At 38.8% G+C, this 70,553-nt stretch overlaps 2 protein-coding genes across 2 annotated transcripts in view; both read right to left on the bottom strand.

Moving 5' to 3' along the window:
* gcat (glycine C-acetyltransferase) overlaps positions 1-25,748 on the bottom strand; it is a 41,053-nt gene extending 15,305 nt beyond the window's left edge. Inside the window, exons 1-4 of the mRNA XM_028815584.2 lie at positions 25,502-25,748; positions 11,502-11,632; positions 11,265-11,366; positions 9,184-9,330 (exon numbers count right to left, since the gene is read on the bottom strand). Coding sequence (XP_028671417.2) covers positions 9,184-9,330; positions 11,265-11,366; positions 11,502-11,632; positions 25,502-25,703 — 582 coding nt within the window. The 5' untranslated portion in view covers positions 25,704-25,748. The remainder of the gene's footprint in view (positions 1-9,183; positions 9,331-11,264; positions 11,367-11,501; positions 11,633-25,501) is intronic.
* A 13,951-nt stretch (positions 25,749-39,699) lies between these two features.
* On the bottom strand, positions 39,700-49,802 carry mcm5 (minichromosome maintenance complex component 5). Its single transcript, XM_051934637.1, has 16 exons — positions 49,499-49,802; positions 48,177-48,303; positions 47,849-47,977; positions 46,870-47,042; positions 45,563-45,718; positions 44,723-44,889; positions 44,211-44,382; positions 44,000-44,111; positions 43,742-43,885; positions 43,554-43,619; positions 43,286-43,462; positions 42,659-42,771; positions 40,882-41,010; positions 40,648-40,790; positions 40,272-40,399; positions 39,700-40,102 (listed from the first exon to the last, which is right to left on the bottom strand). Exons 1-16 carry the CDS (start codon positions 49,663-49,665, stop codon positions 40,001-40,003), a joined length of 2,205 nt encoding a protein of 734 aa, XP_051790597.1. The 5' UTR covers positions 49,666-49,802; the 3' UTR covers positions 39,700-40,000.
* Between the last annotated feature and the right edge of the window lie 20,751 nt (positions 49,803-70,553).

Genomic DNA, 70,553 nt, shown 5'->3' with positions numbered 1-70,553 from the left:
ATCCCTATAACTTTGTGCGCAAAATCAATCTTGGTTGTTTAAAACTGAGAATGTTAAGGAGAAGACTGTTGCACCTGTAAATGCTTTACTTGCTGATAGTGAAATTAACAGCTAACCGAAATGACTATTAAATAAATCTGAGTTAAATACTTGTAACATAACACAGTCAAGCCCAACTGTGAGAAACCCAAGGCAGGAAACAGACCTGGACAGGATACAAGTCCACTATAGCGCTTACTTACAAGTTTCATAAATTAAAATTCCACTTACTGTTAAATTGTACCTAAACTATTTTAGACAGCCATTTTTAAAGAGACTTAAGGAATATCTTGGATTTACTAAATAAATGTGAAAATAGCATGGTGGGGAAGGTTCAGCACCTAGTTTACCTTATGAGGAAATATAAATCTCGTATTCTGAAATTCAGTAAATAGGATACAGTCTCTGTTCAGAAACATCTAGTCAGACAAAAAAACGTATTGTGCAGGATTCACAGTGTGATCTTTTAGAAAATTAAACAAAAAAATTCAATGCTTCAAGAAAATAAATACAAGAAACTACCTATATTATTAACTACCCATTAATAAAGTGAACAGACCTCATCGTGGCGAGAATAAGTTTAGTGTTTTGTGTTTTTTAATTTTTGGTCTAATTTCTCCACCTTTTTCATTTTTACATTTAAAATAATTATCACAAGCAAAAGTTAAAATAATTGGGGTTTAATGCACATGAGTATTGCTGTGAAGGAGCAGTCCTTTTAGCATTGGTTACTGCTATCAACAGCCGCTAACTAGAAAAAGAACACCCTGAGAAGAATAATTCAAAACTTAGCAGATGCATTACCATATAGTTAAAAGAACACAAACTGAAAATATGAATGTGGGAAAGCAAAAAACAAAACACACCACACACACACACAATGTGCCAGGCAGTGCATGCTTTCATTGCAAAGTTATAAGATGTTATGCAACCTTTTCATTATCTTACATTTAGTAAATATCAGGCATGTTTTGAAATGTGCAGTATTTTCTTCATTCTCCATTCCCAATTTTTCCAATATGGAGTAATACATGGAGTCAGCTCTTATCCAGACAACATTATTACAAAGGGCAAATCCTGGATGAGACACCAATTCAAAGGGCACACTCACACAAAGTAACTTATTCATATTGTATTCAAAAATTTCACAACTCCAATTAACCAGAAACATTTTGGGACTCAGGAACAAACTAGTGTGCCTGGAGAAAACTCAATAATCAGGCCTATTAATTCCAAAATTATATTTATACTCAGTCTATGTAATTAGTGAAAGACGGAAATGTATATGATAGGAGCATGCCAATACAAGGCATTCTCAATTTTTTGGGCCTTTAACTGGACTGTGGTATCTGAATATTATTACATGCATTGCCCCACCACCTTCTCAGGACGAAAGAGTACAGAAAAAATATACAACGCAGAAATACTGTTACTTGAAAAATTTTCCAAAGTTTGCAGGATGTTTTTGCAAGTAGCATAAGTCATGCAGCTCTCTTATTAGCTTATCATGTCCTTTCTTTTAAAAAGACACATTAAGCGCTGTCACATACGTGCGCATGGGAGGCAGCTAGAAGGACCAAAAGAAGGCAATTCCATGCCAGGTCAGGAGGTGGCAGGGTGAAATAACCCTTTCTCTTTTATCCCTGTAGACCAAACACGGGAAATTCTGCTTGAGACCGCTGACATCACTTCCACTGACCTGCCTTAAAACCTAGCCAACTTCCTTCTGTGAATCAGTAATGCTTTGGACTCGATCTGTACACTACTGTGCCTCCAATTTTCACTTTTGTAGCCTTTAATCAAGGATACGGGTGGATGCCCCAAACCTTTTTTACATGTCAAGGCACATTCTTTTATATTGGTATAGTCAGCAGGATGTTTGCCTCCTTGTAGAACCAGGAGCAGATTCAGAAGGAAGCCATGGCAATAAACAACCAAGACCTTCAACCTTTAAGGACCCAGATGGAAAGTACTGTTCCCGAGTTGCCGGGTACACTACTGTGCCTTCAATTTTCACTTTTGCAGCCTTTATTCAAGTATACAAGTGGCCGACCCAAACCTTTTTTACATGTCAAAGCATATTCTTCTAAAGCGCATAAAGCAAAATGCACCTTGGATTCAGTCAGTCAATTCCTTGAGTAAGCAGCTCCAAAATGGATTTCCATTTCTTCCCATTTTCTGCCAAACATTAATGTATGTAATGTAATATAAAAGGCAATGTGTTAAATGAAAAAAACTTTCTCTCTACCATCGTTACAAATGGCCCAAATCATTATCCAGCAGAATTGATCTATTATTGTACAGGCAATATGCTTATGATCGTCACTTCTTTTTCACAATATTCCTACTAATTATGGCGGCACGCATTCGGAAGTGCAATTCTTTCAGAGATTTGTATATATTCCTTGTTTGTTCCAAAAATACATTCTATTATTTATTGCTACTATTATTGAAATGTTTAAATCAATAACATCTCTCTAAGAAAGACACAACCCACATAAAACAAGGGTCAGCAGTCAATGCCACCTAGGAATAAAATTTTTTATGGGAATCACTGATATTTATTGGTAATTATGTTGAAATGCCGTATGCAAAATATACTTTCATTTGCATAGCCATGGAAATATTGTAAGTTGCTCAGCTTCAGGTCTACACTTGCCTTTCACTGCATCTTCTGTTTAGTATGTGCAAAAAAAAAAAAAAAAGCTTCTGTTGTAAAATTATCGTGTAATGTGTTCTGTTATTTAAGTGTTATTTAATGCATTTACTTTCTTAAACATTTAGATATTACATGCATTGACAAATATATCTGCTTGCACTTTTCTCTGGTGTATGAATCTGGACAAAGCTCTAGCAAATAAAATTACTAAAAGGTTTCCTGCTAAATTTTGCTAAAATTAAACTTTTCCAAAGACTGACACTTGCTATCTGATTGTTAATAATATGTACGTCACCACCAACAGCTTCCTGAAGTCTTAGGTCTGGATGCAAAAAGTGCCTTTTATAAAGCCAAATGAAATTCTTTATTCAATGCATATACACAAATTTAGATTTGGATCCAAATACAGTATATATAGGCATGAATTAAACCAAAATCCTCTGGCCCAGAAATCTGAGCTCAAGTAAACAATATAAATATTATCATTTCCAAAAGTGCAACCAGACAGGCCTGTCATTTGTCACCAGTGCCATTGAGCTCTTTACCATCAACTTCCACAAACAACCAGAGACTTTGGGTTTTGTAAGCAAGGGAACTGAACAAAAACTCTCTTTTTATAAATAGCATATGGAACTTTTCACCACTGAACCATTGCAGCTTCTTAAAAACAATGTATTATTAGGCAAGGCTGTGAAGAATTGAAAAAGTTTACAGAAAACACCCTGATAATGTAAAAAGTGAAAAAGAAAATGTTTTATCAGTGACAAAAATGTGTGTCGGGCAGCACGGTGGCGCAGTGGTTAGCACTGCTGCCTCGCAGTTAGGAGACCCGGGTTCGTTTCCCAGGTCCTCCCTGCATGGAGTTTGCATGTTCTCCCAGTGTCTGCATGGGTTTCCTCCCACAGTCCAAAGACATGCAGGTTAGGTGCGTTGGCGATTCTAAATTGTCCCTAGTGTGTGTGCTTGGTGTGTGGGTGTGTGCCCTGCTGTGGGCCAGCGCCCTGCACGGGGTTTGTTTCCTGCCTTGCACCCTGTTTTGGCTGGGATTGGATCCAGCAGTTAGGATATAGCGGGTTGGATAATGGATGGATGGATGAAAAATGTATGTGTATTAGTCCACATTAATGGTAATGTTTTTAACCATGCAGCGGTTACAGTTACAATGGGGAACAAAAAATCCTGGGCCTGAAACATTTGGACCATGACAAATTAAAAATGTTACAATAATAGAACATTGAGTTTGTGCAAAAGTTCTACATTTATAAATAATGTAAAATATGGGCACATTTCACGTTTCCCTTTGTTTATACATTTCAAGTCCTGAACACATTCCAATGACAAATGAATATTTAACTAGTACAATAAGAGAAATTAAAAAGAAAAATAATGTACTTTCATGGTAAGTAAAATTCTAAATGAACAACTTTAATTTCCTCGTACTTAACAGCTGTGAAATTGTAAAAATATAAATGAATATCTACAACAGAGATATTGTAGCGGACAGATTAGCAATCAATTAAACTGAAAAAGATAACATGAAGTTATCTTAGAAGCACATTTCATTCTTCTGACATCTTTTACTCAAAATCAATGAGTAATGGAGTTATTGTGAATGGCAGCAATCCAGGTTTTTTGGTTGCATACATGGTCTGGCAGACATGCAGTGGTGCATATCTTTCCTGGCAAGAATGATGTAAATTACAGAGTACTAACAGCTATCTTCTGCATTTTATTTGTGTCATGTAGTAACAGTACTTTCTGTACCTCTCCAGAACACACAGTGTAGAGACAAACACTGGATATATTTAATTTGCAACATCAAGTGACAAGGAGTTTCCCTTCATCCAACCCTACTACCATTTACTTTTAACACCCCATTCTATTGTACTTAACCAACTTCAATTCCATTTTTAGTGTAGAGTTTAAATCTTGTTTACAGTATGTTTATGCTGACTCACAGAAAGCAGCATGCTGATGAACTGGTTAACATACTACCCTACTCCCAAACTAGTGGTACTAGAATAGTATCGCATGAATGGTTAAAATGTATCTAAGACAAAACCTGCAGCTTTTATAAAATGGCAATGGACAGTGAATATTTTCTCTAAAAACAGTCATATGCTAAAAATCCAGCATGTGCTTGTGCTTTTGGAAGGTCTACTTAACTGGCAAGTCTGAAACAAACAGCTATGAAAAAGTATAAACGCAAAGAAATTATTAATGAGATGCTTAAAGACGCTTGAAGACATCAACTTGTTCAGCCTTATTTTCAATTCTCAGCCATCCTGGCTTACAGCATTTGCTCCTCGGTAATCAGCTGAAAAAAGCAGAGTTCTGAACACTGCTGTAGTCTCTGTTTTACAACTGGTATTTTCTGTTATCACTGGAGAGTATAAGTGATCAATATTAAAATTAAAATAAAAAATAATAAAAAATTAAACACAACTCTTTTTTTGGGCTTGAATTTTATTTTCTTATCAATCAGGTGAAATGTTGCCTAACCTTTGTTGTTTAAAGGGAGTTAGCACGCCCTGCTATATACACGGTGTTCCACAAATTTTGATCATTAAAATTAACCAGATCATTATTTCCTGTGAATAGCTTTACACATCAGTTTGAAATTGTTCATATACTTAGCAGTCACAATTACACAACAACGTGAAGACCCATCCATTTCAACATTAGCAACCCCTGATAAAAAATGTACAAGACAGTATCAGGTTGTCAGACCTCATCTAACATTAGCTGGGAGAATTAACACTTCTAATAATGAATATCCTTCAAAAATGTTAATACATTTTTCAAAATATTACTACATACTTATTGTAAATATATCACAAATGATTTTAAAAATTTCCAATTGAAATTGATCAGTTAAAAATCAAAAATGGCCGCAGGCAGAAACATCAACTCTTAGGTCCCATTCACACCTAAGTGATTTTCTAGTGTCTTATCAATACCCCCGAATGACCCCTTTACTTCTTGAGAAGTTACTTGCCATTGTTTTCAAAGACACCATTTACACCAAAACATTTTAGCAGTGAGCGATGTAGAAAACTCTTGCATGGAGCAGTTTGGGTGTTTTTCACCAAACACTTGTTCTATTAAAAGCAATGGTAAAGGGCATAAAAAAAACTAGTAAAAGAAAACAGAAGTGCATTTTGGAAGCGTTTTTACAGAAAGTCATAACCTCTTCCTGGATAAAGTAGCTCATTGAAAGTTGGGAAAAAAATGCTGGTGTTGCCATGCACTCAAGCACACTGGTCTTCTAGTGACGACTATTGAGGGACAGATTATGGTACGTAGCTTAAAAGCTTGCAAGTAACAATGATTCAACAAAAGTTACAGGTGTTCATTTAGTTTTCATCAGGTTAAAGTTTAGTACAGATATTTTAGAAAACAGCTCTGTGCTCTCATTCCGTCTCTTCCTCACAGTGCCATATGGGATTTTGCAAGTGCGCATGCATTTCTGGATGGATTGGTATTATTAAGCATGGTGAACTGAAAATTATTACCTATTTTAACACTGAATACTTAAAATGTGTAAGTAATATTTCTCAACTAGGAATATATGTTTCATCCTTTATGAAGTAAATAACATCCATCACCTTTTTCATTCCCAATCCAACCCACAGCTGAACACTGCCCGGTGTACCACCAGATCATACTGTTACAAAATATCCTTAATAAGTAACTGAATTAAAACTAAAAGAATACTTTATTAAAATGTTTGTGTTACCGGACTGCACACAGCCCACTCTTTTCTGCTTGGTTGTGCAACTGAGCCCTGAAATGATCGGCGCACCATCCGTCACATGCACTTCTTGCTTTACACCCAGTACATTTAGTATTAGATATGCAAGTTAAACAATTTACTAAAATTTTCCTAACCTTCCCTCAATGTCTGCTGTGGAAGCTATATAATCTTGCAGTGATGAAAATATACTTACAATTGTTAGAGAGTGACTCTTTATTCAATACAGTAGTGCATCCCCAGATAATCGGAGGAAAGAGCCAACACATTCTTAAGTCACGCGGCTGCTAACTTGGGCCCATCTCTCCATGATGCTTTGTCCCCAACATGTGAACCATCAGGCCACCCAACTCCTACCTCCTCGTCTGCTCTGCCATACACAGTACTTCAGCTCCTTCATATAGTTCCTGTCATCCACTCAAAATCCTCCTCACACTGGTTGCATTTCACCATCACCTTATACTTCTGGAATTGCCGGACCTCTCAACCCTCGTGGCACATTTCAATGGCCCATGTTGCAGATGCCCAGCCCCTGGACAGCACTCCCTAGAAAACCATGGAACAGACAGGATGCTTCTAGAAAGTTCACGGTCACTGGCTCCATTTCATCTCTAAGTGGTATCCTCCTATAGAAACACTGCATGGATCTGGCCCCAAAGAAATGGATAAATGCTTCAGTCTACAGTCTTCTCTGATTTATCTTTGTGTTTTATTGTTTTAAAGATAATATTATTAATTTTTTTCTAAATTTATCTATTATTTTGTTGGTTGTTACAAGGATACACTACATTGAGAGAGTACTGTGTTGTGAAGTCTTTATTGTAATACCTATTATATGTGGATTAAGTGTATTTTTTCATGTCTAATTAAGGGCAGCAAAACTGTTTTGGGCCAGCCCTGTTATATTAGAAACAAGACATTTCCATTAGAATTTAAGAGAGTTAATGGAAGGTAGCTACAGGTAAAATAAATTCTTTATCAATATGTGTGAAGCATTAAGCTGACAACTGTACACAGCACCCATTGTTCTTGACTCAGTTTATTAAAAATGTACATGGGTTAGAAATTTAATTGTGGAAACTGTCATCATACACCCGTCTCACTGGTTCAAGTTTTGGGGATATCCCAAGCTCAGACCTTTTTGGAATACATTTTTGCATATTCTCTTGAAAGCACAGTAATCATCAACAGCAATGTTTGGAGTAACACTCAATGGGACTCTACTGCTTAATGTACAATTAATTGTGCTACCAAGCACTGTATTTCCTGGGCACTAATCTGTCTGCCACAATGTGAAAAAAGAATGTCACGTTTCACATAAAATTAGGAAAAAAATCAAATTCACTTAAAGAGAACTTGTCCAAAACACCTTTACAATTTGGCAGACTTTTATTAATGATGACCCTAAATTAACCCTCACAACGTCTTTGCATCTAAGTTAACGTTTTTGTGTTTGAAATTAGCAGAACTGTCCTAAATTTAATCTGTTCAGGATGAAACCTTGCAACTTTTCTAACATTATCTCAAATTAACGAAAAAACAAAAAGAAAACAATTTAAACTTACATAGCTTCTAAAAAAGTTTTACCTTACCATGAAGTTTGGTTTAGTTTTGGCTCACCAATGACTTTAATGAATTTTCTACTCCATTTAGCGTACTTTGGTTGATCACCATGCATAAAAACATCCGAAACAATATGATGATTTTTAGTCAAATATCAAGTATCTTATTCAAAAAGCAAAGACATTTGCAAAAAAACTTTCCGAATATCACATTCTTATACAACTGTTACACATTTTAAAAACGTTGTGTCACTTTTGACCTGCCACCATGTTTCATGGATTTTTCAGCTGCATTTACAGTAGTTTGTTTGTTCACAACCCATAAAAACACAGCAATTGTCATCTTTTCATCTCAAACATAAAGTCTTATAGCAAATTACCATATATTTACAAAAAGCCAAACAATTTCAAAATAACAGATTTCTGTACAACTGCAACAAATTTTGAACCCTGCTATGTTCTTTGGGTCCTTTTGGCCCACCATATTCTTTAGTGGATTTTATTCTTCATTTAAGGTGGTTTATTCGTTCACAGCCCATACAGAAATCCTAAAAGTCATCTTTTTAGCTCAGATATGTAAAGACTTTTAGTAAAGTTGCCTAACTTTAAAAAAAGCAAACTACTTTCTAAATGTCAGATTTTTGTACAGCTGTTACACATTTTGAACACTACCATGACTTTTGGGTCAGTTTTGACCCACTATTGACTTTAATTGATTTTTACAGGATTTAAGCTCCTTTGTTTGTTCATAACCCATAAAAACATCCTACTTGTCATCTGTTATATACAGGTAAGTTAGGATCAACTGTACTATAGGTTAAGATGGGTAATCAATATAAAATAGGTCTGTGGTGAAAAATGCAACGTTCAGGAACACCTTAAAGGGGGTGCAAGAATCAGACAAAAAAGAACATCCTTAGACAAAACATCAAGTCAGCACTAGGAAGACATTGTGAGGGTTAATTTTGAAGGTAAGGAGGCCATTACAACGCCTTTATATGTAACTACTTCATATGAACTTTTTTAATATCTTGATATCTACTTCAGATTTAATTACACTTAGAAGGCCAATGAAAAGTAATTTATAAAACAAATAAAAATGTAAAAAAAGGAAAAACATACCATTTAAGGGTCTATTAAAAATAAGCTCTTATAAACATCAATGGTACCTGAGCATCCTTCAACTTGTTTTCAAGGTCGGTCAGGTCCAGGTGCCGATATCTGTACTTGTTGGCTTTGCACAATCTGATCCCATCAATGATGGATGCATGATTTAGCTCATCTGAAAGAATGGCATCTTCTGGAGTCAAAAGAACCTGCATGAAAATCCACAAAAAGAAAATTCTACATGTAACAATGTTGTCTTTTCACCTAGGTGTTAAATTGGATTTCTGGAGAGCCAAAGTAGGGGGACCTCTTTGCTCCAACCAATTTATTTGAAGGGGTGGTAACACTGCCACAGGATTAACTGCAAAACTATAGAAACTTGTAAATTATTTGCCTTTAGTGCACGTATGGATCATTCAGACTGTACAAAATACAATTTAGATGCATACATTTAAGAAAATAACATCAGCAATAACAGGCACCATAAAAACAATCTTTGATATCCACTACTGGAATTGTTTTTTCTTCCATGAACAGTGATTAATCAGGGAATGAGACACTGAGCAGGATCCAAACAATGAAGAACCACATAATAAGCATGAAAAAAAGAAAATCAGAGTGCAATTAAAGTCCGCATTTTTTTTTTAAAACTGCATCTTCCTGTCTGTATTTCAATGATGAGGCTGAATTTTTGGAAATATCCAGCCCTGGAGAACATTTTCAAAAGTATCACTTTTCAGAGGTTAAAAATGCTGGGTTAGTATGGACTACAGGAGAAAACAGAGCCGAATGTCTGTGTTTTTAAAAGAAAACATAGTGATGTGGATGGGGCCTTAGTCCTATCTGCATTGTGTGTCCTTCTGTTTCAATAAAGCATTTGAAAATACACAACATGAAGAACTAAGAAACACAACCAGCTGAAGTTGTGAACATTTTGAGTATGTACTTGGAAAAGTCTACTATTTTTATACATGTCTGACATGATAAGAGCTCTATCGCATTAAATTAACAGCAAGAACTGACTGCTAATTAAGAAACTGATTGGGACTAAAACTGGTAACCACTGCAGCCCACCAAGAACTGATTTATGGTACTTGTAAAGGTTTTATTCTCTCATTCACTTTCATGTTCCCCCCGATCTGATGCAGCGGTTTTCAAATAAAGCTATAACAATGACAGACAGTACCAATAAGCGCAGCTCACTACTCAAAACGGTAAATGTAGGAAGCACCCAGAACTGAACCCGTGACCTCTTGATTATGAGCCAGCAAGTCTTACCGCTGCACCACCAAAGAGGTTGTGTCAGTGTCATACCCGAACCTGATTTCTTTTTCTTCAGTTATATTCTTGAATAAAAGCGCATTTGTTTTGTTATACTTGTACCTTTTGTGAAGGTGTTTATTTGATATTTGGACTTCAGTCTTCACACATTATACACTTCATGTCAAAATTTTGTCATTAGTACTATAACATGAAAAAAGTTTCTATTTTAGGTATGTGTTCAACATTTCCTGTCATCCTACACTTACCCAGATCATTGTAGACACGGAACACACATGAAATGCATGTGTTCCAAACAACGATATATTATTTACCCTATACAACTCCAGGCACCTCAAACCCAGACAAACAGACTTGAGCTGGGAGAACTTTTTGTCCGAGTTGAGCTGCGGCAGTGGGGGGCATAGGATAACAGGCTACTTGCTGCATGTGCTGATCAACACATTTGCAAAACAAAAGACGCTAATGGAGAGGTGTGAAAGAATTTAAGGTGGCCCGAGATTAAGAGTTTTTTTGTAGGCTTCAGGGATTCTAGTATTAAACTATTCCATTAATTTTTTTCAATTCCTTTGTGTTGATTCTATGTTAAAATTTGTGATTCAATGTGTATTTACTTAATGATTTATGTATTCATTTTATAATTACATGTTTTTTAATTGTGACTAATCACATCTAATTACATACATTATGCGGCCCTGGATGCAACAATATTTTTTAACGCATTAAACAGGGCGCATTAATCGCAAAAAGGAAAACATTAACTTTCCCAGGCCTAATATATATTTCTTTAAATGTAAAACAAAGCTAAAACAAGGCAAACTTTATTACTTTATTTTTTCCAAAATCTGGATAGCCATGGTACCTCAAAGATTCCGGCATTGGCATCAAAGCAACTGGCATATAAAATTGCATCATCTCGCTGGTGAAATTCTGCAATTTTTTGTTCCAGGTTTTTGTGTAGATCCTGAAGAAAAAGAAAAAAATATATATAATTTATCACACCTTTCCATCCAAAAAAAAAGAACAAAAATACACACACATTACTACTCATGACCTCTGCACCAACATTTACTATTAAAAAAAATTGCTTAAGACCTGCCTGTGTGCCACATATGAAGCGGACAGAGCTAAGACCTGCACCATAATCCCTTAGTGCTGCTATTCCTGCTGCAATTACTGCTGGATGACTAGACAGCCCAAGGTAGTTGTTAGCACAAAAGTTCAGCGTATCTGGGGAAAAAAAAAAAAAAAAAAGGGTCAGCATTTAGTTTATTTTCTATTGTTCACAGATATGATTATCCAGCTAAACCTCCAATTCACACCAAACTGCAGGCTTGGAAAAGTGTACATGCAACTACACATCATACGTTTGAATACTACCCCCATCTGCTGTCTACGTGCAGTTTGCACATTCTCCCTATATGTTTCAGGACTTACCCTGCATATCCCCAAACATATGCACTTAGGTTAAATGGCAATTGGTGCCAAGAAATCATCAGTGGGCCCTATGATAGGCTAGATCCCACCCTACACCCAGTGTAGCAGGGATTGATGCTGGCTCCCTGTAAACTTGAATTGGATTACATTGATTTGAAAATTTGAGAATACTACGTATATCAAGTTTCTAGATTTCCACAGCAAGGAGCTACTTTGGCCACACACTACCTGTGCATTAAAAACAATATCCTGTCCTCAACTTCACTCCCACAGTAAAGTGCTGTTAAGCAAAGTCAAATAACATCCTGCAGCAAAAAAGGCAGGCTGTCCCATTTAAGTCAAGAAACCAACAATTTTAAACAGAAGAGATTACATTTTTGATAATGAATTGGTTACATGCACAACAGAAATAAACACGTATAGTTTGCTGTTCACACATTTGGAGCTCTTTACCAGTTTTATACAATCATTAATCTAAAGGCCAAACAGAGCGTCATGATAACTGCTGTTTGAAATAAAGATACAAATTCATAATACAAGTATTATAAATACATTTGTATTTTATTTGCAAAAACAAAATACATACAATAATGATGCACTCAAAGATACTTCTGCATAAGCAGAACAGAAATTCATTCATTCATGGCAAAAAAAAGTATTAAACTAAAAAAGAAATTTGTCTCTTTACACAAAATGTACATTTATTAAAACTTATTCTGGATGCAGCCCCACAGGTGACCCAGAACAGCATACAAAACTAAACAGATGCTTCAATATTAAACACACTTCCAGGTTTGATTCCTGCCTTGTGACTAACATAGCCAGGAAAGCCTCTGGTCTCCATTACCCTGAATTGGTCATACAGAATAAAAAATGAAATTATCACATAAAATATAACCATAATTGAGTTGCTAGGCAAAGTTAACTGTGTTTATAAAGGCCAACAAGATGTTGGGTTATAACATGTGCTACTAATAACTACATAAGTACTGTATTATAATAGTGGATATTATCTTGGAGCTCAAATGGCATGAATGAACCAAAACAAAATTACTTGATTTTGGAACAAGCACGTATTCATATGCAGAACTGCAGCTTTTTGCTATAAACAGGACAGATGTGTACGATAGTTTTGCATTGTGTTTTGTTGGCAAAACTCACTTTAATGTATCTGATATGTAGCACATGTATACAGACATGCTGGCAACTACAATTCTCAAACCAAATTTGATATAGCCATTTTGAACATGATTTTTTTTTCCACATACATATAATGGTACTGTAATCTTAAATTTTAGTATAGTGACTGTCTAAGTCCAAACCATTCAGTTTCAACTGAAAAGTTTATTCCTTCAAGAAGCCTCTGTCAAACCGTGATCAAGAGATTTCTCCACAACATGACGTACAGTACAGAATAAGTAACAATTCTACCAGACTACTTTTCCTGGATGTTTGGAGGGAGTGGGGTCAATCACTTTCTTTTACATGGACTCATCAATACATGTACAATACACAAATAAAATACTGTATACTGATTTAAGGCTGACTTGTTTCAACTTTTGAAAAGGGAACAGTTCTTCTAAAATTAAATGCTTTTCTATATTTCACCTTGAGTAATGCTTATGAAAATACAACCCAATGAAGCAAAATTACATCTGGAGCATGTAGTATTTTGTCTGGCATATTACTTGTGTGCTACAATAAGGTGCTCAATTTCATTTATTTTTGCAGTTATCTTACTGTGTTTGCACAAATTAGAAAAAAAAATGAATTAATTTTAACAGAGAGGATTTTTCTACTTTTAGATAATCTAAAATATCATACACCCATCAAGTTATGGGAGGTCAGTTTTCATTGTATTTCAAATGCTAGAGAACAATACACAAAATGCATTTCTGACTTGTCACCATGCCAGGACTTGTCCCCATCATGTGCTACAGCTCAAAATGTTGACTCATTAAATGAAGTATCACCATCTTTGATGTTCCAAGGAGAAGCTTAACCTTACAGATATAGACTGGGTGAATTTAAGAATAGTTTCATAAATGGGGATGAAATAACTCAAACAAGGGAAGTATGATGCTGCTTCTTCCACACCAAAACAATTCAATTCAAAGTGTAAGCCAGTGCCAGTGAGATCATGATGTTGATGTAGGTCAATATTGCTTACATGCCTCAAAAGATCCACATAATTAGTCAATATTACACTGATTTAATTTTGTGTTTGTGGCAGTCAATCAAAGAAAGTGACAAAAATAAGCAGTTGACCATCTCCCCCTCGTTATTTCCCCCACAAAAAGGATCTATCTTAGAATGTATGGGTTACAAGGCTGTTCTACAAAAGTGTGGATTGAATGTCATTGCATTCAGTCCATTCTCCAGACCTGGCTCTGTACATCTACACCTGTCCTCCAATATAAAGGACTTGAAGATTCAGTCATATGAAAATGCATAATAATTTACTTTCAACAAAAAAGATAACAGTGGTACGTCTTTCATTCCCTAGGAACATCTGAGTACTGGGGTGTTTTCCAAACAAAGATTTTTAGTGAAGCAGTATTTAGTTGTATGAAATTAAATCAAATGTGAAAAATTGGCTGTGCAAAAATTTGGGTACCCTTGTAATTTTGCTGATTTGAATCCATGTAACTGCTCAATACTGATTACTTGCAACACCAAATTGGTTGGATTAGCTCGTTAAGCCTTGAACTTCATAGACAGGTGTCCAATCATGAGAAAAGGTATTTAAGGTGGTCAATTGCAAGTTGTGCTTCCCTTTGACTCTCCTCTGAAGAGTGACAGCATGGGATCCTCAAAGCAACTCTCCAAAGATCTGCAAACAAAGATTGTTCAGTATCATGGTTTAGGGGAAGGCTACAAAAAGCTATCTCAGAGGTTTAAACTATCAGTTTCAACTGTAGGGAATGTAATCAGGAAATGGAAGGCCACAGGCACAGTTGCTGTTAAACCCAGGTCTGGCAGGCCAAGAAAAATACAGGAGCGGCATATGCACAGGAATGTGAGAATGGTTACAGACAACCCACAGATCACCTCCAAAGACCTGCAAAAACATCTTGCTGCAGATGGTGTATCTGTACATTGTTCTACGATTCAGCGCAATTTGCACAAAGAACATCTGTATGGCAGGGTGATGAGAAAGAAGCCCTTTCTGCACTCACGCCACAAACAGAGTCGCTTGTTGTATGCAAATTGCTCATTTAGACAAGCCAGATTCATTTTGGAACGAAGTGCTTTGGACCGATGAGACAAAAATTGAGAAGAACACCGCATTCCAAGAAAAACACCAGCTACCTACTGTCAAATATGGTGGAGGTTCCATCATGCTGTGGGGCTGTGTGGCTAGTTCAGGGACTGGAGCCGTTGTTAAAGTCGAGGGTCAGATAAATTCAACCCAATATCAACAAATTCTTCAGGATAATGTTCAAGCATCAGTCACAAAGTTCAAGTTATGCAGGGGTTGGATATTCCAACAAAACAATGACCCAAAACACAGTTCGAAATCTACAAAGGTATTCATGCAGAGGGAGAAGTACAATGTTCTGGAATGGCTGTCACAGTCCCCTGACCTGAATATCACTGAAAATCTATGGGATGATTTGAAGCAGGATGTCCATGCTCGGCAGCCATCAAATTTAACTGAACTGGAGAGATTTTGTATGGAAGATTGTTCAAAAATACCTCCATCCAGAATCCAGACACTCATCAAAGGCTATAGGAGGTGTCTAAAGGCTCTTATATTTGCAAAAAGATGGCTCAACTAAGTATTGATGGAATATCTCTGTTGGGGTGCCCAAATTTATGCACCTGTCTAATTTTGTTATGATGCATATTGCATATTTTCTGTTAATCCAATAAACTTAATGTCACTGCTGAAATACTGCTGTTTCCAAAAGGCATGTCATATATTAAAAGGAAGTTGCTACGTTGAAAGCTCAGCCAATGATAAACAAAAATCCAAAGAATTAAGAGGGGTTCCCAAACTTTTTCATATGACTGTATGTGTGCTTTGTATTGAACATAGGCTTTTCACCACTGAAAGAGGAGAGGCAGATCTTTAATTCAAAAGCTCAATTCCATCTGAACACACTTTACACTTGTATACTACTCTGATTTTCTGGAAGTATTTAACAATATTTTAGTAAATAATGCATGTTTTTGGATGTTATGCACATACAGTATAACTGGATAACTGACATGTGGATCATGCTAAAAGAGTTACTCGAGATAACTTTATCAATGACATTTTAAATATTGCTTGCTGTTGTTCAGTTCTGCCCCCACCCTTACCAGACCCCACTGAAGCCCAATGTATCGTAAATTCTGTGATGTTTGTTTTCCATGATATTAAAAACATTTTGTCATTCATTACAAAATGCAATGGATAAGTAACAAAATAAAATATTAAAAAATCAGTGCAGCATTCTTTTAATAATGCTTTAACTGGTGAAAGCAAACTATTATTGTTAATACACAAAGAATAATACTGGAAGCAGCGCATTTACATTCTCCTACCTTTTAAAGAAGATAAAGCTAAAATGAGAGCAGCTGCATGAGTTACATATTTATAGTAACATGAACTTCATCTTTGAAATTGCATGTTTTTACTAAAAACACAAGTACACAAAGGCAAAATAACTAGTGGGTCTTTAAGTCTACTGGACTATGGAAATCACTGGCTCAATCTATTAGTGACATGTTAATGACTAAGGATTCCCGGATATTTTTCATTCCTGCATTCCCGGGAATGAAACTGCTGTAATTCCCGGGAAAACGGGAACGGCCAAACTCACATATATAGCGTGTAAAAATCGATCAAGAAATAACAGAGTTATAGTTGAAAATAATTAAGGTGGCGCCATTGCTGCAGTTTGCACTTCATCAGACAACAGCTTTGAACAGCAACTTGAAATTGCAATGCATCAGTCTGTTGCATCCGCATTATCTGTGCCAAGAAACTTGCCATCACAGAATGATGACAAGAAACTGGATGCATCAGTAAAAGCTGAAATGGTGGTGTTTCAGAGCAACGGCAAGCACAGGTGTTGTTTAGAACAAGTGTATCAGTATCTGATGACTGTGCCGCCTATTTCAGTTGAGGCAGAGTGTGCTTTCTTAGCGGCTGGCATACTCTGCATGAAGGTGCGCTCTCGCCTGGATGACCGCACGCTGCACACGTTGTGCTTTTTACGCTCTTATTACTGCAACTAACTAGATACATGTACTTATATGACAGCAAGAACTGCTTGTAGATAAGGTTAGTCTTTTATTTGTGTCAACATATTGCAGTAGTTTTATTAAAAATAAGTGTCAGCCGTTCTAAAACCGTTCACATGTGAGATGCCCGGGCACTGTGTCATCCCCGGGCGCCCGGGATTCCTGGGAATGAAATGCAGGATTCCCGAATTCCCGGGAATGGATTCCCTATTAATGACTTCTTTATAATGCCCCTTTCACTCCAAATAAAGTAGTTGATCACACGAATTCAAAATTTCTCAAAATGTCATTCCATCTTAAAAATAAAGCTCAATGTGTACAGTATGTGTGTTTGTTCTTTATATATTTCACACCTTTGGTCCATTCACAACAAAGTTTTCCACACATATCCCACTTGGTGTGTGGGTGTGTTTGTGTGTGTGTCCTGCGGTGGGTTGGCACCCTGCCCGGGATTGGTTCCTGCCTTGTGCCCTGTGTTGGCTGGGATTGGCTCCAGCAGACCCCCGTGACCCTGTGTTTGGATTCAGCGGGTTGGAAAATGGATGGATGGATGGAGTTTTAAGGACAGTGCCATCTGGTGGCTTAGCTGTGTCACTGAGGTCCAGAGAAAGTGAAACACCAGAACAGTCAAGTATGTATCTCTGCAGCCCAGAGCCTCCACCCTGGAGCTCCAAGCAGGTGGAGTTCACTCCAATGTGTAATACTTACACATGCAATGGCGGGTGCTGCAGTAAGTAAAAAATGTTATAAAATTAACAACTGACTGACTGACAGGACACATCATTAATGTAAATAAAAATCATCGATGGATTCCAAACATTTGCAAAAATTTCCTCAAAGCACCAAACTGCAGCTGTCACGTTTTTTTTTTTTAATCTCTGGCACCTCACAACAAAGCTGTCAAGCACTCTTAAAGCATTTTTGTGCTCAGTCCTATTGCTTTGTTTCGGAATCAGGGGATGATTTGTTGCTTTGTTTCAATTTCCAGTTGGATCAGTTGCATTTCACACTGCAAACTTTCAAGCAAACTAAACCTATTAATAAACACCCCATGGCTGTGTCATGAACTCCTTTAATTGGGTAGAAACATTTTTTCCAGGGAAAAAACATGGATGGTTAACAACAATTATGTCTGCATACCGCTGCATTTTCCCTAATTATTTTGTTTATTACCAAACATAGCTGTGCGAGTAAAACACCTATCATCAAACAAGTGGAAGACTATCTGAAAATTATGTGCTACTACATTTGGTACAAAAAGGACACAACTGAAATAGGTGTGTACAAAAGAAGTCCAACTCTGCTGAGGACAAGCAAGTTTCATTTAAATGTATGTTCCATATCTATTTCCCTGTAGTTACATATGTTTACTACATATGTCAAAGTATGCACATTGAGAAGACACCCCAACTCACCTGCGTACATCACTTTCCTAGTGCAAGATTAGAGGGCTTGGTCATCCATCTCACAGGACACTGCTGTTCATTTGTTGCCACCCCTGTATGTGTTCTAAATCAACCCAATAACAAGTGAATTTCTACAAGAGTTAATTGCATGCAAGAGAAGCGGTGACAAGTGCTTGGCTTGCTCAGATTGACTAGCAATATTGTTGAGCTGTTTTAGGCAAACTGTGTTACATTTGTACCTTTTTATTGTTTTTAATGCTTTGTGTTAACCTTTGACTCATTATGCTGTGAATGAGATTCCATTTTACAGACAGCAGATGCTTAGCATGGACAATTTCACCCATAATGCACAGTATTTCATGTTGTTAGATTGGTGTCAGATCACATTCATACCGCATGCAAACTGCTCCAGAGTTCACCTTGTACTGCACCAACACTAAGTACAGTTGCTTTGGTAAGACTGGCATGTTCACAGCTACTTAAATGAACCAGACGTTTGTGGAAATTGCACCAAAGTTAGAAAAAAAAAATGTGCCAAACCAATTAGGTGTGAAAACGTCTACAAACACAGCAGGAAGTGTACAAATTAAATGTGTGCAGACATTATATGCAGTGTGCAGGAAGTGCAGCTAATTTTTCGTAATCCACATGCACCTCTCCATCACTTCCCAACAAGCAACCCCACCTCGCACTGGCAATAGTACCATACGTCATCAATGTTTTGAAATGATGATGTGAACTTTTAAGACATCGCACAGCCCTAACGGGAATATAATGTATTTAGACAGAAACTGTTAAATTCCAAGAAAAGAAAACATCCACCCTTTTAAGACTGCGGATTCATGTAAAACTTTGTAATGAACCAAGATATGGAGTTTCACAACCATGAACTTCAGAGTAGTAAAACGGGAAGAGACTTTCTTTTGGGGAAATTCAGCTACAAAGCCCTGTGTTTTGTAACACCCTTGACTTCTGCAACGACTGAAAAAGCTTCTAAGTGACCAGTTTCATTAGAAGTGCTTTTGCAAATCTATATATTCCTCTCACCTCTCAAACAAACAAAAGTCCTGTCTTTTCTTCTAATTACACAAATACACTTACTTTGGTTGGGCCATCAGCTTTAAATGGGAACTAAGTGGATTAGCAGTAACAAACCAGGAGTAGGGAGGACACAAGAACATTGTTACACAAAAAAGTGTTCTGATTATAAAAGCCAAAGGGTTTTAAACTACAGTACAGAAGTTCAACAGCCCAATTTAGTTCAACATTTCACATTTGACCAAGTTTACAAAATATCACTGAGTCAAATTTAAGTTCCTCAAAGTACTGTTTTCAATATTATTGCTAGTCTTTCACATTATGGTACAAGTTCAGAAATAGAAATACATGCTTCAGCAAGCTTTGAGAGCACAATGATGTGACAATTAAGCTATGAGTTACTGCTGTTTTAAATTTGCTTTGTCTCGCAGTTGAATGAGGTATTAGAAACAGAGTAAAATAGGTAACTGGCTTATAAACACCACATGTAACCCAGTTAAGGAAATGCTATCTTCTTGTTCATTCTTTGAAAGTGATGGACGTGGCTGCATAGTTATCTGCTCAGCCATCCATCCATTTTATATCCAGTTTAAGGGTTACACGGAGCCAGCAACTATCCCAGCAGCATTAGGTGCAAGCCAAAAACCATCCTTCTCTACTGCAGGGCACATTTTCAGATACTTAACTAATTCCAGTACAACATACAATTTAAAGGTCCAGTTAACCTAACCTGTGTATCTTTAGGATATGGGAGAAAGTAAAATGGAGCAAGTGGAGGAAATCCAATACACTCCACCATGAAAATAAGGAAATTCCATGCAGGCAGAGGAAACTAAAGTTACGGGAAAAAAAAAATCAAGAAAACTTCTAAACTAATTGGCTATCTCTGTACATGTAATAATAATAATAATAATAATTCTTTGCATTTATATAGCGCTTTTCTCACTACTCAAAGCGCTCAGCAATTGCAGGTTAAGGGCCTTGCTCAAGGGCTCAACAGAGCAGAGTCTTTTTTGGCATTTATTGGATTTGAACCGGCAACCTTTTGATTGCCAGTGCAGATCCCTAGCCTCAGAGCTGTTGGACTCCTCCATATGTTCATTCCAAAATAAAATTACTGTTTCAAAAGTTTCACAAACGTTCAGCTCAGCTCTGCTTTAAAAAATGAGGCAGAGTGCTCTAATGATACAATATCTATTGCATTTGCAACAGCATACAATTGCACTTTTAAATAAGTATCGTTAACCAGCCAACCAGTTTATTGAAAGTAAAAATGCAAACATGAATCTCACAATTGCAAATTTCATAAACCTAACAAATTGACTTCTTGACAAATTAGATTTGAGAAGCATGTTGTCAAAAAAGTAGATGAGTTTTTTTGGTTTTTTTTTTAAATAAGACTAGGGGGCTTTGCTCGCCAACCCCCCAGCATGCGCTACGCGCCAGGTACTTCATATCTCTGCCGCTCGCGTATGTGGATTTCACTTTTACCAAATAACAAATCTTGTTTCATTGGGAAGAAACACTACTTTTCCCTGATGGCAACACGAATTAGACGATCTACAAGTCTCCAACTTAAAGTTTAAATCAAACGATATATTCGATCTCTTTTCACTGTTCCGTTATTTCACTGAGTAATAATTTCCGTTTGTTTGCGCTAATACAATATTTACTATCATTTTTTTGAGACTTTCGAATTTTAGTACTTTCATTATCTTTAACCTGCTCTGCATGTGGATCACATCAGCGTTTTGGAACCTCTTTACGACGTTCTACTTTGTCATCTACTCTGTCTTTTATTTCCGGCCCCGGGCGTGGTTAAATCTCTTGGCACAAAGTCTCGTCTCACGGAATGTATAAGGGTCTCTCTGAAAAAGTCATGTCTTGTCCCAGGCTAAAAAGTCTCGTCTTGTCCCTGGATTTTTTTATATAATTAGAGAGATATAAATGAAAGAATCCTGATAATCACAGATTTTACTAATGCATGTAGCATGGTTATAATTATGTTTAAATTGTGATGTTGTTAAGTACTGATTTTAAGCAGTTTTTATTTTGCACAGGCTAGATAGATAGATAGATAGATAGATAGATAGATAGATAGATAGATAGATAGATAGATAGATAGATAGATAGATAGATAGATAGATAGATAGATAGGATACTTTATTAATCCCAATGATGGGGTAGTGGATAGTGCTGCTCAAGAATCCAGTGTCCTTGATCTAAAGCCCATACCCTGCTATGTCCATATAAAAAGGCTGCATGAGTTTTCCTTCTGCTACTCAAGTTTGTTTTTTTTTTGTTTTTTTTTTGCACCAGTGCCCCCAGAGATGTGCTGGATAGCTTAACTGGCAACTCTTAATTGTTGTATGTACATTTGGAAATTGTGTTTGGTGTGTGAAGGCAAGTGTATGTTCTCTCTGTGATGAATAGGCACCTGGTCCAAGATTTGTTCCTGCCTTGTGCCCTATGCTAGCACCCCCTGCAACCCTTTTCTGGATTAACCAGGTTAGAAAATGGCATGTGGAAATCATAAGATACCAGGTAGTCCATAATGATCGTATCAGTCTTTATAAAATGCATGCTGAAATCATTAAAACTCAGGACTTACATATACTTAATGTTTGTTATCTCCTAATAAAATTTCAGCATATTAAAGAGGCAACTATCTCTTGTCTAAACCACTCTGGTCTACTCACTAATATAGCGTTTGCCAATCACTGGTTCGTGACCCAATTATGTAACATAAACTGCCACTGTTGGGTTGAAGGTTGCAATTTTTGGGTGCGCAAATAGGTCATGGTGGGTCACCTAAGCGATCAACAGCACTGTGTGATATTTATCCTCATTTGTATCAGCATACATTTCATGAACAGTGACCAAACCCCCCCCCCCATTTAACCCAGGGGGAACACTTCACACCCGAGACTATTACTTAACTTAAAAAAGCAAAACAGGGTCACAAGGCAGTAGAGCAAATGATGACAAGGAAATAACAAAAGAATAAGGGCTTACTGAAAAAACTGGCATCCAAAAATATCGGAAGGTTAAAAAAAAAAAAAAAAACTTTTGTGATTAACTATTTGAGTTTTCTGTAATTTTAACAAACTGTATTGACTAGCTCTAGCTGTTAGATAAATATACTACAATAGTCACTTAACAGCTTTACATAATTGCAGAGTTAATAGCTGTTTGCTGCCAATGTTAGACAGGATCATCAGGTAGCGGTGAGGTAAACCGTGGGTCAAGCACAGGATGTCATAGTTCCCTTCTAGGACAGAAGAGAAGCTGAACAGACACAGTTAAAAACAGTGAACTTTACACAAACCTATACAGCATGAAAGTGACAGAAAAAATACAGACTAGCCACAGAATGTGTTTTAAAAGCAGTTGGCAGCCAGGAGAAAAAAGCTCCCTGTCTGGAGTAGGGTGGTGGAACAAATTTTACGTTAGTAATGTTCTACTGGTTGACGATTGCATTGTTTAAAGATGGCCGGTCAGCTTAGCCATCATCCTTTTCTCAGTTACTGCCTCTAGAAAGTTCAGACAATTGTCTAGCATACAGTCATCCCTCCAAATTAATTTAAGTCTGTCAACACCTCACATTTTTATTTAGTACTGTATCAACAAGTCACTGCATAAAAATACAAACCCCAAGCTGCACAGTGACAGAATATATACAAACTTGTTCAACCCACAAAATATGGCACAGTTCAATTTTGCCTTTTGTTGAAAAGTGATCTATAGCATTGTGCAAGTTTTAAATAAATAATCAGGTCCCTAGAGCATGCAGACTCAGAACGGGCACAGGTGTGCAACCGAGGGTGCTGCTCCGGAATTGATTGTGGTGCCAGGATGATCGCACTCATGTGCAAAAGCAAGCAGTTCAGTCAGGTTTTCCATTCATGCCCTAGAGTGGGTGGAGGGTCACGTCTGCGTCCAATCAGGTGAAAAGAAGAGGAGTCTGCACGGCTGAGTGGGACAGTCAGAGAAATAACAAGAAACAGAAAAATAAAGAACAAGAGAAAAACAGAAAAGAAAGAGGGTGATGGAGATGAAAGAAGGATCGGGAAACGCCAGGGTGCAGAGCAGAGGAGGGAGGCAGCCAGGTGGAGAGTCCCTTGTAGGAGCATAAGGCCAATGCTCAGAGGGATGAAGAGGGCCACTCAGTTGAGTATTTTGTAGGGGAGTTGGAGTGGCCTGATGCTTATTTGTCTAAAACTGAGGAGTGTCAGCAGGAGGAGCGAGGCTTGGCATGGCACCCTGCTAGGAGCCCGTGGGAAAAGATTGACTGTGCCTGTTGGTAGGACGTCTTCTCTGTCTGCAGGATCCCGCGTGAGGTCAGCAGAAGAGACATCAGTTTTAGAAAAAAATGCACCTGGGACTTAGGATTTAGAACGGATTCTTGCCTTGGTATTTGTAACCTCATTTTAATGGATTATTTACTGCATTTTATTTAACCCCCACTGATTTTCATTGGATTATTTATTCATTTATGGATTTGAATCATTTCATTTTAACTTTGTTTTGAATTACTAACAATAAAAGCACTGACACTTTTTACACTAAGCCGTTGCTGCAGGTTTGTGTCCTAATTTGCCCAGCTCATTTCGGTCCACAACCATGGATGGTTCACGTTCAAGCTTCTCCTGAATGTAACAGGGAGCATGGAGCCAAGCCAGACCGCCAGACCTTTACAATATATGTTATTTACAAAACTAGTCACTAAATTTATGGTTTTATTGGTCTCCATGCAGGAACCCTTAATTAAACCATAATGAGCACTAAAGAGCCCCTCTGGAGGAATCACAATGTCAGATTTCATACAGACAGGTAAATTCTGGAGCTGGATTCAGCAATTCAAATAGTGATGTGTAGGCTGCACGACCCCATCAAGCCAAATCCAGTAAGATTCTACCCCTGATAGTAGTATCATCAACTGCCAGGAGGAAACAAAATGTTGAGACTTTCCTATTATCTGTGTCAATGGTTTGTTAGGACCAGCTTTGATTGCAAACCAGTAAACCAGAACCAAGGTTATAAGTAATAAAACTGTAAAACATGCATTAGTGTGCACTATACTCTAAACAGCAGAACGTGGCTACTAATTTGCTGCCAGTTGGTCGTTCATCGGTTTGTAAACGGTCATTTAATTTAACTACTAATAATCCTGCTGAGCCAGACAAGACCCATCTGCCGGACTGCCGTTACGGAAGCTGAAAATTACTATGGACTGACATCCAAGGTAATATCATCAAGGACCATGTAAGAATGTCCTTTATTTTTAACATTTAATGTGTAAAAATGTTCCTGTTGTAGGTCCTCATTTCCGTATATAACAGAGGGAGTGCAGGATTTCAGTACATTTTGTATTTTAGAAATAAGAAAGCACCGTTTCCTTTCATTCTTGGTAAGAATATAAACAAACTGTATACAAACGTTTGAACTTTCTTACTAAGCCGTTAGCCGATTGGGTCAGTCTCGACTTGTGCAACAGATAAACAAAATGCCCCTTCCGTCAGATAATCTGCGACATAGACACTGCTGAGGCAGACAATATGAAGCTTCTGGAATATGAAGCCGATACCATTCTCCTCCTACTGTAAGTTAATGGCGCACACTGATTAAAACTTTTTCAAAATCCGCATCTCCGTGCTGCAGCCTCTCATGATTACCATTCGCTCATGGTTGACCCACAAGCTCGCGTACTGCCTCGACACGCACTCAGCTGTCGCCAAAGACATGTGGACGAACCGCAATACGTAAGAGCTACGTTTTATGAAAGACAAAAAAAATAGCTGACTTAATAAATAACGTGGCGATTTCGAGATTGTGTCAGGATCTAGTGTTTGTTTGACATAATTCTTAATAGATCACACAAACGTTTACGCAGTGAATCGAGTTGGAGTCGACACCCATCTTGCTTTTGGCGAAGTACTTAAAGAAAGGAAAAGTGATCAAACGAAACTAAGTGAAGGCTCACCTTCTCGGCTGCCCTGCACTGTTATGTGCGGGCCCTGCTTCGATGTTATAATTCGCTCATTCTTCCACGTTCCGGCGCCTTTGATGCTTTGAAGCTCTGCCTCGAGTATTTTATTGGCGTTTGCTAAAGCCGACTTCAGCCTGGCTGACAGTATTTGACCTCGAAATGTAGTCGCTAAGCGCAAAAGAGGTGCTCCCAGCATGGTTGGTACTGTACAGATAAGCCAAGGAAAAAGAAAAAAATCCACTACCGCCTAGCGATCCATTTAACCAAATAGGGCGTGGCGCTGTTTGACGAATCACATCGCCCAGAGCCACCAGCCCCTCTCACCTGCCAGTCAAATCTGGAGCTCTTTAACGCGCTGGCCCGCCCTCTGTTACTACAGCACTGCGAAAACTGTTTAAAAGCAATCACCAATAAAAAAATAGCACACATTTACATGATTGTGTAGTCTTTTAATATTTTCTTATTTCTTGATCAGTCTCAGACATTTGCAGGTTCTTAGTCGGCATAGATCCTCTGTGTTGCATATCACAATTCCAACCAAATCCATCACTTTTAATTATCTCATGCAGAAGTAAAGAAAAACATTATGTAAACTTTACTTTGAAGCTCATGTTTATAAATATGTTAATTGTCTACATTGTACATTGTACATTGTAGACTCTACAATATAGAAATTCCTTCAAGATAACCTACTATTATTTGATATACAAGGGAGTCAATATAAGGCTGTGTCAGCATGCATCTGCAAAGGGAAAGGGTAAAGGTTTCTACCACACTGAAAAGTAAAAAAGGTAAAAGACGCGTTTCATATGTATAAGACTTTATCAGGTGGGCAACTGAAAAGGAAAGAGCAGTAAATGAAAATGCGGGGAAGGAGGAAACAAAGCCAGGGCAGATGAAACAAAAAAAGGTGGGAGTAGGTGAGAAAAAGCTGCCATTAGAGAAGATGAAATGAGAAATTAGAAAGTTAGTCATTCATTAAGACCTGGAAAAATAAGTGATGCCAGAGTGAGAATTAACTTATCTTCTTCTCTTTTCCTTTGAGAAGTGTCTTTAAAGCCCTGTGAAAAAACACAGACAGAGATCAACGTGGCAATGATCAGGGGTGTGAAATGTTCTACAGTAGCCTTTATGAGATCTATGATCTTAACAGCTCAAACGTGCTCTTTGAAGCAGTCTGCTAGCCATCTGCCTGTTCCACCTAGGTAGATAGCTGGACACCACCTCAAAGAAGTGCAGTAAGATTTTTAGACTAGCAAGATTGAATTTACTATAGGGACCATATACAAGGGTATTGTTGGCAACATATCGGAGGTGACACAGCCACTCCTGTTATGGTTCAAAGTGTGTAGTGAGGAATGTTGTTCTTCTCAGTGAAGTTAGCTGCAAACGAGACATTTATGTAGGTTAGGTGGCTGACGAAAGGAGGTCAAGAGAAGGTTTGGAAAAAAGGATCCTGTGGAAGGATCAGTCTGCAAAACTGGGAAATTGTGTTTGATGACTTGTTGGAGAGATCGAGTGTTAGGTTGGAGTGGAAGGACCAACACGAAGCAGGTTTCATTATTGGGGTATTTCTTAGAGTTGATGTCACAAATTCTAATACCCATTGCAGTGAAAAAAAGTGGTTTTCAACAGAAAAAGCATTGAGGATAAGAAACCCTTCTGCTGTACTGCCATTAATACCAAGTTAAAGCACAGGGCAAAGAAGTCACAATGTAGTTGTTAATCTGACAGATTTAGAAGAAATCCTAGTTTGTTATTAATGTGAGCATGCTAAAAATATTTGGCAATCTGCATGTCAGAAATCTTTAAATATTCAGACTGACAAGCCTCATCCTCTGCCTCAAGTACTTTTGTTATGCCATTCCCTTCATTGAAAATTCTGTGAAGTCCTTATACTAATAATGGCATGAATATTTTCATAGATCTTTTGTTGATACTTGTTACACTGATACCTTTTATCCATCAAAGTATTAACTAAAATTACAAGTCTGGCGGAAATGCTAGTAGACTGAGACTGAGGTTCTTGTATAGCAATGGAGCCCTCAAACCTCAGTCCAGAAGATTTATTTATTATTATGATAGTACTAGGGTGTTGTACCGTGTTAGCCATTATGAATGTAGAGAAAAGCCAAGCAAAATGACACCTTTTATTGGCTAACTAGAAAGATTACAATATGCAAGCTTTCGAGGCAACTCAGGCCCCTTCTTCAGGCAAGATGTAATTAATGTAATTGATTACATCTTGCCTGAAGAAGGGGCCTGAGTTGCCTCGAAAGCTTGCATATTGTAATCTTTCTAGTTAGCCAATAAAAGGTGTCATTTTGCTTGGCTTTTCTCTTATTATTATGATGTAATTATTTGTAATGTGTCTGCAAGAGGTGTTGGTGCATTATATATCCACTGATTATGTTGTTGGCAGTTATCACTCTGTAAATCCATTTCCAGAGAGGATCTTTGGAGGATCAATGTTAGATTAAGAGGAAGAATTTTTACATTTCTGAAATCATGAAAAGCTATAAGTCAATGGATTCAGGGACTTGATAGTTCATTAGGTGAGAAAAAACTGAAGGATGTTATTTATATATGATTAGATTACTGAGGAAAAGCTGTTTTCTGGGATATTATACTTTGACACTGTCCTGAATCAAACAGATCATAAAGCACAGGAATTAGCATAGAAATAAGATAAAGGGCATCGGAGCGGCTTTGGCAAAACCCACACTTGGGCTTTATTTTTAAGATGTGTGTTAAACTGTACTAATGACTTTTGATGAAAGAGCTAGAAGAAATATTCACAAAACTTGTGCACATTTAGGCTGACAGACACCACACTTGCAATGCTGCTGCTGTAACTTGAAGTGGCCAAAACAGTTTATATTATTTTTGTACATATTCTCTTTATTTTCAAGTTCAAGATTTATTTATGTAATTTGAATAGCATCAAATTGTAGAGATATAGCAGCATAATACAAAGAAGTTCAATGTTTTGGTAGTAATGATTGTTTCAATAAATGCTGCCCCTTTTGCAAGGTTTCAGCAGCACATCCTGTTGACTCACTGCCTGATATCAGTTGCTTTCTGAACTAAGGTCAACTGAGTCAAAAAAAAAAGCTGTAGAATAATATACACTTAAAGTGCATCAAGTTTGTCAGTGTCCACAATAAACAGTGCTAATATTGAGTGAAATGAAAAAATAATCAAAGTCTCAGATGCCTTTGCACTGGACTGTTTAGATTATTAAACTAGAGTTCTTTGCACATCCACTGCGTTGGGCCCTTGAACAAGGCCCTTAACCTGCATTTGCCCAGTCCTGGGTATGATGTTACCCTACATCCAGTCCTGCAGGGACGTCTTGCAACTTGCATGGAAAACTCGGGGGGGGGGGGGGTTGGTTACAGGATTAGCACTCCAGCCACCATAAAAAAACCTCACACTGTTCCATTCCATTCAAACTAGTGTGGTGCTGAGGTGTCACCCATTGCATCACTGCACTCAGGTCCTAATTTGGGATCCCGAGGTGGTTCATTGTGTGGTGGGTGCAGTACAGCATTGTATCAGTGTATGGTCCCAACCTCTCCTCCTCCTCTTTGCGCAGAGTGAGTTCAGAATGACTCTTACTTAACAATAAATAAAACTTGCAGATAGAGTTTAAGAACATGCAGTCATTAGGCATGCTTTTTATAGTCTTGCATAATCGAGTAAGAGATGCTCATAATTAAATCCAACCTTTGGATAAAGTGCATAGGCACTGTTTAAACATAACATTCCTTTTAGATGTGGAAACATCAGTTTTTGTGTCATGTAATTTAAGTTTATTAAAGGTTCAGTAAAACTTGTGGTTTTGTTACTGATTACTGAGATAGTTGGGCGATATGATTACATTTTCGTTTTTAATTCTTCAAAATGTGTTCCCAGCCTGCAGATCCCATAGTCCAGCGGTTCTCAAACTGTGGTCCGCGGACCCTGAGACGACCGTAGTGGGTCCGCAGAAAGGGTGAAAATTGCTTACAATTAATAACTTCTTCGCTAAACGCCATTTTATCCAATCGGATAATGCGAATAATAATCAACTCGCCCCTCACTACTGTTTATATTCTATATACAGTCGACCCTTGATATACGACCGGCTTGACATGCGAAAAACTTGCTTTACGACCAAAATTTTTATTTTGATTTACGACCAACATCTTGCGTTACGACCTGAATGCGGTCACGTGTATCCGCTTGCGCGATTGTAAACAAACAGAAACATTCCTAATAGGAATTTCCTATTAATGCGGCACTCATTCAATAAAATGTCAGGTTTGTAAACTCTCTTGGGACCTCCCCCAACTAGAAGACATGCCAAAGTCCAAACTCCGTATGGAAGACTGTTTATCTGTTGCTGGGGCAACAGCCGGCTTAAAGCTGTGCTGAGTCTCACAGCCAAAGCAAACAGAAAAGATATCGATGGGTGATATGCATGTGATATCCCTGCCCGGCAATGGACAAGCAAGCTTCCACAGTCGCGGCAATCGCGCTTCAGGACGCACTTCAGCACGCACTTCAGAATGTCGTTCCCATTGAGTGGAGGTGGGTGGGTGGGTCTCAGAAGAGTTCAGAAACAGTTCCTTGTATCATCGCAAGGAAATGCTGAGAAAAATTCTCGTCAGAATAACTTGTAGGCAGGAGGAGATTAAAATTAACGCAAAAGAAGCTATTGAAATGATTGCAAATGCCTGAGCGCAAGTTAAAGAAAGCCTTTAAAAAGCCTTCAGTTTCATTATCATCCTCCTCCCTTCCTGCAGGCCAAAGATGTCAAATTAAATGGTGAGTACAGTATGAAATTGTTGTTTCTGGTAGGCTAGGCACTTTTTATTACTTTTTGGTTAGTACATTAGAAAAATTATTGGTGTTTTGGTAAATTATGCACATTATACAACCCTTTTTTTTATTATGAAAAGGTTAAGTAAGTGTTGCAGTGGGAGGTTCGGAACGCATTATGGGTATTTCCATTATTTCTTATGGGAAAAATAGTCTTGACTTACAACCAACTTGAGTTACAACCAGCCCTCGCGAACGAATTGAGTTCGTAAGTCAAGGGTCCACTGTATAGTATATATATGTCTATTAAGAACTATTCTACGATGACGTCATTATAGACGCAGCCTGTAATCGTGCACATCCATCCATTATCCAACCCGCTATATCCTAATCACAGGGGTCTGCTGGAGCCAATCCCAGCCAACACAGGGCGCAAGGCAGGAAACAAAACCCAGGCAGGGCACAGTTTATGATTAATTATTAAGTTATACAGTGGTAATTCTTGCTTGTTAAATTGTTTTTCGTACGCCCAACTAACGTATGGATAAATATTTGAAGCGTAAGCGGATATCTGAAGAAGAGCACGGGGGTAATGGAAATAGTGGCGATGAACTGAGACATGATGCCGAAAGAGAGTCCGCACCGCGTAAGGCAAAATTACGTAAATATGATCCTGAATATTTACAATTCGGATTTATACCGTACAAAGACAACAGTGATCAGCCACAATGTGTCATTTGTTTAAACGTGTTATCAAACGAAAGTTTGAAACCTGCTAAACTGAAGCGCCATCTTGTAACAAAGCATAATGAACTAAAAGACAAACCCGTTGATTTCTTCAAACGTCGAGCAGAAGTGTATGCAAATCAGCAGAAAATTATTAGCACTGCGACAACAGTGAATGAAAAAGCTCTTAAGGCTTCGTATATTATGGCAATGCGAATAGCTAAGAGCAAAAAAGCACACACGGTTGCGGAGAGTTTGATTATGCCAGCGGCTTTAGAAATATGCGAGATAATGTTAGGAAAAGAAAGCAGCCGAAAATTACTGTCTATACCAGTATCAAACGATACCATCAGAAGGCGAATTTGCGACATGTCCAATGACATCCAATTACAATTGGTTGAGCGCCTACAAAGCAGTACATTTGCCATACAGTTGGACGAAAGTACCGATATTGCAGGCCAAGCGCAGTTACTGGTCTACGTTAGATAATGCTTTGACAATGATGTGGTCGAGGACTTTCTGTTCTGCAAACCTGTGCCACTTAGAACGACAGGTGAAGATTTATTTGCAATGCTAAATGATTTCTTCATTGCTAACAAGCTTGAGTGGTCCAGCTGTATTGGAATTTGTACGGACGGAGCTGCAGCAATGACAGGTCATAAAAGTGGGGTTGTTGCACGCGTACGAACTGTTTCTCCGAATATTATTTCCACACATTGCATGATTCATCGCGAAGCTCTTGCTAGTAAGAATTTAAATGAATCCTTCGGTGAAGTGCTAAATACATGCATTAAACTAGTTAATTGGATAAAGTGCAGACCGTTGAACGGACGACTGTTTGCTGCACTGTGCGAAGAAAGCGGCTCAGATCATCGACATCTGCTGCTACACACAGAGGTTCGCTGGTTGTCACGCGGAAAGGTACTTCAACGTGTCTTCGAGCTTCGCAGTGAACTGGCATCATTTTTGATGGACAAAAACTCAAGAGTTGGTGAAGTTTGTTTCAGATAATGTATGGCTTGCAAAATTGGCTTACCTGGCTGATATCTTTTGTCAACTTAATGCACTTAACACATCACTGCAAGGCAGAGATTCAAGCGTGTTGAAAACAACAGACAAGATAACTGCCTTCAAGAAAAAGTTGAGAATATGGAAGACACGAGTACAAAATAAAAGCTGTGATATGTTTGAACTGTTAACTGAATTTCTGAATGAAAACAATATGGCCATTGATAACTTGGCAACAGATATCTTTGACCATTTGTCGGCGATGGAAGAATACTTTGACAGGTACTTTCCAACAGATAACATTGCAGATTATGGCTGGATCAGAAATCCATTCAGTTGTCAGCTTACCAACTTGACCGGGAAGGAAGAAGAACAGTTGGCTGAATTGTCTAGTGACAGAAGTCTCAAACTTAAATTTCAAGAACAAACATTGACCGCGTTTTGGTGCAACGTTAGGAACGAGTATACGCTTTTAGCTGAGAGAGCACTGACTGTGCTGGTCCCATTTGCAACTACCTACCAGTGCGAAGCATCGTTCTCAGCATTAGCTGTGATAAAATCTAAGTTTAGATCACGTCTCCAGGTGGAAGATGACATTCGAGTGTGTCTATCAAAAATCTCACCAAGGATAGACCTTCTCTGCCGACAAAAGCAAGCCCACACATCTCATTAGTTTCTATGAGTATTAGAGTCTAATGTAATTGTATTTGTAATACATTTGAACATATTAAATAATTAAAACGTTTACCACTGGTAGGGAGCCATAAAATTAATAGTCTTACTCTTTATTATTAAATGAACAATGTTGTATTGTAGTTATGCAGTATGAGTATTAAGCACTAAATATTGTAGTTGTAGTTGTTTTGCATTTTTTGTTTTTGCTAAGCAGGTTTTAGTCCTGTGACTGTCGTATGACACTGTATCATTGACTGTCAATAGTTAGTGTTGTTATGATATGACTACAAAGAATGATTTATTTTATAAAGTCGACTTCAGATAAAAGAAGTTTACACTTTATGCCTGTGGCTATGCTATTATAATTTGGGTTGACAAATCAGGCCGCATCAGGGGTCCGCGAATATTGTATGGCTTGTAAAGGGGTCCCAGGACTGAAAAAGTTTGAGAACCCCTGCCATAGTCTGCTGTAAACAGCAGTTCTCTCTTTTTTTAGTTTCTAGGAAATTGGTTTTTCATGTTCAAGCTGTAGGAGGAGGAAATTACAAATAATTAAGAACAAAAGGATGAATCATTTTTTCCCCTTTTGGGGCTGTGATTTATGTATTTTCTTCTTGCCTAGTCATAATTAACAATAATTAATATTCTTAAGAAAACATAATGAATGATTGCAAAAATTAATAATCTTAACTAATCAGAATATGAATTCAGGATATATAATGGCTGCAATGGATTGACACTCTGCCAATAGATTGTTCCTGTCTTGTCCACTATGATGGCTGGGATGAAACCATGAAAAAACGGTATGGTATTGTTATATAATGAAGGGGCTTTTCCTTATTGACTTCAATACAATTTTAAATGTGATATACAGTGATCCCCCGCTATATTGCGGAAAAATTCAATAAGTACACCCTACTAGGGATGAGAAGATCGATATCACAGTAATCGATACTTCGATACTCAAGCTGTACTCATTTGGTATCGAGTACCATTCAAAAATATCGATTACTACTGTATTAACACACATTCCGCGCTCAGGTACTGAAACGTGCAGACGCGTTGTCACGCAACAGTGCCATAAACCCACGCTCCTTGCTCAAGCGCAGACTGCACGCCAATGGCAGACCGAGAGCTTAGTTGTATGCTGCTACTTTTTACAGATGGAAAAAGAATACAGCAGCCCGATGCAATATTTGTGACAAGAATAAGCAGTATAGTGCCAAAACAATCAACCCATTTAAACGGTTAAAAAGCATACATGCTGTTCAGCAGAAAGACGTAAAACATCAAGGCGATGCAAGTCTGAAGCCTGGCGATTTAGCTGCAATCAGTGCCAGATAAGGGAGTGTGCAGGAAGTTTTCAAGGATGCACGAGACGTTATTCAGGTAACTCTGCTTCTAGCAGGATTATGTTGAAGGGAATTTACTGAACACTTAGTTGAGTAAAATATTTTACCGTTTATCACTCATTAACACTTATGAAACGTAAAGCACGTTGTTAGCATAATGGAGGACTCATAATTGTGAAGCATAACCGTCAGAGTATTTTGTCACGAGTTGTGTCCGTTTTGTTTTTCTGCTAACTAAAACGAAGGGTACAGTACAACGAATATACATAAATAAGAATGTTAAACAGTCTTAATACTACTGTGTCTAATTTGAAGATTAAAACTTTCCCTAAAAGTGTTTTTTCTTTCCAAAAAACAAGGGCCTGAGTAAATGTTAATAAATATATTTAAAAGTACTTTAATTGCATTAGTAACAGCATGTAGTCTCTCTATTATGAAAGAAAATCCTGTGGGATGGAATGACTAGGAGACGTTACGTGATCATCACGGAAGACAAATAAAAGACCCACGAGACGAAAGAGAATGGCCACGGAGCGTTTCACGGGGATATAGAACATGAGATTCTTGCAAGACACGACGCGACAGCAGCTGCCCCACACCCACCTCGCCCCCAATGGGAGCAGCGTTATACATCATCCAAGAAAGAGATTTAACCATGCCCAGGGCCGGAAATAAAGGACAGTTATTGTTTTTACAACGTCACGCGAGATAAGTCAGTGAGCCATCATTTAAAACAAGTCCACAGACATCTAACCAAACAGTTGTTTGGCAGACACGCATCATGTGCTCCCCACCGTAGCTCCCAGCTGTTAAAACAACGACATGCGACAGTGCATCCGGAAAGTTTTCACAGCGCATCACTTTTTCCACATTTTGTTATGTTACAGCCTTATTCCAAAATGGATTAAATTCATTTTTTTCCTCAGAATTCTACACACAACACCCCATAATGACAACGTGAAAAAAGTTTACTTGAGATTTTTGCAAATTTATTAAAAATAAAAAAATTGAGACACCACATGTACATAAGTATTCACAGCCTTTGCCATGAAGCTCAAAATTGAGCTCAGGTGCATCCTGTTTCCCCTGATCATCCTTGAGATGTTTCTGCAGCTTAATTGGAGTCCACCTGTGGTAAATTCAGTTGACTGGACATGATTTGGAAAGGCACACACCTGTCTATATAAGGTCCCACAGTTGACAGTTCATGTCAGAGCACAAACCAAGCATGAAGTCAAAGGAATTGTCTGTAGACCTCCGAGACCGGATTGTCCCAAGGCACAAATCTGGGGAAGGTTACAGAAAAATTTCTGCTGCTTTGAAGGTCCCAATGAGCACAGTGGCCTCCATCATCCGTAAGTGGAAGAAGTTCAAAACCACCAGAACTCTTCCTAGAGCTGGCCGGCCATCTAAACTGAGCGATCGGGGGAGAATGGCCTTAGTCAGGGAGGTGACCAAGAATCCGATGGTCACTCTGTCAGAGCTCCAGAGGTCCTCTGTGGAGAGAGGAGAACCTTCCAGAAGGACAACCATCTCTGCAGCAATCCACCAATCAGGCCTGTATGGCAGGGTGGCCAAACGGAAGACACTCCTTAGTAAAAGGCACATGGCAACCCGCCTGGAGTTTGCCAAATGGCACCTGAAGGACTCTCAGACAATGAGAAAGAAAATTCTGTGGTCTGATGAGACAAAGATTGAACTCTTTGGCGTGAATGCCAGGCATCACGTTTGGAGAAAACCTGGCACCATCCCTACAGTGAAGCATGGTGGTGGCAGCATCATGCTGTGGGGATGTTTTTCAGCGGCAGGAACTGGGAGACTAGTCAGGATAAAGGGAAAGATGACTGCAGCAATGGACAGAGACATCCTGGATGAAAACCTGCTCCAGAGCACTCTTGACCTCAGACTGGGGCGACAGTTTATCTTTCAGCAGGACAATGACCCTAAGCACACAGCCAAGATATCAAAGGAGTGGCTTCAGGACAACTCTGTGAATGTCCTTGAGTGGCCCAGCCAGAGCCCAGACTTCAATCCGATTGAACATCTCTGGAGAGATCTTAAAATGGCTGTGCACCGACGCTTCCCATCCAACCTGATGGAGCTTGAGAGGTGCTGCAAAGAGGAATGGGCGAAACTGGCCAAGGATAGGTGTGCCAAGCTTGTGGCATCATATTCAACAAGACTTGAGGCTGTAATTGCTGCCAAAGGTGCATCGACAAAGTATTGAGCAAAGGCTGTGAATACTTCTGTACATGTGATTTCTCAGTTTTTTTATTTTTAATAAATTTGCAAAAACCTCAAGTAAACTTTTTTCATGTTGTCATTATGGGGTGTTGTGTGCAGAATTCCGAGGAAAAAAATGAATTTAATCCATTTTTGAATAAGGCTGTAACATAACAAAATGTGGAAAAAGTGATGTGCTGTGAATACTTTCCGGATGCACTGAATGTATATATATATATATATATATATATATATATATATATATATATATATATACACACACAAAGCATTCAGTCCTCTTCACTTTAATCATGTTTTTTTATGATGAATCCTTACACTAAAATCCTTTACCCTAATCAAGCAACCTTCAACATTTCAGATTGACAAAGTTTAAAACAGGGTTTTAGAAATTTTTGCAAATTTTCTAAAAATAAATAGCTGAAGTAGATAGATAGATAGATAGATAGATACTTTATTTAATCCCAAGGGGAAATTCACAAGTATCACATTGACACAAGTAGTTACACCCTTTGCAATGATACTGAAAGTTTCGTTCAAGTACATCCCATTATATGGATCATCATTGAGATGTTTCTACACCTTGTTTGGAGACAATCTGTGGCCAATTCAATTGATTCAACATGATAAGGAAAGTACCACAGCTGACAACACGAATCAGATCAAAAACCCACAAAAAGACACAAAATCAAAGGAATTGCCTGAAAAGCTTAAAGACGGGATTGTGTCAAGGTTTCCAAGAGCACAGTGAACTCCATAACTTTTAAATGAAATAAGTTGGAAACAATTATGACTCTTCTAGAGCTGACCTCCCAGCCAAACTGAGCAATCATGGGAGAAGAGATTTGACCAGGAACTTGATGGTCAATCTGGCTGAGCTCTAGAGAACCTGTGTGGAGATGAGAAAAACGTTCTGAAAGACATCAATCACCACAGCTCTCCACTGATCTGGAGTTTATGGCAGGGTGGCCACACAGAACCCTCTCCCAAGTAAAAGACAAGTAAGAGCCCACTGAGAGTTTGAAAAAAAGGGAATCTTAAGGACTCTGTTAGAAACAAGATTCTCTGGTATGAAGAAGCCAAATTTACTATCATGTCTAAAAGAAACAAGGAACCGCTCGTCACTTGTGCAATACCATTCCAATAGTGAAGCATGATGGGTGGCAGCATAATACTGTGAGGCTGTTTTTCAGCGGCAGGGACTGGCAGACAAGAGAAAATTGAGGGAAAGTTGAATAGAGTAAATTTCAGAGATATGCTTACTGAAAACCAGCTGCAGAGCCCTCTGAACCTCAGTCTGACCCGAAACCTTGCAACAGGACTATGTCCCTAAGCACAAAGCTCAGACTTGAACCCAGCTGAACATCTCTAGAGGGACATGAAAATAGCTGTCCACAGACTGTCTTCTTCCAACCTGACAGTCTGAAAGCATGTGCAGAAAAGAATGGCAGAAAATTCCCAAATCCAGATGTAAAAAGCTTATCATGTCATACCAAAGAAGACTCCAGGCTGTAATTGCTGCCAAAGGGGCTTTAACTATGTACAGGGTCTGAATACTTTTGTCAATGTGATAGTTTCAGTTTCTTCTTTTCAATTAAATTTGCAAAAATCCTGTTTCAGTTTGCCATTCTGGGGTATCGAGTGTTGTTTGATGCAATGGAAAAAATTAATTTAAATGATTTTTGCATGATGCTGCAATATGTAAAAAATGGTCTGAATATTTTCTAAATCTGTATATACAACACACATACATACATATTATATTACATTGTATATATCTACTGCAGTGGGCTGGCGCCCTGCCCGGGGTTTGTTTCCTGCCTTGCGCCCTGTGTTGGCTGGGATTGGCTCCAGCAGACCCCTGTGACCCTGTAGTTAGGACATAGTGGGTTGGATAATGGATGGATGTATATCTCTATACACACACACACACACACACAGATCATGTTACTGATTAAAATTACATTTTAGATCATCAAAAATGATATCTGAATCTTTTTTCCAAACAAAGATATATGTAATTTTAATGTTAATTCATGTCAAAAAGTAACTATTTACATTTATATATTGTTTTTCACACTACACAAGGCACTTCAGTGAGTGGGGAGCCGCTTCAACCACCACTAATGTCTAGCATTCACATGGACGATGCAACGACAGCCATTTTTGCACCAATAAAGTCACCACACATTAGCTGTTAGGTGGTGAGAGAGATAGCCAATTAGAGATGGGATAATTAGGGGGGCAGAATGACTAGGCCATGGTGGGCAATTTAGCCAGGACATCAGAATACACCCTGCTGCCCAGGGATATTTTATGACCCCAGTGAGTCAGGACCTTAGTTTTGCATCTCATCTGAAGGACAGGTCCACTTTTACAGTACCGTGTCCCAATCACTGCACTGGGACACTGGGACCCACAGAAAGACCACGTGGTAAGCATCCCCTGCTGGCCTCACCAACACCTCTTTAGCAGCAACCCAAGATTTTCCTAGATGGTCTCCCATCCAAGTACTGGCCTGGCCCAAACATGCTTAGCTGCCTATGGATGACCACTTCTGAGGTACATATAGTATGATATGTATCCAAGGCAAAAATGAGCACAAATAAGGTAGAAATTACTAGCAGACATTAAAATTTTATAACAGCTTGCCGTGTGTGTTTGTGTGGCTTATAAAAGGGAAAAAGTGCTTCAATCTGCCTGCCTGTTTCACTAGAACATCCTGGCATCATTTCTAGCAGCACATTTAAATCAGAGATGACATCATAACATTTTAACTTTACTCAGATAATTTACATGTAAAAAAGTCATCTATGAACTAGATATTTACCTAAGACCTTTAAATGATTAACTATTTTAGGAACTTAAGAATGTGCCATTTATCTGTGTGTTGATGGTTATCAATTAAAATATATTTAAATGGTATTTAAAAGAACCTAAATGATAAAAAGGAAAATGTTCTTTTAAAACTAATCAGCCTTGCCATAGAGAGCCGTTCACCTGGCATGGCTACACTGCCCAAGTGCAATATAAGTGTGTCCATTTTGAATTTTATTTGCAACAATGACTCAAGACTATTTTTTATGTACAGAGTATTTTCTCTGACATGTTTCAACTTCAAAAGCATTCACACAATTCAATTATTAGGTGCACATTTAATTGACCATTTACTTTGCTAATGTTAAGCTCTTTTACTAAATCAAACTTAGTTCGACACAATAGTACAGATTGCCAAGACAAACATGTTTTATATTACTGGTCAGTAACCCTGAAACCAGGGTGCTCCAAAACATTCATAAAAACCACCCAATCATTAAAGCATAAGCCACAAATTAGTTATTAAGTACCTAGTAACCATTAAAAATAAACACTAGCCGTTTGCTTTTATAGTTAACTTTATTACTTTAAAAAAAAAAAAATACAAATATATATTTTCCAAGTATTCCTGTTGAATAATCAAAATGGAAGCTAAGACACAGCTGAAAAAGTGCAAAATGTCCCAGGAGGTCTGTGTACTGACTCAACTCAGCATCTAAATGAACAATTCAGTTACTGGAGGTTGGGATGGAGGACTGGTAGGTGAACCCCACACCCCCATATAAACTACTTAACATTGAAAGCATGAAACCACACTGTACAACTGAACGTGTATATTTCAGGCAGTAACTTTCTTCCATCTGAATATTTACTTGATCCGATACAACACCTTGCGCTGCATTCGATGCTGTATCTCTCCACGACGCATCATCAAGTGCAATACTTTATAGATGGCATGCTCCGGATATTTCTGGATAGATAGAGAAAGGATGACAAAACAAAAGTTACTTGGAGTGGTAACCCAGTGTTCCCGGTTTATTCTTTTTAAGAAGTTTATTAATTATTGGCTATAGTACATACCACATATACATTTCAATATCAACTGACAAATTTAGGATATTGTATGGATGCAGACCCACCTGTTTGATGAAGTCCTGTACAATGCTGTGTTCGGACACCTGGGATCCAATAGCAAATCGTCGTTTCAGTTGCTTCTCAATGCGGGACAGCATCTCCTGGTCCTCCTGAGTGGTGAAGCCCTCAACTCCTGCAAGGGTACAGAAGACAGACATCTTGGTTTACATTCCCAAACATTCATTGCTAACAGTGTTATCAAGAAAAAGTAGATGGTTTACTAAAGTCACATTAACAATAATGTATTGAGTGAATGCTGATTTGCTGGAATTGACTGGATGTTGTGGAGAAATGTAAAAACAGAAGTATTTATTAACAAATTGGCATTGATGTTAATTGACATAAAAAAACACCCATAATCTCATTCATAGGACAACTAACCAGATAAACTGCCTGACAGAGCTGCATCCAATGTAGACACTTGGAATAACCTTAGAGCTTCGTCAACATCACTTTCTGTAGCGAAAGGCTGCAGCTTCATCTTTGCCAGTGATTCAGATATCCGTATAATGGCTTCAAGCTGTCTGTAAAGGAATAAAACATAAATATTGAAAAATCAGTCAAAACCTTGCCCATACTCAAATATTTTCTGTGAATCAACTAATTCACACATACCTGACTGTAATGGGTATCGCGCAACGCTTGTCACTCTCTCGTTCATGGTCACGGGCACCACTTCTCATCAAAATGTAGCGATTCTTTAACTTCTCTGCAGCTTCAGCAGAAAGACGAGGGCCACATTTGCTGCATATGAAAAGAAAATACTGAAATTTACAAACTGAAGTTTAAACATATTTAGAAAAATATATGCACAAGAATTGTTTAGTTTTATATACTATTTGTCTCCATTCATAAACATCCAGAAGGAACATTGGTTTCCTCCTCTCCAGAAAAAAAAAAAAAAAAATTGACATTAAGTGACATCTTTAGGGGTGTCAGAGGTAGGGAGTGATCAAGCAGTCTTTTGGTTTAAAATCCAATGTTTCAGCCATTAAGACAATACTTTATTTATATCACTCATTTTGAGTTTTATTAGAAGTTTTCCAAAAAAAAAATCAAACTATTAATCTGGCATGAACAAAGATTTGTAAAAAATATATAAAAAAATTTTGTTTAAGTAAAACGATTTTATTTACTTTAGCTATAAAGGCACAAAAAAGCAAAAAACATTTTTCTTTAACCACAATTTTTGTGGTTATATGTGACTAAATAAAATCGTGGGGCGTACATAAATTAATTCATTCAAACAATTTTGAAACTTGTTTAGCATGTTGGGGAATTACAATTTTTTTATGATGAAAGTAGCTATTCTATTAATAGATTAATTAATTAATTTATGTGCACCCCACAATTTTATTTAGTCACATATAACCAAGAAAATTGTGGTTATAAAGAAAAATTTACTTTTTGCTTTTTAGTGCATTTAAAGTAAATAAAATTGTTTTACTTAAACTTTTTTTATATACTTTTTTTTTATAATATATAGAGTATTTTGTAAATGATTTTTCTTTAATCATTTTTCATGAACGGGAAGCTTCTTGAAAAGTATTACATAATATATCTTCTTTGCATAATTATTTGAATACTAAAAAGAGTTAATATTTTGGTCTCTATTTTTCTGTTCAGGCTCTTATAGGATTAGTGCTTGGTCGCTGCGGAAAAAAATATCAACGACTGAACGGCAAGCTTATGGCAATACTTCCTCACCGTGATCATCAGGGCTACTCCTTCACAAGAGTAAACAAGTAAAGTCAGCACACGTCTCTCAATTGTATGCTCCTATATCTCACTATATTCTCACTCTGTCATTGTTGTGTGTGTGTTAATTGGAATCACATAACCATTAATTACGGTGAAATTTGTTATGTAATTGCATTGGTTTTGACCGATTATTGTATTGTCATCGATACTGAACACGTATGCAAAATTTGAAGAAATCCGCTTCGCCAAAAGTAGGTTTAAAATCAGTTGCAAGATTTGACTCAGACAAACAGACAGAGGAGACAAGTTAAATAAAATAGTTTATATTTAAAAACACACCATAGAACCAAACAATCATCTCCCCATTGTAAGTAACTACAGCAGCAACTAGTAAACCCCAGCCTAACTTCATCCACCACACAATGTTTTTAGCAGAAGAAAAAAAAATGTGATACAAAAGAAATGAGAACAATACAAGACTGAGAATTTTCAAATGCCCAGTGACACAGGAAATCACTATGGGGCAATTTGTGTTGGTATGATCAAGAACATTAGGATCAAGTACATCAAACACAGTCATTTACAATAATAGCAAAAACAACATTTTCTTTCTGTAAAATAAAAAGCAAGTATGCTAAATATTAAAACTAATATACGATTGCTATTTTAAGTATATATAATATATACTTACGCACGACAAAATGAGATGTACTTCTTCAACTTATTGAGTTCAATTTCTCCCTCTGTTGTTTGCATTTGAGTGTGGGCACTCAAATGGACATTCATCACATGCTTTGCTAAGGTCTGTATTGAAATAGAAAGTGTATGTTGACAAATGAGTCTCAAATATTATCGGCTTCGGATGTTCTCACTATAGTAGGAGCACCTTGAACTTTTTTCATAGAAGTCGGCTCCTATGCCAACAGATCACTATGTTCCTTTTCAAATTGCAATTGATCTTGAACAGATGAAAATTTGACTTTCTCCATATTTACATAATTATATTTCTTTGGGAATTTGGTGCATGATATTTCTCAGTTTTTATATTCAAGCTACACTTTTATATTTGTAACCAACATATAGTAAAATCCCCTCTAAAGTAGACGTACTTCTAATAACAATAATCTGAAGTGAATCACACTGTCTGATGTCTAACACCTTCATAGGAATGGAATACATGTCAAACTAAAAATCCAATTACCAGTTTCCACATTATATATTCAATGCTGCCATTTGCATGTTTTTTGCTTCAAGAAAACACATCCAACTGAAACAAAAAAAAAAAAAAAACACTAAAGGAATATTCCAGATGTCATACCATATCTCTCTGCTCATTGTGTTCATCTTTAATGATAAAAATCATGTCAAATCTGGACAGGATGGTAGGCATAAAATCAATATTCTCCTCGCCTTTTGTATCATCCCATCGGCCAAAAACAGAGTTGGCAGCTGCCAGAACTGAGCAACGAGAGTTCAATGTGGTGGTTATTCCAGCCTGGATGCAGACAAATAGATGTAAACAAATTTAATATTCTATGCAACTCAAAAAGGAAAAAAAAATTAATTTCTTCTGCAATGTTTGTTACCTTAGCAATTGAGATGGTCTGTTGTTCCATTGCTTCATGAATGGCAACTCTGTCGTCTTCCCTCATCTACAAAAAGTGGAGGAAAAAAATAAATAAAAAGCAAGAACAAGTTAAAACTGCAGTTCACAGTCTTCAAACTCAAAATTCATATTAGCATACAATTCATGAGGGGAGCAAGATTTACATACTTTGTCAAACTCATCTATACAGACAACTCCTCCATCTGCCAGTACCATCGCCCCACCTTCCATTACAAAGTTTCTGGAGACAGGATCACGCATGACAGATGCAGTGAGACCAGCTGCACTACTGCCTTTTCCAGAGGTGTACACCTGGAGAAGAGAAAGCAAAGAATTTTATTTCAGCTATCCAAATTATTTTACAAAAAACAAATGAAAAATAACCCAGCAACATGCAAAGTAGATGTTCATCTTTGTTCAACTAACCCCAATTGGAGAGCAACGTTCCACAAATTTCAGCAGTTGTGACTTGGCTGTACCAGGGTCACCGAGCATCAGGAGATTCACATCTCCCCTCCTGGTCAAACCATCTGGCAACCTGGAAAAAAATATGACAATGTGTACAGTGATACAAAGCCAGCTCCAGAAAATCCCCATAAAACAAACAGAATGTTACACTTTTCAAGCATTACCATACCTCTTTCGGGACCCTCCGAACAGCAAACAGGCAATTGCTTTCTTCACATCCACACTTCCATAAATAGAAGGTGCAATGCTCTTTGCAATGGTTTCATAAATGTCAGGGCGACTAGCAAGTTCTCGGATCTCTTCCTCCTCTTGTGGGGACACTGCTCCTACAGCACTGCGGCCTATTAGTTTGGGAGTAAAGTTCAATAAGAATTTTGAAAAATGGAGAAGCAAATGTATTCACTCAGCAGTGTTCTTGGGAATTGTACTTTAAAATGAACACCGAGCATATTTTTAGTGACACTATAATCAATGAGCATTAAAGCACTCTAATGCACGAATGGTTAAATTGAATTTGAAAACAAAAATAAACAATTGTACATTATTTTTCAAAGTGGAAGCACATCCTATAGTATATACAAGTTACTTCAAGCATAGCCTTAAGTTCAATACAGATGGGAATATTACAAATATGTGAAAATACATTCAAATATCAGATCTGATGTCAAGAGAGCTCCTTACCTGCACCTTCAGTATCCACTTGAATGCCTACAACTCGTATATAGGAGTTACGAATGCCCACTCCAACTCTATCACGGCCTTTAGAAGACGTTTTGCTTGCCTTCTTAATGGAGTATATGCCCATAATGGTAACTCTGTTACCTGGGACAACACGGTCACACTGGTACCTGCAGCAGAAAGGAAAACTTGAGCTTAAATTCAAACCCAAAGAATGCTTTAATGTATTTACTTTATTAATGTAAATCAAAAAGTAGCCTTTGGTTTACACCAACATGTATTGAAAGCCGTTATAATTAAATTGATAATAAATAGATTTGACACAGTCCAAGAAGGCCAAATTCATAGCTACCATCAACCTTAAGAGAACAAATCTGCCACTGATCTAGACTCTTGATGTTCTCTAGATTCAAATGTGTGTTCATATTACTAAATACAAGAAAGAAAGAAGTAAACACAATTTCATTTACTCCACATAATTATGGAGAAAAGAAAAAAAAAATCTGAATAATTTGGAAAACTACTACTGTTTAAAAAAAAAAATTGTAACTTGTAATAATTAAAGTACAAAAATGATGGCTCTGTATTTCTTGAACAAGGCTATGGATAAATCAAGAAAAACATTTAAGATGCCTCACACCTCCTCCTTCATAAAACATGACCGACTGGAAAGAATTTTACTTTTCGAAAATCTAATATGAAATTGTGGAAAGAACTCTAGCCTACTTTCAAACACCTATTAAAGTTATCAAGCCACAGAGACTGGCAACTTGCCTCTAAAAATAGAGAGAACACAGGATCCTGACATCAGTGTGCTTGTGTGTGTGCATGCGTGCAACATACCTGTCACAGTACAGCTGCATATGTCGGGGCATCTCACCATGTGGAACAGCATCTGGAGACTCTTGTAACTTCAGAGTTTGGAAGTCAACACATTTACATTTGTCTGGGATAATGAAGTATGGATCAACTGGACACTTTGGCCGGCCTGCCTGCTCCCTAGGATATTACAAATTCAAAAAATCACTTTATATTATATTATTATTATATAAATAAATAGATGCTTAAAACCAATGCCACATATGTAAATAAAACAGGTCTATAACTTTTAAAAAGTTGTAGTAGGCATCTTCAGTTTTAATAAAAAAAAAAAAAACGCACCTAAACCCAATCCACACAATCTGTGTATAAATAGAATAATAGTAATAATTATTATTATTCTTTGCATTTATATAGCACTTTTCTCACTACTCAAAGCGCTCAGCAATTACAGAACTTATAAAGAGAAAAAAAGAACCAATGGAAAAATTATATAAAACACACCACTATCAAGCTTGCTAAATCTAATTCTGCGTAACAGGGTCCTTAGCCTATCCTAGCATAAACTGGCTCAAGGTAGAAAACAGTCCTGAATAGGATGCAAGGTTAACCCAAGATACACTCACATAAGTAAGGGTCAACATGGATTTACAACTTAACATAAAGCACATATCTTTGGGAATGTGGGAGTAAACCGCACACAGATATGTGCAAACTCCACACATACAACAGCCAAACCTAGGATGCGGGATTCATGAAGCAGCAATTCTACAGTAACTGATGCACCACCTGCCACCCCCTCATAAGCCAATTAATTTTTTTAAATAATGTTCTCAAATAGTCTGTATTAATGTCATGATGTACTAATTTCACGGTTTTTAAAACTGTGGTACGCGTACCACTGGTGGTACTTCAAGTCATGCCAAGTGGTACTCGTGTGGTCCTTTATTTTCTATGAAACGATGTTGCTAGAATGCCAATATGTTGCATATAATCATATATAGTATAAGTATACTACTGTAAATGCGTGGAAGACTCCAAGCCGGCTTTTATTAGCGCGGGCACCCATTTCCTTAATTAGTTTAATGTCACTTTAACATCATAATTATAGTCATTATAGTGATTATAGTGACTTTTTCTTCAAAACAACACGGGCGTAAATTAACGATTCATTGACAGTGGTACTTCAGTTTACTGGTCCTCACGGAGTGGTACTTGTTCAAAAAAGTTTGAAAACCGTGGTACTAATTCAAAACAAGATGTAGTTTTTTTTTTTTTTTTTTTTTTTTTTTTAAAAAGAAATGCCCTTAAGGATCTTACAAAATACTTACGTGTTACACTTGCGAGGCAAAGCATACCCCTCCAGTCCGGGCCGGACAGAAATGTTTCCAATAACATTGCGACATCCCCGACACTGGATGGCCATTTTAGTGGCCTTGGCTCGTACTGCAGTGGCAGCAATGATGATCCCAGGGATTTTGACTAACCTTGACATCTGCTCAGACTGCAAGTAAACAGAAAGAGTGATTTTTCAAATAAAAACACCTTACTCTTCATAAAGATGTATTATAAAGGTCAAGAATATGTGACAGAGTCCAAAGAGAAGGAACAAAAGCATTAAACATATAGCAGATACAGTAGGTACGTATGATGGTCTGTTTTCTCTTCAATTGATTTTCCACTGAGGACAATGTGCTCAAATTATCAGTGCTTCTCCAACACACTCATGTCCTCCAGTCACTGATACAACAGTGTGTTCACACTATCTAATGTTACCTAATTAAATGTAACTTAATTAGAAAAGATGCTTTTACAGTATAATCTCATCCATACCACTCCTGACTAAGCTTGATTTCTTTGCATGTATCCTCTTGTACACAAGGCACAAAAATTCTGGGATGGTATGGAAGTATGTATTAAAGTAAAATGATTTCTTAACAGATTCCGTTTCTCCTGCCATCTCATAAGCCTGTGCTCAAAATTCAGCAAGTTTTCAAAGACATTGTTGCTATATAATAAATTTAGCTTTGGTAGTTTACAGAACATTTATGGGCACGATTCAATTGAAGATTCATACTGCAAACTAACCAATAACTTACTGAACCAATCTTGGTTTATATCAGCCCCTGAAAAGGAAGATTTTCACCACAATCATGAATTTGTAAATTATGATTCTATCCTGGTTAGATGCTCCCAAATCTCACCTTGCAGTGCAAAGCCCAACACAATGTTACAATGTGAAATTCCAGATATTTCTTTAAATGACTTTACAATCATAATACCATGTCTAGAATTAACTATCAATCTCACCTTTAAATTTCGAATGCTTGCAGGATTGGCATCAGACCTTAACATGACTTGGATGTCCTGAAGCATTTCCTCTCCAGCTGGACGAGGCTTAGTGACCTCATCTGCCACTTCTGTGGCAGCTTCTTCAAACTGAAAAGCAACGTATAAAGAAACCACATTTGTTGGTAATTTTTGTGATTACTCTATACAAACACAGCCAACAATTTTTTTGGATCATTTGATGCACCAAAAAAAGTATTGATGTGAGCAGGACACAGAAAACATATTGATGTCATCTGTGAACATGAAATACTTAAATAGCCATGTGTGATAAAGAAAAAGAACGTACCAGGGGTAAGTGCTCAGATGGTTGCTTATACAAGCAGTCAGCAAGGTCTTCATCGAAGCTTGCCAGGTCCTCAATTTCCACTTCAATCCAGTATTCCCCCAAGGTGTAATGACGTTTAAGCACATCTCTGTAACACAATGCATTACAATTTCATTTGAAATAAAACTGAAAAACAGTTTAAATGTAGTTTAAGGATGCCACATTTTGCCTGTAACATGGATAAAATGTTATAATGGTATCAAAAGTTAATTTCCAGAGATATCCATCTTTGTAACTGCAAAGGCAGGAACACACTCATGTTTCATAAGAAGAAATTGGAGTTGATTTGCATTCTCAGTGGAAAAATTAATGAAACAATGTAGCTTTATAAAATATTTATGTGGTTGCAGCAGTACAGAACACAAAATAAATTACAGGAATATTTTCATTCAGAGAAAAAAAAAAAAAGCAAATGACTTCTATAATAACATGTCTCCAAAGGATCAAAATTAGAGTTCAGGATTTTACCATCAATTTTTGCAATCACAAATAATAAATGCGCTATCAAAGAATTAAGGTGTTTAATTGTCTCCATACGCTGCACATGAGACTGGCCGAAAAAAAATACTGTGTTCGCGAAAAAAAATATTAATAAAATAACAAATAATTATTTGTTGATTATGCATGAATATTTAAGGTAGTACAAAAAATATTTCGTCCTCTTGCGTCAGAGATACAGTTTACAACGATGCGGTTTATTCAGTGGGCTTTACCCTCTGCGATGATCAGGCCATATATCAGGTTAAAAAGTGCACGTTAAGAATGAAGCGTTTTTATTTAAAGTAAACAGTATGCATAAGCAGGCGTACTTAGGAAATACCAGCTAATAAAATGTCCATGCCTATGCATTTACTTGGGCGTATCAAGGCAAACGTTTTAACTTGAAACGGTGAATAGTGCTATAAAATTGCATGTTATTTGCACCGTTTTAAATCAATTAATAGTTTTGATTCATAAGATAGTAATATTCGAACACTCTGCATAAACCAAAAGCTCATTTATATAATGCATAATATTCTATTTTAAAAAAATGTGGCTTATGGACTAACGGATTTACAAATATACTTGGCTACTGAAGAAGAACAACAACAATCAAAGGTTCAGCAACTGATGTGCGGCTCACGAGGATACTTGCAATTAGAAACATGGCTCCCCAAGTAAATCCCTATGTTAATGAAAGGCTAATCTGAAGCACTCCTCTGTCAAAAGAAAGTGAAGTTTAATAGATGATACTGTTTTGACTTCGATCGGATCTGGTGGAAAGTTCTTAATTAAAAACACACCTGTATTTGAAAGTAAATCCAGTTCTGTCAGTCCCCACACGATACTGCCGAAGGAACTCCTTGAAGCGCTTCTTCAAGTGCGTCTTTTTTACAGCTCCTTCGTCTGTATGCTGGTCGCCTCCAAAGCTGTCGCTGTAATAGATACCAGGGTCGTCAAAGCCGGACATGATGATCCTACAGTAACTTTGATTTGACACTGGTTTTACTAAATGAAAACTTTCTAGTAACAAGGTGCACGTACACACGTACAGTGTCTACTTCTTCTAACTGAAAACCCGCCTCCAAACTTCAGTTTCGCGGCAAAAAATCATACGTCACAGTATACGTTTGCCGACAACCATCGTCTCGATTGGTAGAAATGCCAGGAAGTTCACGCTGTTTGGTTACTTGTCAGAAGGTTATTTCCTTTCTCTTTGGCGCGCTTGTCGTAAAAGCTCCGCCTCGCACTAGAGACGGCTCTTTATTTGAGAAACAAGCGGCTTGTCGTTTTGTTAGGCTCTCTCTTAATGGCGCGAAAAAGATAACCACGTGGCTTTGTAGGTAGGTGGGCTCAGTTACACAGACGCTCAGTATGATGCTACTGGCAAGAAATAAGGTGCTTAGTTAAACAATGTCCATTACAAAATACAGTTATTGTGTTGAAATGAAAATCTGGATGTAGTTTCTTGTTATGTTTTTAAATTAATTCAAAAAGAGAACTGTTGAAAATTCATGATTTAAAAAGATACGTATTTTAACATTTACTTAAAGATGCTTCTGTAACGGGGCTACTGTAATGTTACAGGAAACTATCATGAATTCACGGCATCTCCTCCTCACGACTCTATGAGCTTTCCTCCCACTTCCTAAAGATATAGAAGATAAACTAGCCACTAATTCTAAATTCATCTTATGTTGTGATGCTATGTAAAGCAAATTTACCTCTTCAGTTATCTGTTTTCACAAGCATGCCCTTGACTTTTGTAAATACGAGTATAACCACAGCTTCTCACTTAAATCAACTCTCATTTGGAATAATCCATTAACTTTTTCTGAGAATAAACCTATTCTCGTACAGAACAGTATGATAAAAGGATGTATTTTGTGTTTAATCTTTTTAATTTGATTGCGCAGATTGGGATTTGTTTTCACAGAGAGCAGATCTTGTGGAATATCGGGCTTGGGATATATAAACTACTGCAATGAAAATGTTCTCACACTAAAGGTAATCTATCTATCTATCTATCTATCTATCTATCTATCTATCTATCTATCTATTCATCTATCTCAGCCAAAAGCAGTGGCTAAACCAAAATATTCAGGCACTGCTTAAAGATGATGTGCCTTTTAAGTTGGTAAACAAACAGGCTTATAGAGAAGCATGAGGGAACCTCAAGAGAGACATCAAGCATGCTAAGTGCAAATATAAACAGTGCATTGAGAAACGCTTTGAGAACAACTGACCTCACAGTATGGGAATGGAATTAAGACATTGACAGATTACAAGGGCAGCACTCTGTAATGACATCTAGTCAGCCTAGTGATGACACAAAGCTACCTGATGCCCTTACCCAGTTTTTAGTCCGTTCTGACACTCTAAACAGTAGGGCTGCTCCTTGCATTCAGTTTCTGTATGACAGAAGACACTGGTTCTACAGTGCCATCAGGTGAGATGCACAGTGCAGAAAACTGATATCTGTAAAGCAGCATGTCCAGATGGAGTGCCCTGGACAGATATTAAAGGTATTGCTTACTAACATATGCAAACTGTTATTATAACAAGCTGCTGTTCCAACATGCCTTAAATCCCCAACAATCATTCCAGTGCACAAGAAATAGATAGTGAAGAGTTTAAATTACTATCACCTAGTTGCTCTCACACTGATTTTTATGAAGTGCTATGAGAGATTGGAGCTCTCATTCATCAGATCCTTCAACCCCCCCAACCGCCCTGCCGCCCCAATCCTACCCCCCACCCCCCCAAACCCTCCAGATCTTGATCAACATCAGTTCACTTTGCAAAACGATCCACAGGGGATGCAGTCTGAATTGCACATTTGCACTTGTGGACTTTAACTTTGCATGTAATACAACTATCCCCCACAAACTTGTTGATAATTTGGACAACCAAGGTTTGGACACTTCTGTGTGCACCTGGGTCATGGACGTTCTCTTGAACAGACCATAACATGTCAGGGTTGGGATCCACTATTCTTCTCCTATCACCCTGAATATGGGAACCCTGCATGGCTGTGCTCTTCACTCTCTTTAACAATGACTGCAACACCATCTACCATAATTAATTTTTTTGATGACACTACAATAGATGTTCTAATTTTAGACAGGAAAGAAGTGGCCTACATAAATAACTTGGAACACCTAGCAGAGTGGTGTAAGGACAACAACCTAGTCCTAAACACCACTAAAACAAAGGAAATACTATTAGACTTCAGAAGAACTAATAAAACAGGCCTTCTCCCCCTAAACATTTATGGAGAAGTAGTGAAATGGGCGCAGAGTGTTAAGACTCTTGGAATTTACATGACAGAATAGCTGACATGGTACATTAACACTTGTTACCTGGTGTAAAGATCCAACAGAGACTCTTTCCTTAGAAAACAAAAAGAGGCCTAACTTCCTCAACAAATCCTAGTGAACGTCTGCTATAGCACCATTAAGAGCATCCTCACTCATTGCATGACTGTGTGGTACATGGCAACTGAGTGGAAGGATCTTCAATTTTGTTGTGAAGGTGGCTCAGTTGATCTTTGGCACATGCCTCCCACATCTGATCAGTGTCTATGTTAGCTAACTGAAGAAGAAGGCTAGCAGCATCAGCAGACACACAACATACCCTGGACATTCCCTGTATGGTCCACTGCCATCTGGCAGACTCTATATAGTGATCCAATCTCACACAGACAGACTGTAAAAATGGCCTTTTTTCCCACAGCTGTGGCCTCCATTAGCACCCCTGTCCAACTGCTGAAAAGTGATTTAAACCCACCTTGGACTGTTATTACACACACAATTCAGCCCCCAAAAGTGTAATCGATTTATTTACTGCTAGTTATTATTTTAATGCTCTTTCTTTTGTATATATGTGCATTTGAGCTCTTTTCCTTTGATATGTTGCAGCTTTTATGCAATATGTCATATAATTTCATTGTACGCAAGTATAATGACAATAAGGATTTCTATTCTATTAATAAATGAATGGGTTTTCACTTTTACCAAGACTTTATAGACCAGCATAATATAGTAGTTAGTCTTAAAGATTATGCAATTTTCCAGTATTTATTTATTACTTATAAAGTCACATTGCTTATATTTTCAGACTGAGACAAACTGTTTTGTCAAATGGAGTTCCATTTTTAGACTACAAATGCAGCAACTTTCACATTGGGAATGCCATTCTTATATCGTATAATTCCATCTCTAATGCCCCCATAAGGTGCAGTTCCAAAATAGGGTACATCAGTTGGAAAATGGCCCAATCTGGGCCATGTATATTTTTTCTACCAAACAAAGTTAAAGAAATCTACCTCAAATTCATAAATACATTTTACCCAACTAATCAATTAATTCATATGTATAATATTTCTAAATCTCCAAAGTGTATATTCTGTACAGAAAAGGTTTAATTACACATCCTTTTTCATTTCTGCACCTATTCTGAAATATTTTTGAATATTTTTATCACTTCCTAGAATGACCAAAAATCAAACCCAGTTTGTCTAAATATAGTTCTTTTTTCTGTTTAAAACATGTAGCTCAGGTGATAGAAAATATAGTAAATATGCTTTCCTTAGTTGATAAATGTCATATACAAGTGCATACTGTAAGTCTAAATTTCAGAATGTTAGATCTTTTATTGCACTTTTCTGTATGGACATTAAAATGCTAGAAATAGCATTAAGAAAAATGAGTATAAACACAAAGCCAATGAAAAGATTTTCAGTTCTATTTGCTATTTTCCAAATCTCTCTTTACTTAATGGCTTAGCTGTTGTGATTCATGTGATTCATGTACAGTATGTAAATTATTCTTCAGTTTTTAATGTTTGTATACTGTATTTTGATAATGAATAAATTGTGTTACTAATGTATTTTAATAGTGACACAGCAAAAAAGTGTGATACAAAATTCTAAATTGGGTATGTATGAGTGTGTGAGAGAGTGAGTGTGATACGTAACACAGTAGTAATGTTTTGTGGTGCAAGGGTTAGCATTGCTGCATCCTTAGTTCAAAGCTTGTATTTGGTTATTATCTGTGTGGTGTTTGCATGTTTTCTTAGTGCCAACATAAGGTTTTCTACAGAAACTCTAGTCTTTCCCTCACATACCCAAAAATTTGCAGAAAAGATTAACAAAGTCACTCAGCATAGATAGATAGATAGATAGATAGATAGATAGATAGATAGATAGATAGATAGATAGATAGATAGATAGATAGATAGATAGATACTTTACTATCCAGATACTGTGTCTGAACAAACTGTAAAGGTTTGGCCATCTGCCTTGTACTCGGCAACGGTTCAAGTCCTCCTGTTACTGATTGCTTGCCGGACTGCAAAGTAATACAGTGATTAATGCAGTCTAAGAGCTCGAGGTTACTTGGAGTTATTGCCACTATAAAATTAAAAATTTTCCCTTGGTCTACATTGATTTTTTTTCAGGTATTGCAGTTTCTTCCCACATTCTACAAATGTGTATGTTGGTTAAGTGACAATTCTAGACTGCTCCAGTGTGTAGGTATATGCATGAATGTGTCCTCAACCACCATTTAGAAAGAAGTCTGTTAATGACACACTGCAGGGTCTAATACAGCACACGTGATTTATCTCAAATTGGCTTTTTAGATTCATGGCACTAGTTTGTTTTGAGTTTTACCATCTCCATTCAATATTTTTCTAGTAAATCCATCCATCCATTCATCCATCCTCTTCCGCTTATCCGAGGTCGGGTCGCGGGGGCAGCAGCTTGAGCAGAGATACCCAGACTTCCCTCTCCCCGGCCACATCTTCTAGCTCTTCCGGGAGAATCCCAAGGCGTTCCCAGGCCAGCCGAGAGACATAGTCTCTCCAGCGTGTCCTGGGTCTTCCCCGGGGCCGCCTCCCGGTTAGACGTGACCAGAACACCTCACCAGGGAGGCGTCCAGGAGGCATCCTGATCAGATGCCCAAGCCACCTCATCTGACTCCTCTCGATGCGGAGGAGCAGCGGCTCTACTCTGAGCCCCTCCCAGATGACTGAGCTTCTCACCCTATCTTTAAGGGAGAGCCCAGACACCCTGCGGAGGAAACTCATTTCAGCTGCTTGTATTCGCGATCTCGTTCTTTCGGTCACTACCCATAGCTCATGACCATAGGTGAGGGTAGGAACATAGATCGACTGGTAAATTGAGAGCTTCGCCTTGTGGCTCAGCTCCTTTTTCACCACGACAGACCGATGCAGAGCCCGCATTACTGCGGATGCCACACCGATCCGCCTGTCGATCTCACGCTCCATTCTTCCCTCACTCGTGAACAAGACCCCAAGTTACTTGAACTCCTCCACTTGGGGCAGGATCTCGCTACCAACCCTGAGAGGGCACTCCACCCTTTTCCGGCTGAGGACCATGGTCTCGGATTTGGAGGTGCTGATTCCCATCCCAGCCGCTTCACACTCGGCTGCGAACCAATCCAGAGAGAGCTGAAGATCACGGCCTGATGAAGCAAACAGGACAACATCATCTGCAAAAAGCAGTGACCCAATCCTGAGTCCACCAAACCGGACCCCCTCAACTCCTTGGCTGCACCTAGAAATTCTGTCCATAAAAGTTATGAACAGAATCGGTGACAAAGGGCAGCCCTGGCGGAGTCCAACTCTCACTGGAAATGGGTTCGACTTACTGCCGGCAATGCGGACCAAGCTCTGGCACCGATCGTACAGGGACCGAACAGCCCTTATCAGGGGATCCGGTATCCCATACTCTCGGAGTACCCCCCACAGGATTCCCCGAGGGACACAGTCGAATGCCTTTTCCAAGTCCACAAAGCACATGTAGACTGGTTGGGCGAACTCCCATGCACCCTCCAGGACCCTGCTAAGGGTGTAGAGCTGGTCCACTGTTCCGCGACCAGGACGAAAACCACACTGTTGCTCCTGAATCCGAGGCTCGACTATCCGACAGACCCTCCTCTCCAGGACCCCCGAATAGACTTTTCCAGGGAGGCTGAGGAGTGTGATCCCTCTATAATTGGAACACACCCTCCGGTCCCCTTTCTTAAAGAGGGGGACCACCACCCCAGTCTGCCAATCCAGAGGTACTGTCCCTGATGTCCATGCGATGTTGCAGAGGCATGTCAACCAAGACAGTCCTACAACATCCAGAGCCTTGAGGAACTCCGGGCGTATCTCATCCACCCCTGGGGCCCTGCCACCAAGGAGTTTTTTGACCACCTCGGTGACATCAGTCCCAGAGATGGGGGAGCCCACCTCTGAGTCCCCAGGCTCTGCGTCCACATTGGAAGGCATGTTAGTGGGATTGAGGAGGTCTTCGAAGTACTCTCCCCACCGACCCACAACGTCCCGAGTCGAGGTCAGCAGCGCACCATCACCACCATATACAGTGTTGACACTGCACTGCTTCCCCCTCCTGAGACGCCGGACGGTGGACCAGAATCTCCTCGAAGCCGTCCGAAAGTCGTTCTCCATGGCCTCCCCAAACTCCTCCCACGCCCGAGTTTTTGCCTCAGCAACCACCAAAGCCGCATTCCGCTTGGCCTGCTGGTACCTATCAGCTGCCTCCAGAGTCCCACAGGACAAAAGGGACCTGTAGGACTCCTTCTTCAGCTTGACGGCATCCCTCACCGCCGGTGTCCACCAACGGGTTCGGGGATTGCCGCCACGACAGGCACCGACCACCTTATGGCCACAGCTCCGGTCAGCTGCCTCAACAATAGAGGCACGGAACATGGCCCATTTGGACTCAATGTCCTCCACCTTCCTCGGGATGTGGTCGAAGTTCTGCCGGAGGTGGGAGTTGAAACTACTTCTGACAGGGGGCTCTGCCAGACATTCCCAGCAGACCCTTACAACACGTTTGGGCCTACTAGGCCTGACCGGCATCTTCCCCCACCATCAAAGCCAACTCACCACCAGGTGGTGATCAGTTGACAGCTCCGCCCCTGTCTTCACCCAAGTGTCCAAGACATGTGGCCGCAAGTCCGATGACACAACCACAAAGTCGATCATCGAACTGAGGCCTAGGGTGTCCTGGTGCCAAGTGCACATATGAACACCCCTATGCTTGAACATGGTGTTCGTTATGGACAATCCGTGACGAGCACAGAAGTCCAATAACAAAACACCACTCGGGTTCAGATCGGGGGGGCCATTCCTCCCAATCACGCCCTTCCAGGTCTCACTGTCATTGCCCACGTGAGCATTGAAGTCTCCCAGCAGAACGAGGGAGTCCCCAGAAGGTATGCCCTCTAGCACCCCTTCCAGGGACACCAAAAAGGGTGGGTACTCCGAACTGCTGTTCGGTGCATACGCACAAACAACAGTTTGGACCCGTCCCCCAACCCGAAGGCGGAGGGAGGCTACCCTCTTGTCCACCGGGGTAAACCCCAATGTACAGGCTCCAAGTCGGGGGCAATAAGTATACCCACACCCGCTCGGCGCCTCTCACCGGGGGCAACTCCAGAGTGGTAGAGAGTCCAGCCCCTCTCAAGGAGATTGGTTCCAGAGTCCAAGCTGTGCGTCGAGGTGAGCGCGACTATATCTAGCTGGAACCTCTCGACCTCGCGCACTAGCGCAGGGTCCTTCCCCTTCAGAGAGGTGACATTCCATGTCCCAAGAGCCAGCTTCTGTAGCCGAGGATCGGACCGCCAAGATCCCCGCCTTCGGCCACCACCCAACTCACACTGCACCCGACCTCCTTGGCTCCTCCCATAGGTGGTGAGCCCATGGGAAGGGGGGCCCACGTTGCCTCTTCGGGCTGTGCCTGGCCGAGCCCCATGGGTGCAGGCCCGGCCACCAGGTGCTCGCCATCGAGCCCCACCTCCAGGCCTGGCTCCAGAGGGGGGCCCCGGTGACCCGCGTCCGGGCAAGGGAAAACGCCGTCCAAACTTTTCATTCATCATAGGAGGTTTGAACCGCTCTTTGTCTCATCCCTCACCTAGGACCAGTTTGCCTTGGGTGACCCTACCAGGGGCATAAAGCCCCGGACAACAGAGCTCCTAGGATCATTGGGACACGCAAACCCCTCCACCACGATAAGGTGGCGGTTAAAGGAGGGGTCTAGTAAATCCACTGCACAATTTCTCATTGGGGATTAACAAAGTATATAAAATCAAATAAAAAGTAATTTGTTGCAGTTTTCTTATAGAAGTTTCTCAAACTCCTCTTTGACAAGTGACAGAATGTTGTTGCAATAGATTAAATATGGCTGAAAATTATGTCATAATGTGGTCATTCTTTTACTACCAAATTAAAAGATAGAGTTCCCCAAGACATTTGTTTTGAAGCAGGCAACATGAAAGTATGAACTGTTCCACAGGTCTGGTGAATTCAGTTGAAGTAATACCACAGTATTCACCCTCTTAGAGTTAATATTATGTAATGGTGCTTTTTTTAGGGATAGCCTTTACCATATTTTTACATCTGCACACTATAATTTTATCATTCTCATTTGCTGGTTTTGTTGTGAACTGTGGTGTTACATGTTAGGAGATAGTCTTAAGGTAATGGGTTCGAGAGCAACATTGAATAAAACTGGGGAGCTTCTTCAAGCTGGAAATGCAAAATTAGGCAATAGGGTAACATCTGTATTGTACAGAGATTTTACCATAAAAATCAGTCTGCGTGGCCTATGTGTCAAAGTATAAGCCAAAGATTAGACAAGTTCAAGCAGTAAGGTGTAGCAGTCTGTGAGCATTGTCCTTAGTAGCAGTAATCTTCTAAAGCCAGTTGTGGACCGATTGACATAAATTATGTTCCAGTGATCTTCAACTGTCTGAAATATTTGACTCCACACTGAAACAGCACCACTATCAGCTTTCTTCTCCTTGCCACAGCAAATGTTCTTTATATTCACCGTAAATCAGACAGTAATGCATGGAACTAAAGAGGAGATGAGGTCCAGGCACAAGGATCAATAAGAAAACCAGATGGCCCAATATAATTACAATGTCACTGTCCTGTTTTTTATACTTTTTTTCTTCAGATTAATACCTGTTGTGCAATCAGGATCTATCATTCCTGATTCTTAACTTGCATTCTACCTCTTTTTATTCTTATGATTCATTCCTAGACATTTTGCCCAAATCTGACTATGTTTTCACCAGCTCTGTTCTTGATCTAACCTGTACAAAAAACTGACCTTGGCATAATACTGTGTCCTCTAACCAGGATTAATGCACAGTGATCTCCCATCTTTCTTTCTTTTCTTTTGCTGGCTCTATTCTATTGTTGAAATAATTAATCATGACCAGTAGGGGGTAGAGAAATATCTGCATATTTCAAGCATTATTGCAGAAACAAAACAAACAGTAGCCAGGACATGATACAATATGGAAGAATAATATTTTGTAATGTTTAACACAGTAAAGAGTGTTTCAAATACAGTTAAATTTAGAAGCATTTTCATCTGTCTTCTAAGAAATGTAACTATGACTTAATATTTCTATTTTGTCACATGTGGGCTTTTCAATTGCACAAAGGTCAGGCAGGAGAGGACTGAGCAAACAGAACTTTTATTTTGACACTTGCAGGAACAGTTCCAGCTTTACTCAATACTGAAGTCCAATAAGGAACTCCAATAGTAGATTTTTAAGGAACCCACAGTTATCTTCTTCGAGAAGACATGGCAGCAACTGAACTAACATTTGGCATACTGAAACTGCTTCTTTTGCATTAGAATCCTGTCTAAAAGACTGTTTTCCCTGTGGCTGGAAGCAGGTATGGTCACAATGTATCACCATTCACTAACTGCATGCACTGTATATTATGGCCACTTGCGGGTATCTCAAACTCCCAAACCTCAGACACAACTGCACCAACAACTGTCCAAATTGTTCAAAAGACTAGTTTTTAATTCTTTACAATAAAAGTTTCTTCTCTATGCACACTATAACAACAATTGTACACAATTCATTTTTCCACTTTTCCTCCTCCACTCCTCCTAGGTGAGCTCTGTCCTTCTTCTGTGCCATTTACAATTGACTTATGGTTTACAAAGCCTTAAATGATCTTGCTCCATCCTATATTTCAGAATGCCTCTCACCTTACACTCCAAATTGTACCCTTAGATCTTCAAATAAATGTTTGCTTATAATTCCAAGAGCTAAACTTAAAAGAAGTGGTGAGGCAGTCATCTGCTGTTATGCACCTAAAATCTGGAATGGCTTACCGATAGAAGTTCACCAGGCTAATATGATGGAGCACTTCAAAAAACTGCTAAAAATTTAGTGTAACCCTGATGTATATGTCTTTAATTATTGTTTTTATCATGGCTCTGCAATCTGTACTACCCTTACTTTCTCTGCTGTTCTTTTTCCGATTTTCTGAGGTGAAGATCTACACCACCACCACCTGATTAAGGCACCTTGCAGTCCCTACATTGATGGATCGAAGTCCAGATGTCCACATGACCATCATCATCTAATTCTTCCACATGAAGCCTGAAAACCAGAATGCCCAGTGGGGGCTTGGCGGTCTCGTGGACTCGGAACCCCTGCAGATTTTGTTTTTTTTTCTCCAGCCCTCTGGAGTTTTTTTTGTTTTTTTCTGTCCTCCTGGCCATCGGACCTTACTTTATTCTTTGTTACTTAGTATTTTCTAATCTTATTTCTAAATTTTTCTTTTTTTCTTTCTTTATCTTGTAAAGCACTTTGAGCTACATCATTTGTATGAAAATGTGCTATATAAATAAATGTTGTTGTTCTCTCCCACCTCCAACTCACCTGGCAGAGACGGATGGCTCATTTTTAAGCTGGACCTGGGAGACATCAGTGCTGTAGCCAAGAAGCGCTTCCTGGTCAGGCAGTATCTTCTCCCTGTCCAGCAGCACACAAAAACTACAACAGGTTTTCCCATCAGAGCTACAACTCCCATGCAGCTCTGCAGGTGTGAAAACACTAATTAGATAGATAGATAGATAGATAGATAGATAGATAGATAGATAGATAGATAGATAGATAGATAGATAGATAGATAGATAGATAGATAGATAGATACTTTATTAATCCCAAGGGGAAATTCACATACTCCAGCAGCAGCATACTGATACAAAAAACAATATTAAATTAAAGATTGATAATAATCCAGGTAAAAACAGACAATAACTTTGTATAATGTTAATGTTTACCCCCCCGGGTGGAATTGAAGAGTCGCATAATTTGGGGGAGGAACGATCTTCTCAGTCTGTCAGTGGAGCAGGCCAGTGACAGCAGTCTGTCGCTGAAGCTGCTCTTCTGTCTGGAGATGACACTGTTTAGTGGATGCAGTGGATTCTCCATAATTGATAGGAACCAGCTCCTTGGTTTTGCTGGTGTTCAAGTGTAGGTGGTTTGAGTCGCACCATTTAACAAAGTCATTGATTAGGTCCCTAAACTCCTTCTCCTGCCCACTCCTGATGCAGCCCACGATAGCAGTGTCATCAGTGAACTTTTGCATGTGGCAGGACTCTGAGTTGTACTGGAAGTCTGATGTATATAGGCTGAACAGGACCAGAGAAAGTACAGTCCCCTGTGGCGCTCCTGTGTTGCTGACCACAATGTCAGACGTGCAGTTCCCAAGACGCACATACTGAGGTCTGTCTTTAAGATAGTCCACGATCCATGCCACCAGGTATGAATCTACTCCCATCTCTGTCAGCTTCTCCCTAAGGAGCAGAGGTTGGATTGTGTTGAAGGTGCTAGAGAAGTCTAGAAACATAATTCTTACAGCACTACTGCCTCTGTCCAAGTGGGAGAGGGATCGGTGTAGCATATAGATGATGGCATCCTCCACAATTACCATGTACCCTGTGATATCTTATGGCACTTTAGGGTAGTGGGACCTATTCCTGTATTGACCTCCGTTGTTCTGGAGGTCTACTAATCTCACTACCCTCTTTGGCCTCTTTCTCTTTTTCTAAAAGGAGAGCAGAGCTTCAATAACAACTGCTAAGTTACCTGCCTTATACCATACTTGAGGAACATTGCATATGGGTTCACAGGCTGCATCTTATTTTCTACCACCAAAGTGCATTCGATACATTTTCAGGGCATGCCATCCTGGTGGTGCCCTTCCTTCTGCACTTGCTTATTGGCATATTCCATTTCTAGTAGTGAAGGCTTCTTTCGCCTTCCTAGGGCTTTGCTGGGTCCTACAGTATTTCTGAATTGTGTTAACCCTTCTTGCCTGGCATTTCCTGTTGATTGGGCCACCAATCAGAATAGTTAGAGGTGCACAATGTTTCCAACAGTCAAGGGTGCTGCTAGAAAAGCAGAAAACTCAGGGGTGCTGAAACAGTAAGGAACACTAGAGGGAGCTCCTGCTTTGTGTTCATTTAGCCACATTGGATGACTGGGACCCTGGAAGTGAATTCTGAAATGTTGTAGAGGACACTGATGGTATTTTGTGTATACAATTTAAAGAAGCAGCCAACTGAGTACCTGTAAGGTGTTTGTTTCTCAAACAACAGACTTTGATGTATTTATCCTTTTGTGCAGCTGTGCGTCAGGGCCTTCTCCTTCCTTTTCTGCCCCAGTTAGAACCAGTTTGCCTCCTTCTATCATAATAGTAATAGACCACTTTGTATGAAACAGTTTCTTAGCAATCTGTTGCATTGAATAACCTTTATTTCACAAATCAACAATAGACTGACATGTTTCTGGAGAAAGTTGTTTTGATTTGGCCATTTCCTAACCTAGAATTAATTTTAGGAATACTATTATTTTCCAACACATGAAAACTACCTACTTACTTGCTTTGCTGAACAGAGCAACAGGTTTCAGCTGTGATAATACAATTAAAAAGGCTTCTCTAATAACCATTTATCATTTAAACATAATTAATTAAGGATGAGCTAACAGAGTTTTATTAGGATGCTGAATTAATGGGTATTGTGAAAAGGGGTTGATATGTCTAGGCCTCTTAGGTCTCTGGGTTTTAATAGCCGTATCACTGTGTTGAAAGCCTATTCATCCACATATTCCCTACTGTACTGTATATTCTTTGTACACTTTGGGCAATTTCATACATTGCTAGACTGTTAATGTATTGATGCAATAAGAGGAGTACTGGGTGAAAATTTGAGAGACTAAGTTAGGTACATAATAGACAAGCAATTGTGAATAAATACTGAAATTAAGCATGTATACAATACTCAAGTCAATGTGATACCCACAGCTCATACATTTCCATTTAGGATGGGTGATGGATGAAACCAGCTGTTATGAAGGAGAGGGTTGACACTAAGTAACCCTGGCAGTCAAAATGCCATAGCAAGAAAGGCTGGAGTCAGCACAAAAATCAAAAACAGACAAGAATATAGATCTTTGCACTGAGACCTAGTATCCTAGAGCAAGTTAGCCAAAAGGGAAAGGGGCCAAATTTCTGGTCAAAGATAATAGACCTTTCAATTCATTTACAGTAATTTCCACCTATGAAGGTCCATTAATGCTGTTTAGTTAGGTTTTGCAATGTTTTGTGTGACATTTGACATGTGCAGCCTCATAAATATTAAATATGCAAAAATCATAATCAGTTGAATGCTTAAAAAATTCTTATTCAAATTTTGACTTTTATTCCTTTCAACTCTTTCCTATACATTTTAAAAAATTCATAGCCTGTCCTGGCATTTGGCAAGGGAGCTACCAGAAAACAAAAGAGTAAAAACTTACTGAATATGTCTATCTTTCAAGCCAAGACAGTTGTCGAGCATTGATCCGAGTCTTGAGATTGTTCACACATTGTAAAATATTTTGTACAAGTCATTTTCAGACAGAAAAACACCAATATTATGACATGTCTCTTTAACTGTTCTGCCAGATCTAGATACGTTACAGGGAAAACTACATCAGATCTACAACAAAAATTAGGATTGGGTAATGTAAATGCTTCAGTCAAGATTCTGACTGGTACAGAATTTCTTAGAATTCAACAAAAATGATCTTTGGACATGTTTTGAAGTGTATTAGAGCCTTTGTAACCATTTAACTATGCAAGATTTATAAACTGAAGTCTAGTTTTTCCCTTAAATTGAACTAAATCACATTTTGAAGCCTCCTTTTCCCAGTACATAATACTCGGGAGCCAGCAAGTATCATAACCGAAACAAACATAAAGCGGACTCAAATCTAAATACTATGCCAGGGCATTGTACGCAACAGTGGGCCAAAACAGAGTAGCCATTTAACCTGATAGAATGTACTTGGAGTGGGGAAGGAATCCACATACACACAAAGTGAATTTGCAAAGTTCACAGAGAAGGCATCCCAAATGGGAATCAAAGCAATGTCTAACTGCCAAGAAGTAACAGTCCTACTTCAGTCCACCTCTGCATCAAGTCATTCCTGGTACAAAATGAGAGATACAAGATACAGTAGTTGTAGTTTTATTCTTTGTAATTCTTATTTTTTCCATATACACTGTAAATATTTTGTATTTATATATAAAGCTACATGTTCTTGATTGATTCATTGACTGAACGACAAGAAATTCATGGCTATCTGCAGATAACATAAGGAAAAACAGTTTTCACTAATTTATCGATCTTATGGACCTAAGGTCCAAAAATATCCAGCCTCACAGAAAAGTTAATTTAGTCATGAAAAAAATCAGAGATTATGTCTCGCAATTAATAGTCAGGAAAGACAATTTCAGCGTTGTACTCCAGTTGTTTCAATAATAGAGTAAATGCTAGCAAGTCTGATTACAAGTCAGCCACATTGTGGTTCAAATCCTGCCTGTTTTTTTTTTTTTTGGTACCTTGGTCTTATTTACAGTGTGTTTCATGCACAAAAATATATAAAAACAATCAACGCCATCAAGAAAAAAAGAGGTACTGTAATATATTAATTTTGATTAGTCTTTATATGTATTTCTGTAGTATTAATATGTCCATTTGTGCATATAAGGATTTGTGCACATCCTTATTCCATTTTATTGTCTGTAACCATAATATCTTTTGATGTGATCTGAATTTTCCATAGCCATTTCCAGTAATTTAAACTAATTATACTACCAACCTCCCTTAAGAAATCAGAGACACTGCCATCTGTATCTGCTCTGCATTGTCCTTTATTAGTTCACATGTCTGACTTGTCCTCAACAATTTTACACCAAGATTAAAATTATTATTCCAGTTCATAAATATCTCATTAGCATTGTATAACGTTCTCTGTTCTTGTATGTAATATAGTGATATCCATTCCATGAGTATCTGTCTATCTATTTATCTATCTATAGGAAATGTTAATATATGTATATAATATATATACAGTATATATAAACTGTTCAAATCAATTAAAGGAACACTTTTTAATCAGAGTATAGCATCAAGTCAATGAAACTTCTGGGCTATTGATCTGGTCAGTTAAGTAACAGAGGGGGTTGTTAATCAGTTTCAGTTGCTTTAGTGTTAATGAAATTAACAACAAGTGGACTAGAGGGGCAACAACGAGATGACCCCCAAAACAGGAATGGTTTAACAGGTGGAGGCCACTGACATTTTTCTCTCCTCATCTTTTTTGACTCTTTTTTCACTAGTTTTGCATTTGGCTACGGTCAGCGTCACTACTGGTAGCATGAGGCGATACCTGGACCCTACAGATGTTGCACAGGTAGTCCAACTTCTCCAGAATGGCACATGAATACGTGCCATTGCCAAAAGGTTTGCTGTGTCTCCCAGCACAGTCTCACGGGCATGGAATTAGATTCCAGGAGACAGGCAGTTACTCTAGGAGAGCTGGACAGGGCCATAGAAGGTCCTTAACCCATCAGCAGGATCGGTATCTGCTCCTTTGGGCAAGGAGGAACAGGATGAACACTGCCAGAGGCCTACAAAATGACGTCCATCAGGCCACTGCTGTGAATGTCTCTGACCAAACAATCAGAAACAGACTTCATGAGAGTGGCCTGAGGGCCTGATGTCCTCTAGTGGGCCCTGTGCTCACTGCCTGGTGCCGTGGAGCTCGATTGGCACATGGCATAGAATACCAGAATTGGCAGGCCCACCACTGGTGCCCTGTGCTTTTCACAGATGAGAGCAGGTTCACCCTGAGCACATGTGACAGATATGAAAGGGTCTGGAGAAGCCGTGGAGAATGTTATGCTGCCTGTAACATCGTTCAGCATGACGGGTTTGGTGGTGGGTCAGTGATCTGGGGAGGCATATCCATGGAGGAATGCACAGACCTCTACAGGCTAGACAACAGCACCTTGACTGCCATTAGGTATCAGGATGAAATCCTTAGACCCATTGTCAGACCCTATGATGGTGCAGTGGGTCCTGGGTTCCTCCTGGTGTACAACAATGCCTGGTCTCATGTGGCGATAGTATGCAGGCAGTTCCTGGAGGATGAAGGAATTGATACCATTGACTGGCCCCCATACTCGCTTGACCTAAATCCAATAGAACACCTCTGGGACATTATGTTTCGGCGAGGTTGCATCTCAGACTGTCCAGGAGCTCAGTGATGCCCTGGTCCAGATCTGGGAGGAAATCCCCCAGGACACCATCCGTCATCTCATCAGGCATGCGTACAAGCATGTGGGGGCCATACAAACTACTGAGTACGATTTGGAGTTGCTGCAATGAAATTTCAGCAAAATGGACTAGCCTGCCGCATCATTTTTTGACTTTGATTTTCGGGGTGTCTTTGAATTCAGCCCTCTGTAGGTTGATAATTTTCATTCATATCAAACGATGAGGCATCCTTTCGTTCCTAACATATAACCCAGTCCATATCAGTATAGATATCCAGCATGATTTTTCCCCTTGAATTCTGATGTGTTTTCAAAGTGTTCCTTTAATTTTTTTGAGTATATATATTTTATCTACTCTATATATATAAAATCCTAAGCCTAAAAGTGCAGCGATTTTGATTTTCAGATTCTTATTCCGTTTTTAAATTATGAGCTAAAAAATATCAAGAACTCATGTCCCGCAAGACGAGACTTTGTGCCAAGAGATTTAACCATGCCAGGGGGCTGGAAATAAAAGACAAAGAGTAGGACAGCTGCTGTACAGGCTTTTAAATGTTCGAAGCGCTGCGTGAGATGCAAATCACGAACAAAAGAGATTCAAAAAACTGTATTTGTTTCCCATTGTATCAGCGTTTCAGAGGAGCGACCACGTCTCCTTTGGGTGCGTTCAGCCCCTCTTCACAACACGAGTGGCAGAGACATGAAGTGCCTGGTGTGTAGCGCAGGCCAGGGGGACTGGCAAGCGAAGCAAGCAGGGGGCGAACCTCCTAGTTTATATATACAGTGCATCCGGAAAGTATTCACAGCGTATCACTTTTTCCACATTTTGTTATGTTACAAAAAAGTTTACTTGAGATTTTTGCAAATTTATTAAAAATAAAAAAACTGAGAAATCCCATGTACATAAGTATTCACAGCCTTTGCTCAATACTTTGTTGATAGATAGATAGATAGATAGATAGATAGATAGATAGATACTTTATTAATCCCAATGGGAAATTCACATTCTTCAGCAGCAGCATACTGATACAATAAATAATATTAAATTAAAGAATGATAATAATACAGGTGAAAAAAAAAAAAAAAACAGACAATAACTATGTATAAATATTAACGTTCACCCCCCCTGGTGGAATTAAAAGTAAGTGTGTCCAGGGAAGGAATCCACATAAAATAAAGTGGTAGGAGTGATCAATAAATGCACCTTTGGCAGCGATTACAGCCTCAAGTCTTTTTGAATATGATGCCACAAGCTTGGCACACCTATCCTTGGCCAGTTTCGCCCATTCCTCTTTGCAGCACCTCTCAAGCTCCATCAGGTTGGATGGGAAGCGTCGGTGCACAGCCATTTTAAGATCTCTCCAGAGATGTTCAATCAGATTCAAGTCTGGGCTCTGGCTGGGCCACTCAAGGACATTCACAGAGTTGTCCTGAAGCCACTCCTTTGATATCTTGGCTGTGTGCTTAGGCTCGTTGTCCTGCTGAAAGATGAACCGTCTCCACAGTCTGAGGTCAAGAGCGCTCTGGAGCAGGTTTTCATCCAGGATGTCTCTGTCCATTGCTGCAGTCATCTTTCCTTTTATCCTGACTAGTCTCCCAGTCCCTGCCACTGAAAAACATCCCCACAGCATGATCCTGCCACCACCATGCTTCACTGTAGGGATGGTATTGGCCTGGTGATGAGCGGTGCCTGGTTTCCTATAAACGTGATGCCTGGCATTCACACCAAAAAGTTCAATCTTTGTCTCATCAGAACAGAGAATTTTCTTTCTCATGGTCTGAGAGTCCTTCAGGTGCCTTTTGGCAAACTCCAGGTGAGCTGCCATGTGCCTTTTACTAAGGAGTGGCTTCCATCTGGCCACTCTACCATACAGGCCTGACTGGTGGATTGCTGCAGAGATGGCTGTCCTTCTGGAAGGTTCTCCTCTCTTCACAGAGGACCTCTGGAACTCTGACAGAGTGACCATCGGGTGTTTGGTCACCTCCCTGACTAAGGCCCTTCTCCCCCGATCACTCAGTTTAGATGGCCAGCCAGCTCTAGGAAGAGTCCTGCTGGTTTCGAACTTCTTCCACTTACGGATGATGGAGGCCACTGTGCTCATTGGGACCTTCAAAGCAGCAGAAAGTTTTCTGTAACCTTCCCCAGATTTGTGCCTCGAGACAATCCTGTCTCGGAGGTCTACAGACAATTCCTTTGACTTCATGCTTGGTTTGTGCTCTGACATGAACTGTCAACTGTGGGACCTTATATAGACAGGTGTGTGCCTTTCCAAATCATGTCCAGCCAACTGAATTTACCACAGGTGGACTCCAATGAAGCTGCAGAAACATCTCAAGGATGATCAGGGGAAACAGGATGTACCTGAGCTCAATTTTGAGCTTCATGGCAAAGGCTGTGAATACTTATGTAGATGTGCTTTCTCAATTTTTTTATTTTTAATAAATTTGCAAAAACCCCAAGAAAACTTTTTTCATGTTGTCATTATGGGGTGTTGTGTGTAGAATTCTGAGGAAAAAAATGAATTTAATCCATTTTGGAATAAGGCTGTAACATAACAAAATGTGGAAAAAGTGTTGCGCTGTGAATACTTTCCGGATGCACTGTATATATATATATATATATATATATATATATATATATATATATATTTTTTTTTTTTTTTTTATATATTTTTTATATATATATATATATAGATAGATAGATAGATAGATAGATACTTTATTAATCCCAATGGGAAATTCACACATATATATATATATATATATATATATATATATATATATATATATATATATATATATATATATATATATATTGTAGCAGTTGAGGCTCGTGTCCACCTCTCGAACCCTCAGGTACCACTCAAATGACCAGGTGAAAGTATAAATTATATTTATTTTATAATTGTACGGTGCACAAAGCACTCTCCACACCACACTCATATACTAACAATAAACTCTTCTTTAACAATACTCCTCCACTCCCAGACACGTCGCCACCCTACCTCCCAGCTCAGCTCAATGTTCTGGGCTTCCCAGAGTCCTTTTATAGCCCCTGACCCGGAAGTGGCTCCAAGCCAAACCCACAAGTCCGTTTTCCTTCCGGGTCAGGGCAAACAGTCCGTTTCTTCATCCCGGGAGCACATCGCTTCTTCCAGTCACGTGACTGGGATGCACTCCCGGGTTATAGGGCATGCCAGAGCCAACTAGCCCCCCTACAGCGACTCCTGGCGGCCCCCAAGGTATCCAGCAGGGCTGTGTCAAAACACCACAAAGTCCATGAGGCCCTGCTGGAACTCGGGGCACAAATATGCTGTCCGGAGGGCTCCTCCTAGCGGCCTGGGGGTGATGACCGGAGTCCATAGCCGGTCGTCTGTCACAATATATATATATATATATATATATATATATATATATATATATATATATATATATATATATATATTTTATATATATATTTTATTAATATATAAATATGTATAATCTGCTATATATATATATATATATAAACAGCCCTCCTCACTAAGGTACAGTAAATGCAATTTTCATTTTATTATACCGCATTTACATATTTTATTTATTGTTTTCATGTTTTAATTTACTATTTAGGGCAGGGGTGTCAAACTCCAGGCTTGGAGGGCCGCAGTGGCTGCAGGTTTTCATTCTAACCCTTTTTCCTAACCAATGACCAGTTTTCACTGCTAATTAATTTATTTTCCCTTCATTTTAATAGCCCTGTTTTTAAGGATTCAGTCCTTTGAATTGATTCTTTTCTTCATTAAATGATAGCCAAACAGAAATGAGACATGAAATGAGCCAACGGATGACCAGTTAAATTGGGGCTTCAAACTCCAACCAGTTTCTTAATGAGAAGCCCATTTTTGCTGTTAATTAAGCCCATTATTTAATTCCATGGCTTGTTGCTGCTCTCATTCTGCCACAGCAGACATTTCTAAAACTGTATTTCTAATACAGTATATATATATATATATATATAGGAAATCCAAAATGGGAGCAAATAATATCACATATCTTAAAATACTTTTTTATTCCTAAGCTTTCTATTCCAGCATTTCATCATCAGAGGAAAATGATTAGACTTACAGGAACCCAAGGCAATATACAGTATAGCGAATAAGGAGGGGAGGATAAGTGGATACAGGGGAGCTTGATGGGGTGGTGTTTGGAGGGCTTTGGTCATAAAGTCTTTTTTATTATTTGCATGTTCTTCTTTTCAAGCTTGCATATGCTGGGTTCATATCCAAATGTGTGTTAATGACGTTTTCATAGGATAGCCACATTTCAGCCAGCTCTCTGGCACTTTTAGTACTAGCCTTGTGTCCCATTTAAATGTGTGTATAGTCGAACTTTTATGTGCATGAATTAGAGATCATG

Source organism: Erpetoichthys calabaricus, chromosome 12 (genome assembly GCF_900747795.2).
Source record: "Erpetoichthys calabaricus chromosome 12, fErpCal1.3, whole genome shotgun sequence".
Lineage (NCBI taxonomy): Eukaryota > Metazoa > Chordata > Cladistia > Polypteriformes > Polypteridae > Erpetoichthys > Erpetoichthys calabaricus.
Note: the sequence above shows the minus strand (reverse complement) of the source record. Positions and strands in the feature narration are given on the sequence as shown.

Bases quoted from the DNA above. Each gene is read 5' to 3' on its own strand.
- mcm5 (XM_051934637.1), bottom strand. From the start codon at position 49,665: ATGTCCGGCTTTGACGACCCTGGTATCTATTACAGCGACAGCTTTGGA. The intron at 45,719-46,869 runs GTAAGTATTTTG...GTAATATCCTAG, and splicing joins TTGCCTCGCAAGTGTAACAC to GGAGCAGGCAGGCCGGCCAA. The intron at 43,886-43,999 runs GTTAGTTGAACA...TCTCTTCTCCAG, and splicing joins AACGTTGCTCTCCAATTGGG to GTGTACACCTCTGGAAAAGG.